The sequence below is a fragment of the Engraulis encrasicolus genome, unplaced genomic scaffold (genome assembly GCF_034702125.1).
Source record: "Engraulis encrasicolus isolate BLACKSEA-1 unplaced genomic scaffold, IST_EnEncr_1.0 scaffold_29_np1212, whole genome shotgun sequence".
NCBI lineage: Eukaryota > Metazoa > Chordata > Actinopteri > Clupeiformes > Engraulidae > Engraulis > Engraulis encrasicolus.
In genome coordinates, this window is record NW_026945588.1 from 1,714,555 (window position 1) to 1,786,643 (window position 72,089).

Sequence of the window (72,089 nt, forward strand, 5' to 3'; positions counted from 1 at the left end):
TATGTTTTGAAAAAAATAACATGCCTCATACAAGACTGAAAATCACCCCCTAAACATGGGATAACATAGTGAAAGGATACATTTTCAGATTCCTGATACTCAAGACAATATTTTAGAGTTTAAAATAGGTCTTTCTGATGCTCCCTGATGCCACAGTATGAAAAGACAAGAGATGGTATCGGCGAAAATGGAAAAAAATGTGTCTGAGTAAATGTTTGAAGAGCTGCAGGGAGGGCTATACTTAACCAAAATGTTCTCAAGAGGTGTCGGATGAAAGCTCAGAGTCTCCCCTTCGCAACGATACCACACATAACAAAATTAACCATCCCTATATGTCTTAAACAAGGGCCAGTAGAAAGACAGGCACCCATCTTAAAAACCTTTATTTTTGATGGGGGGGGTGTTACTTTAACGGCTGATAACCCTAACTTGGCTGTACTTCCAGAAGGGTTATCATACAAAAATGTTAACTTCAGACATGTATCTTTTCAAAAAATATAAGCAACCTTTGCCCCTCTGAGTGGTACCGACATCTCACCTGGCCCGTGGACTAATTGTCAAAAAGGCAACGAAAGAGAGGAGCGGAGCGGAGAGGAGAGGAGGGACGAGGAGAGGAGAGGAGAGGAGAGGAGAGAGGAGAGGAGAGGAGAGGAGAGAGGAGAGGAGAGGTGAGGAGAAGAGAGGAGCAGAGAGGAGAGGGGAGGAGGGGGAGGAGAGAAGAGAAGAGGAGGAGAGGAGAGGAGAGGACAGGAGAGGAGTTGTAGAGGAGAGGAGAGGAGAGGAGAGGAGAGAGAAGAGATGAGAGGAGAGGTGAGGAGATAAGAGGAGGGGGAGGAGAGGAGAGGAGGAGAGTTGTAGAGGAGAGGAGAGGGGGGTGAGGAGAGTAGAGGAGGGGAGAGAAGAGGAGAGGAGATGAGAGGATAGGAGAGGAGTGAAGGAGAAGAGGACAGGAGAGGAGAGGCGAGGAGAGGAGAGGAGATGTGAGGAGAGGAGAGGAGAGGAGAGGAGAGGAGAGGAGAGAGGAGAGGAGAGAAGAGAGGAGAGGAGAGGTGAGGATAGGGAAGGAGGAGAGGAGAGGAGAGGAGAGGAGAGGAGAGGAGAGGAGAGGAGAGGAGAGGAGAGGAGAGGAGAGGAGAAGAGAGGAGAGGAGACTAGAGGTTGGCATACAATTCAGCAGAGTTCAGCTCTTGCATGAAAAATTGCTTTGCACAGCGAGTTATCAGAAACATTACTGCTGAAATACAAAGCTTTACGACAGTCAAACTGGAGGCGTACAAACCCATGACTATACAGTGATGGACAATGTACCGTATGTAGGGAGAATCCCCTGAAAGGTCTGTCGTGATGGACAATGTACTTTATGAATCCCCTGAAAGGTCTATCGCGCACATCAGCCTGGATGAAGGTGTTTAACAAGAAAATCAAACAAGCAAACATTTACACTCACAGGATAGAGGGGAGGAGAGGAGAGGTCGTGAGGATAGAGGAGAGATGGGGAAGTAGGAGAGGAGAGAGAGGAGAGGAAAGAAGAGGGGAGAGGAGAGGAGGGGAGGGGGATTTGGGGAGGGGAGGAGAGGAGACGAGAGGAATGAGGAGATGGAGAGGAGAGGAGAGAAGAGGGGAAGGGGGGTTGGAGAGGAGATGAGTTAGAGAGGAGAGGAGAGGAGAAAAGAGGAGAGGGGGTAGAGGAGAGGAGAGGAGAGGAGAGGAGAGAAGAGGAGAGGGAGCAAATGAGAGGAGGAGAGGATAGAAGAGAAGAGGAGAGGAGAGGAGAGGAGAGGGGGAGAGAGGAGAGAAGAGAAGAGAAGGAACGAGAAGAGGAGAGACGAGAAGAGGAGATGAGAGGAGAGGAGAGGACAGGATAGGACAGGAGGAGAGGAGAGAAGAGGAGAGATGAGAGAGGAGAGGAGAGAAGAGAAGGGACGAGAAGAGGAGAGAAGAGAAGGGAAGAGGAGAGGAGAGGATAGGATAGGAGTGAAGGGGTGGAGAGGAGAGAGGAGAGGAGGGAAGGGGAGAGGAGAGATGAGGAGAGGAGATGATGGGGTAGCTGGAGAGGAGAGGAGAGGAGAGGAGAGGAGAGGAGATGAGGGGGTAGCTGAAGAGGAGAGGAGAGGAGAGGTGGGGAAGCTGGAGAGGAAAGGAGTGAAGGGGTGGAGAGGAGAGAGGAGAGAAGATGAGAGGAGAGGAAGGGGAGGAGAAAAGGGGAGGAGAGGAGAGAAGAGGAGAGGAGAGAGGGATGAGAGGGGAGGAGAGGAGAGGAGAGGAAAGAAAAGTAAGAGGAGAGGATAGGAGAGGAGAGGGGAGGAGAGGATAGGAGAGGAGGATGAGAGGAGAGCAGAGGAGAGGAGAGGAGAGGAGAGGAGGGGAGAGGAGAGGAGAGAGGACAGGAAAGGAGAGGAGAGTAGAGGAGAGGAGAGGAGAGGAGAGCAGAGGAGAGAAGAGAAGAGGAGAGGAGAGGAGAGGAGAGGAGAGGAGAGAGGACAGGACAGGACAGGACAGGACAGGAGAGGAGAGGAAAGATGAGGAGAGGACAGGACAGGACAGGACAGGACAGGACAGGACAGGACAGGACAGGACAGGACAGGACAGGACAGGAGAGGAGAGGAGAGGAGGAAGAGGAGAGGTGAAGAAGAGAGGAGAGGAGGGGAGAGGAAAGGAAAGGAGAGGAGAGAGGAGAGGAGAGGAGAGGAGAGGAGAGGAGAGGAGAGGAGAGGAGAGGAGAGGAGAGGAGAGGAGAGGAGAGGAGAGAGGGATGAGGAGAGGAGAGGAGAGGAGAGGAGAGGAGAGGAGAGGAGAGGAGGATGAGGAGAGGAGAGGAGAGGAGAGAGGAGAGGAGAGGAGAGGAGAGGAGAGAGGGATGAGGAGAGGAGAGGAGAGGAGAGGAGACATTAGTAACCCTCCCCATGGCAGAGGTGTCGTCCTGGACTGTGCTGTGTCTCCCAAGCACAACTGGAGCGTTGACTGGAAGGTCGTGGGTTCAAGACCCGAGTGGTGAACTATGCAGGACAGGGCTGAACTGGGCATGTGGCATAGCGGGCATGTCCCACTGGGCCCTGCACCCTCGTGGGTCCCTATTTTCAGATGATGATTTTCTGAAAATAGGGGCCCACAAGGGTGTGGTTCTTATGTTCTTATGTTGAACTTTTTTATTTATTTAGAAAATAGTGATTTATAAATTGATACAATTGCAGAGATGATGCTGTAATTATTTAGAAGCCAGTGTGTATGTATATGTACAGTACGTATGTACAGCTACCTTTTAAATGTTTATTTGAAGCGATGCATTTGTTACCTGGCTATCACTTGTGGTACTCCAGTCTGTGTGTTGGCATAACATTCAGCAGAGTTCAGCTCTTGCTTTGCACAATGAGGTATCAGAAATCAGAAATATTACTGCTGGATTACAAAGCTTTGCGACAGTCAAACTGGAGGCATACAAACCCATGGACATGACTATACAGTGATGGACAAAGCACTTGAGATACTCCACTCTGTGATAAAATTTAGCAGAGTTCAGCTCTTGCATGAAAAATTGCTTTGCACAGTGAGGTATCAGAAACATTACTGCTGAAATACAAAGCTTTGCGACAGTCAAACTGGAGGCATACAAACCCATGGACATGACTATACAGTGATGGACAATGTACAGTATGTTGGGAGAATCCCCTGAAAGGTCTGTCATGTTGATAGTATCTAGGTTTTACTACTAATTAATATTTAAGACCAGATCCAGTGCAATAGTTGGAATTCAGAAATGCAAGGTTTATTTGGCTTGAGAGAGGGAGAGGTGAGGCCAATAGGCCCCAAAGGCCTGTCCACAGGCCTCCCCACCCCCTCTCTCCAATGAGGTGTTAACGGTACAGGTACAGACAAAGAAAGCAAGAAGAAACAAGAAGGAGGGCAGAACAATGCCAGTGGCTGAACTTAAAAAGACCACCACAGGAAATGAGGTCACATGGAATGATGTCACATACAATGATAGTTTTAGCCAATAGCAATCAGCACCAGTGATTCATAACTATCCCCTAGAGGCTTATTGGGAAACGAACCTTTATTGCCTCTTACACACTAAGAGAGTTGCTCCTTCATGGATAAAACAATGTATGGAGATTCAAATGTAATGTATCAGATTGGGGGCAATATTCAGATTCCATCAGTGTACATCAGCCTGGATGAAGTTGTTTAACAAGAAAATCAAACAAGCAAACACTCCCATTCAAGTCTCACTATCTTCAGTTATTGTTTTCCAGTTGCTGATGCCTATTATTGTTTTTCAAACTGACTGATCCCTGATGCGGAATAAGGTCATTGATGTATCTCTCTCTCTCTCTCTCTCTCTCTCTCTCTATCTCTCTCTCTCCGTCTCTTCTTCTTCTTCCCGTAGAATCGCTTGGTGCGCCTGGTGTGTGTGTTCCTGCAGTCTCTGATCCGTAATAAGATCATTAATGTTCAGGATCTGTTCATCGAGGTCCAGGCCTTCTGCATCGAGTTCAGCCGCATACGCGAAGCCGCCGGACTCTTCCGCTTACTCAAGACCTTAGACAGCACAGACACACCTACAGAGGGAAAACCAGCCAAATAACACACACACACACACACACACACACACACACACACACACACACACACACACACACACACACACACACACACTCACACGTGCACACAGTGCGCTGGACTGTTCTGTTACCGAAGACTTTGGACAGCACCCTTCCACCACCCCCAACACACACAGAACCACCCAAATCTTTCCAGGGATCTGGATCAGTGCTGTAATCTAGTTCAGTGTACGTCAAAAATGTGTCATTAAAGAACTCCATCTACATACAGTAGTTCATGGTCGGGTGTCTTTGATTGGGTGTGAGTGTGTGCCTGTGGCTGGCTATTGATTTGATTGTGTTGATTGTGTTTCATAGAGCAGTGGTTCTCACTCTAAATGAAAAGCTGCCAATAACAAACAGGATCCACATTCTGTAATGCTGCTCTCTGTGGGGCTGTTACCAACACCCTGGCTGCATTTACTGGAAATCACTTTGGAGAGAAAAGTTCAAATGAAGTTTGAATGTTTATTTAACACATGGAATTTGGGAAGGCACATAATACTAGCATTTACAAATGCAAAATACAAAAGATTATGGCCATGAAGTTAACTTCCATCTTGAGTATTTCTAATTCAGTGCGATGGTCCTTAAAAATAATAAGTCATTCTAGACAGTAGACAGAAGTGTAGACTGTTAACAGCCAGTGAATTGTAAGAAAGATACAATTCAAATCCTCCAGATGATATGATATGATAAAAATTTATGATACACAAAGTACAACAAATAAACACTCCAGTATTATTGTTTTTGATTTCTTCATTAGATATGAATACAACTGGATTATTAAACACATGGCTCAGTGACACAAGGTTACAACTTACTCTGTCATGATATGTGAATGAGGAAGTGAGTTTGTGTGTATGAATTCATAGCAGAAAGTAATAGTAGTAGAACGATACTTGTTACAGACAGTTAATTACTTAAAAAAAAAAAAAAAAGGAATGTGCTTAACAAACAGGCTTGGAACAGATTAACTATATCTCTCCAGGATTTAATCGGACAATTGGACAAACGTGCAAAATAAAATGGCTAATATTTCAACACCTTTTGAACACAAGTTCTAGAATAATTTAGCACACAGGGGGACTATTGTACTATCATTCAATGAAAGCAGAAGAAAAAAATAGACAAACATTACACAACCACAAACATACGTACTTGTACATACAAGAGACAGGCGATCATCTTCAGTTTCATTGTCACCAAACTTGTAATCACAGCAGATCCTGCCCAGCCTCAGTATTTTCACTCACAAAACTTGTTTGCACTGAAAATAATCACAAACTATTTTTATTCCTATACTATGTCATGTTGAAGGCCTTCTTCAGGCTTGTTAGTGCATCCTGTTCTGTGAGCTTCCACCAAACTTGTAATCACAATAGAGCCTGTCTGGCCTCAACATGTTTTACTTCCAAAACTGCATTTATTTGTAATGGGAATTATCAGAAACTATGTTTTTATCCCTTCTCTACTGCATACAGCTACCAATATTCCATGTTAAATGATATCTTCAGACTTGTCAGAGCATCCTCTTGTGTGAGCGTCTTCCACTCATCTGGGATGTCTACAGGCTCTGCATTGTGAGCTTCAGCCAGTTCCTTGTTGAACTTCATCAGTACAAATTTCCAGTAGTCTGAGGCCTCAACACTGGGATCTCCTGCTATGTTCCAGTCTGGGTAGATCTCTCTGTATTGCTTATAGGGGTGCGATTTTCCTTTTGTTTTTGAACTTCTAAATCTAAGATCACCTATGACTAAAGTTGTGCATACGTTTGTATCCAGTTGGTTAGAATCATGCCATAGGCCGATGTAGCGCCCAAAAGCTTGGGGCCTGTGCATGCTAGAGAAGTGTTTGGTGTGACCCTTGCCTCCTGCTTCACAGGGTGTCCCACAGAAGGGACACTGGTGTCCACATCCACACACACTGGAGAAGAGCAGATCATGGGGTTTAGAGGGCAGCTGCTCAATTCTCTTAGTGATGTGGGAACTGCCTGTTCTCCTGTCATACTCCTGAGCTAAAGACTCCTCCATGTCCTTGATGAAGTCTTTGAGGTAGGAGGTAAACTGGTCTGAGTCAACACCGATAAGAATCATAAAGTTGTCTAAGGCGTCTCTTGGGATGACCAGTCGATCCTGAAGGGCAGAGCAGAACTGCTGGATGAACTCCTTGATGTCCTTTCCCCCTGCATACCTGTTGTTCTCCTCAGAGCTGGTTATTACCTGGTTTATTTTCTTCACAATATTAGACAGGAGCTGTTTCTCCAGTCGAGGCAGCTGGTCACTTGTACACATTCTCTTGATGATCTGTTGCTTTATCCAGTCCTTCAGAAATGGCTCATACGATGTTGTGTAGCTTTTATACTTCTCAAATGAATGTTCCTCAAGCAGTTGTTTTAAAATGGCAAACTGGAAATTGCTCCTTGTGTTGTAAATCGCCCCCTCATCTCCTGTCTTCATTTCATCTGTTATCATGAGGACGAGGTATCTAGACACGTAGTCCTGAACTGCTGGCTTCACACATGTTTCAATAAATTGCAGAGATTTCTTCAAACATTGGTCTTTTTCATTAAACAATACTAAAAAAATTTCCCAGAATGTGCTTTTAGAACTTTCTAGATGTTCCTGCGGATCATTGTGGGACCTAAACTCATTGTGTGCTTTCTGGAAGTCATGTGCTGCAAAACCAATAACATAAAACTTAAGACTAGCTTCACACTCATTCGAAAGAAGTTTCTGGTCATCGATTGTCCTGAGAAGCTCTATGAGGTAAATGTCATTGTAATCTGTGTTGTTGCTCTTCATAACATCTATGTGATGTCCAACAAGATTGCGGCATTCTGTAATGATGTGATCACAGACCGCTTGTCTTTTTATAACATGCTGTGTTGTTTCTGCATTTACATCTGTCCAGATCGACAACCAGTCTGCTTTAACAGTGAATTCCCCCTGTCCACAAGTCCTCAAATTGACATTGCTCAGCATCTCAGATATATGTCCACCCTTTTCAAGTAAATTTCCCTTCAATATATAATAAGCATTTTGATAAACATCTGTCTCTTGTAGTCGGAAATGGGACAGCTCAGACATGATTTCTCTCCACATGTTGTCAAATTCTATGCTGAGGTCTTTAGATAGCACAGCAGCATTTTCCCTACAGTGTTTTATCAGATCCATAACCTTGGTCTCAATTGTATCTGTTTGCTTGTTCTTGATTGAAGCCACCTTTTCCATCTCACTCCTGATTACAATGGCCTGCTCCAAACGCTTTCTTACAGAATGTGCTATATATTGCGTAAGGGCATTCACACTGTTTTTGAAATCTTGTCTGTATTTCTCAACTAAACCAACTTTACTGTCCTTGTTCATGAAGTATTGTTCAAGGTTGTTCAGGATTTTCTGCTCTTCCTCATGCAGTTTCTTTGAAACTTCGTCCAACACATCTTTCAGTATAGTCTGTAATTGACTAATTTCAACATTCTTTCTTGTCATTCCAAAATTGGATATCATTATTTCTTTACTAACAAGCCATTTGTTCATCTCTGATTGGAATGTCCACTCCCAACTGTTGTACTGAGCACATAAATCCAAATAGGCATCAGCCACCAAACTGTTCTTGAAATTGAAGATAAAGTTCTCAAATTTCACTGCATTCCACAAACTGTTGGCCAAGTTCAGGAACTCTGTTACATAATTACATTGTGTATTGCCATATTTTAAGAGACCGATCAAATTCCTCTTAAGTTCATACACAGCTTCACTGTAGCCAGTATTCACTGGGGCCATTGGTGGAATTCCATGCCAAAGACCAGGGATGTAGTAGCTGTCTTTGTCAGGATCATATGTCATCACATCAGTGAACTTTGTGTTGGCTTTTTTCCTCTCCATCTTAGCTGCTGCCTGAGTCATCTCATTGAGCTGCTCCACCAGTTTATTGCGATCTCTCATGTTTTTGTAATGAGCAGACATGTCTGACACATTCTGATGTACAAACAGACATTTGGGCTTCTTCCCAACCTCTGCCATCCTCAGAAAAGCATGGACTGCAATCTGGAGAACATCTTTCATCTCTTGGCTGTTCTCCATTGCAACATTGATCATTGTGATGTCACTGAGTCCTATCACCAGGGTGGCTAGTTCATTGTCATGTTCATAGCTTGTGTCTAGTGCTGCCAGCTCAGGTGATTTTAGGCCCTCTGTGTCGATGACCATGATGAAGTCACAATTGAGCTCAGATTTGAGTTCCTCAGAGACCTTCATCAGCAGCATGAAGGCTCCTCTGGTGCATCGTCCACTGCTGACCGCAAACTGCACCCCAAACATGGTGTTGAGAAGGGTGGACTTCCCAGTGCTCTGTGCCCCCAGCACAGTCAACACCAGGATCCTGCTCTTGTTATTCACCAGTCGATGCAACTGAGTTAGGACTGCTGATATCCACTTCATTGGGATGTTTGAAGCATCTCCATCCACCAACTCCACTGGAAACCCATCCAGCAGCATCTGGGCACACAGACCAGGCAGATGCTGGACTTGTGTTCTTGCTGGGTCATCTTGTGGAAGGGAACATGCACACTCATACATCTGCCCTAGCTCTCGGAAGAAGTGCTCAGGTCCCAAAGAGCTGTTGGAAATCTGCTCATCAAACTTTCTAATCTGCTCCTTTTTCTGGTACTGCTGTCTCAGTCTGTCATGTTTGGTGAGGGTGTCTAGACCCATCTTCAGCCACTTCAGGAAGTAGAGGCGTTCTGTTTTTGGTTTTGAGATTGCAGCAATAAATTTGTCCATAGCATGTGATAGATCATACCGCTGCTGTTTTTGTCTCAGTTTCTGTTCTTGAATTGTCAGTGTAGCCTTGTAATGTTCTTTGTCTTGCTCTCTGTTTGCTTTCCTCAATCTGCATTTCTCTTTCTCCAACTTGCTGATTTCCTTCCAGATGGTTCCATGCAAAGGCAGCTGCTCCTCCTTAAACCCTACAACGTTCTTCACCATTGCACTAATTTCTTCTGCAAGTTTTTTGCCATTTCTGCATCCACTGAAGTCATGATCTACAAATATGTCACAATCTCTAGCTACATCTTCCAAATTAAACATATTGGTTTTAACACATTTATTTTCAACAATGCCCTTTACATAGAAACGCAACATGTTGACAAATTCATGCTTACTTTGTTTTTTTCTGATTATTTCAGTTATTCTATTATTTTTCTGATTATTTCTGTTGTATTTTCGGCACTCCTCCTTGAGTTTCTCCACATTATAATTCTTATTCTGAGAGTTGCTGACCAGAAACAGCTCTGCCTGCAGGTTGGTGAAAGGACTGAGGTCACCCTCCAGGTCATCACTGAAGATGAAAACTGCTGCTGAGGTCTGACACAGGAAGGACATCTGAGCTTCAAATGACCTGCTGTCTCCTCTTAGGTTGGCCATGGCCACTGGCTGTGTGAATATGTCAATGTTTCTGTTTCCAAAGGGCAGATACCAGCTGACTTCAACAAGCCCATCAGATATTCTCCTGGGCACATCACCACACTGCATGTCACGGTGGATAAACGGTTTATTGGGCTGAGAAAGACTACTCATCAAGCTGTTCAGAGTTTGAGATTTAGACAAACTACTCTTGCTTACCCTAACAAAAGACACCATGGGAATATTCATTTCAATAATTCTGCCCTCTACAAATGTCCCTTCACCTGATGAAGAATGAGATTTGTAGATTTTAACTAGATCCCTCATGGCCCAAAGCATCAAAGTGCTCTGCTGTGTGTCACTGTTTGGCAGCAACAAAGGAACAGCAAACTGGCACAAAGACATTTTGCAAACCATTTCCTGCTGAAGGAAAGGATCTGCACAGTGGAAAAGCGCAGTGATCAAATCTAGAGGATTCACACCATCAGTATACTCAGTATCATGAGTAAAACTAGATCTATACATTAGTTGTTCACATTGTACATTTCTTGCATTTAGATTGGACATCATGAGTTTCCTTAAAAAACTCCATGGCAGTTCGAGTAGACCTTGTGCTGGTGTATCGGACAGTGTGTTGCTGTTGATCTCCAGGACTGAGCTGAGAGTGAGTTTCCCTCCCTGCAGATCCCTCAGACCCAACGAAGACAGCAGCTCAGAGAGGGGGAGTCCTTGGTGAGGAAGAGAGATTCTTAAATTATCTTTTTAATGTCCTCTTTAACTGCCAATGTCATTTCATGTGAAAAAAAAAACTGAAGACAGTAATATTAACTACAAGTTCAATTTCGTAACACAAATTGCGTCCTGTGGGGTGACATGTATGTCAATGTTTGTGAATGGGCAGCTGTAAGGCCAACAACAAGGGTCTTAAAGACGGGCTCCTAACCAGTCAGTACCTCAGTTATTGTGGAAGTTTGAGGTGACTATTAACCTCTTAATGGCCCTCATTTATCAAACTTGCGTAGAAACCATCGCAGAAATGAGTGCAAATCTCATCGTACGACGAGGCTCACGTGAGATTTACTAAACATGTGTACCTCTCCAATCCCATCGTAAGAGTGAGCGGCTGTTGATAAATCCAGAGTCTGAAAACCATTGTAATTTGAATAATAACACCCTCTCTAAAACGGCGGGAAGGAGACCGCACCCCTGAGTTTGCGACATGGAGAGACACGACCCGGCTAAAACATCCACGTTTCTGGTTGATTGACAGCTTGAAATTAGGCTTTAGGTAGACATCAAAATAACACGTGGAAATAATCAACAGCAGTAGTCAACAGTGTTTCGGTTCTTAATATGGAAGGGGTAGAGATTGATTTCCAAATAATGATGGTTACAATAAAATGTTTGATTAACTACAGTAGACATAGCCAATGAAGCTATTTTGTAATATCTATATTATTCCATCATATTCTTTTTAAAAATAAAAATATGATGATAAACCTTTTTGTAAACAAGGTCAAGAAAAGGGTCCTACGTGGCCAACAAACAGTGCCCAAACCATTTGTTGGAAGGAGAGTTTTACATGTCCAGTGCGCTGTCCTTCTCGCGCTCATATGCGCCCTGCTTCTCTCCTGCACTCCAGTCCTTCGAGGGGATAGCCTTTTGCCACCTAAATGGACGACTATAAAGTGTTATTGGACACACACGTGTCAGGTGTATATTAGGATAGTAGTTGTGAGCGAAACGGTGAAACTCAACCAGGAGATTATTACTGTAGGCTATGTAGGGGTTGATGTGCGCCTGAACTCCCAGCTGTTAAAAAGAAGGGACGTCAGTCCATTATCCCACGACTGAAGGCACATTCCAATACACAATTATTCACACATCACGTCAAATCACATGTGAGAAGTCTGCAGTTGAGAAGTCTGCAGTTGTTGACCTACAGATGGTGTAACTTCAATCTGCTCATTACCGTGCCGGGCCGCGGCAGCGTACCGTGATCATTACACCCTGTGGCCATTCGGAATGCGGGGGGCAGTATAGCACCGCTTTTGCAGAGCAGCGTCTGCCTGTGTCTGTGGTCTGTTTGTGCTTCCGTCCTTGCCCGTCCCCCAGTTTTAGTAGTAGTAGAAATACAGTCAGCAAATTGCATGTTTTATTTAGCATTGGGCATTTGATAGGGCATTTGATAATAACACAAGTGTGAGCCCTAAACAAGACCACAATGTGAATTTAAACTCGACTTTTTTTCTGTCTTGCATTCACCGTCTCCCAATCCGTCTCTAACTTATTTCAGTACTATTCAAGCCAGGAACGGGTATCCTCAGGATACAGAGTTTGCATACATACTACAATTTGAACCGGTAAAGACAATTAAAACCGACTCAATCAGACAGGAACACCATTGTAATTAAGTGTGTCCCGTAACGCCAGCATGAGAGAGATCGAATTTTAAATTTGGCGACGACATTGTGTTGCACGTAACATTGGGCATTTGATAATAACACACGCGCGAGCCCTAAACAAGACCGCCAGTCGACGGTGTTTTGTTTTTATTATTCTGCATTCATGCCAGGAACGGATTGTGAACACTTATGACTGCTTCTTTGGAGGCTGGATAACCTGTCACACCAGCGTTTCCCCCATATTTTTTGTTAGTCAAGGTGGTGGGGCGTTAAAAGTACATATTTTTGGATTAAGTAACTACAGAAATTACATTCACAACATGAAATCTTTATCTTTTCAGGGGACCTAGTCAAGGTGGTAGGTGGCTCTTTCAAGGTGGCCGCCTTCGCAATAAAGTGCTGGGGCAAACCCTGACTGTCACACCACGACGTGTCACAAAAGGCTGTGCACTGCCTTTTTTTTTTTTTTTTTAAAACACAGCAGTCGTATTGTCACGGGGGTGACAAACTTGGACTAACTGTTATTCTCACTGATTGCAAATGTTTGCAGGTGCCAATGGGAAGAGGGAGAAAGGTGATTGGGTGTACGGGGTGGGTATGGGCTTTTTGAATGCAGGTGGCAAGATGGCGAGGAGGATCCGGAGGAGGACGAGACGCACAGCTACCGTACGAGAGAAGGGTCGGAGAGACTACCGCGGCCGGGGGGCAGCCTTGGGAGGGGGTGAGCTGCACGCCGGTATCCGGATGGGGCCAGGAGAAGATGGGGCACGCGTTCGGTCCTTTGGACGACACAAGCAACAGACGACTACGAATGGCGCGGACGGCATATTGCCTGAACGAGGTTTGCGGCCAGAGTCACGAAGAGGTTGCGTTGGAAAGCTGGTGGTGGAGGACGCTCACCACCGAAGTTAAGTGCCACGCCTGGTCACCATAGCCTTCACCTTGAAGCCTCCTCCCCGCTGTGTGCGCTGCCCCTGGCCCGCTCTGTCTGTCACTCACTCACTCTCTCACTCCCGGACCCAGCGAATGCACGATCGGAAAAGACTTTTTGCGCAGCGAGGATGGCCACCCCTACACCATCGTTTTATGTGTGCTGTGTTGGTTGCTGTGCTGCTCACGTGTGCTCCTTTAAATAAGTAGCTTAGTTACTCGTGCTGTGTAGACCCATTTTATTCACAATTGGTGATGGGAGTTAGCATCCCCCTGTGCGTTATTCATACGAATTCAGAGACTGGAAGCCTGTTTACCCTTCTCCTATCTCCACCAGCTGATCCGCCTCCGCGTGCCCAGACGAGCCAGGTGGCCCTGCCCAACCTGTCGGAGGCTACGATGCGCACGGACCGAGTGAGAGGTTTGAGGTGCTGATCAGAGACATTGGACCATTAAGGACCCCGCGGACAGAGAACTGGTTACACATCCACACACGCGCGCACACACACACACACACATGCATACAGAACTATGTCTCCAAATAGAAAATAAATACTTGATTTAAATGACTTTGTTGTCTTGGTGTTTCCTGATGTGTACAATGCTCCTCGGGGTAGTTGGTATTAAGTGGGGGTGCCGCTGTCAAACGCGCACCCCCACCTGTGACAGTATGATAAGTGTTAAGATAAGTGTGAAATTCTTTTTTTTTTTTTTTGCTTAGGCCTATTTTTTTGGCAAACGAATTCATTAATAGGCCTAATTACTTCTATTGTTAAGGCGGCTACAGAGTATAATTTGTTTTCATTATTTCATAATTTTTGTTGGTGGTAAGCCTATATAGGCTACTATATAGGCTATTTTTAATTAGGCTATTTGAATGATTCAACCAACCGCCCGAATTTAATTAAAATATTTGGCTATAGGCTACTTTCGATTCGATTGTGTGTGCTCTTCTTAAAACCTGATTTTAATATGGCAACCAAGCATAGGCCCTACACATTGTGAGGGACTAAACAAGTGCGTCCAATGCGAATACTCCCTCTTGTGTTGTTGGAGAGAGAGAGAGCTCTTTTGTGTGCGTGTGGGGGTTTAATCACCCCCTCCCCCACAGACAAACATTCACTCCGTCACACAGTTGAAGACTGTAGTTAGTTGACATCTATGTAAGCGCCCCTCCAAGCGTCTGCCTGTGTTTGTGCTTCCGTGCTTGTCCATCCCCAAGTTTTAGTAGTAGTAGAAATACAGTCAGCAAATTGCATGTTTTATTTAGCATTGGGCATTTGATAGGGCATTTGATAATAACACAACAACATAACAAGTGTGAGCCCTAAACAAGACCACCATGTGAATTTAAACTCGACTTTTTTCTGTCTTTCATTCACCATCTCCCAATCCAGTTTGCATAGGCCTACCTACAATTAAATAAAATAAAAAAGACGGTTTTTTTTTAATTATTATTATTATTATTAGTGCTTGTGGACACTTGTGAACTATGACTCCTTCTTCGGAGGCTGGATAACCTGTCACACCACGAGCTCTTTTGTGTGCGTGTAGGGGTTTAATCACCCCCTCCCCCACAGACAAACATTCATAGCGTCACACAGTTGAAGACTGTAGTCAGTTGAAATTTATGTAAGCGCCCCTCCAAGCCGTGTGAGTTTAACAGTTTGCGGCCAAGAGTTTTTTTTTTCACGAGCGCGCGCACGCACGCGCACACACACACACACACACACACACACACACACACACACACACACACACACACACACACACACACACACACACACACACACACACATTGGTACATTGATCACCTGGATACAGTCATCGACCAAATCATCGATCTAGGTGGTGAGCCCACTGGTAGGTGAAGGGAAACAGCGCACTACTGCACAAACAACAGGCCGAGTCGCAGGAGACACAGCGAAAGGGACGGAACGCAATTCTGGTTAAGCCGGGCAGAAAGGATGTTTTCTGCTGTCTTTATCTGCAGTGTAGCCTACATTAGGCAACTTGTAAAGGCTGCTGTGTAGGCATTGTCTACTAAAACTCTGTAGGCCTACTTGTGAAATAAATGTACACTCTTGCTGAAATTTCAAGTTTAGCCTACGTTTATTTGTTTATACACAGAATTAAAAATCAATACAATAAAAACAATATGAGGTAATAAAAGAGTATGACGTGTGTGCATCCGTTTTTTTGTTCAACATTGTTCAACATTGTCATAAGATGGTGCGGAGAACCAGGTAAAGACCACAAATGCCCAGACGCTAACCAGACATGGATACCAAATTATTTCTATTTATTTATTATATTTTAGCCTACTAAATATTGAAAGAAGGAAAAGAAAAGACAGACACGTCGAGGCTACTGGTCGTAGCCTATTACAGCAAATCGAACATGCGCTTTATGCACACATAGCAATAAAGTAGTAAAAGGAATTCAACTTCGGAGCGCAGTGGGTTTCGTGGGTCCGGGGGGATGGTGATGGCACGTTTGGTGTCTTTCCACCACCCCTGCACGGAGAGTGCATGGATGGAAAGCATATCCATAAAGCATCTGCATTCCTTCTGGAAGAATTAGGCTACAAAGAGCTGGTTACAATTTCAGTAGGCTATTATTTCCATAAAGGAATCGAATAGCCTAATTGTCATAACAAAAGTTGCAGTTTCAGTCAAATAGCTCATATTAAGTGGAGGACGAGTAATATTTCATAAGCATATTTTAGTTCATATATTATGTAATTCATTCTGCAAAAATGAGTATATTTTTCTCTCAAAAAATGACATTGGTTTCAATGAGGGCACTCTTGTTCTGGCAGGGACTCGCTTTTCGGCACGACAGTGCCCGCGCGTTATCTTCTCTCCCAAGACCCGACAGTTGTTTACAAGTCAATTTGAGCACGAAAACAGCAAAGACAATGTGATATTTCATTCAAATAGGGCCTACACACTCCAAATAAAACATTGGTCGGAGGGATTTTCAACCGGACCGCAGCGCGAGCAGACAGTCAGTGTGAAAAGCCAACTCTACCGGGAAAATCGCCGCTCGCTTACCATCAGTGCGCGAGCCCTGAAAATCGCAGCTCGCTTACCATCAGTGCGCGAGCTCTCGAAACAGTGAAGTGGCATATCGCAACAGCACATGCGGATCAGCCAAATCATATGCAACAAAGTCGCCAACAAAGCGAGGATTTAACGTTTAATAGGCCTATGCCAACGTTGTGTGAATACGGGAATTGGACAGCCATGCACTGTCCTTTCAATAGGTATAGTAGAATAATAGGTATAAGACCGCTTCGGTTTCTTTTCACCTCATGGGGAAAGCATAATTTCCATGCACTGCACGAAACTACTAAGCATAAAGTTAGCGATCAAACAAAAAATATTGGTTGTTGTCATTACAGCATTTAATAGCCTATGCTATGGCTGTTGTTTAAAATAGCCATTGGATTGCCAACCGTCCCTTGTTATTAAGAAACAAACGTAGGCCTATGGATATGAGCTGACATGGGACTCAATGTCGTTCAAATGCAGGGAATTGCATCTGTTTTTTTCCCTTTTGTATTCGTTTGCGTAATTATAGTTTTTCTGTGCGTTCCGGGACCTCTGTCCAACTCACCGTCGCTGTGATGTCATATGCTTTTTGCGTTCCGGTACCTTGTGATTTACAAATTAAGCATTGATTACGGAAGTGTAGGTTAGGTTATCGCCCCAGCTGTTGGCGATGTAAGATAAATAGCCAACGCTTAAACACTCAAACGCGGCGCTGTAGGTTACTGCAGTGAGGTTTAGGCCCCCTATTGCACTCTCCATAATTTTTACCGAACGAAAAAAGTATCCACATCCAGATAACAAGTTTGAAGTTGCAATATTAGACGTTTCAAATCTTGCGATGCGAGAATCGGTATAGGGGCTTGTGGCTTCAATTTAGGTCTACACATAGCCTAGAGCTTGCACATTAATGGCAATTCATCCGATCATCATAAAAAAAAAGAAAAGAAAATTCATTAGGCTATTTATTCTTTTTATGACTCTTCTTACTTCCTGGAGGTGTTCTCACACAATTTAATTAGGCATGTCGTTATCCGCTGAATCGGTGCGTGCTGGTGAATATGAGCATATTAATATGCCGTCAACATCGTCTAAAATATTCCATATGGTAATAAATGTTGCCAACACATTTGCGCTTCTTCACCACTCTGTGCTATGGTTATCTGATATGAACAAGAGAGAGAGAGAGTGAGAGAGAGAAAGAGAGAGAGTGTGTGTGTGTATGTGTATGTGTATGTGTATGTGTATGTGTATGTGTATGTGTATGTGTGCGCGCCCGTGTGTGCGTGTGAGTGAATGGGTATTGAGCGAGCGCTCCCAAGTGCCACCCGGCGGTTGTTTGGGTACACTGCAGCTAGGCCCGGTACGTACCGAGGTGGATGACGTGGCATTACCTCGGTAAAGGGTGTGCATTGTAGGGGGACCGACTGTATGCCAAATTAACGCAGGGCTCCCAGGAAGGATGCACCAATTCAAACAGGTAGAAGTTGGCGTATAGCCAAAATATGTAAAAACATTTTGTAATTATGTAGGCCACATATTTTTGATAATGAGTTATTGCTCTACAACTGCTGCTCAAGTTGGTGATCATAGTCATCTCAAGTCCAACTTGAAAACGGCGTACACCGTCTGAGAGCAGTCATACGATTTCATCTTTCCTGCGCTTACAATGAGATTTGATGAATGCCGACTGGTCGTAGAAAAAGAACGTACGCGCGACGTACGTATGATTCTCTTCGTACGCTGCTTTGATAAATGAGGGCCAAGTTTCTGTCACACAATGCTTAGGTTCATTTTATGGTGTCCTGTGGAGTGACTGCTCTTATAGAAGGAAAAAAAAAGTTTTTTTAATAAATGAAAACACATATTAAGATTAAACACAATATCATTATCAAGTAAGCATGAGCTCAGATGTCAGTTATGTATACAAATGGATTAAAATGGCCATAATGCAGTGAATTTCCTGGGGTGTGACTTCATTTTCCTGCGGTGTGACATGCTTATGCAATGTGTTGATGCAGGACTCATTTTCCCAAAAATGGCAAAAATAAGGCGAAATTCCATGGACTACTAAGTGCTTTATTTCTTTTCTATTTTATTCCAATTTTTCCATCATTTTTTTCAGGATTTTTTTTTTTTTGCATTACGCCCCTTAAACGTCAACCACCCATTTGCATACCCTTCATTGATGATATAGTCAGGTTCATTGGATTTTTGTGGAGATTTGGAAAGCTATACATTTTTGAAAAGTACAAACCCCAACTCCATAGAAGTTGGGACGCAAGCTGGTAACACTTCCAAATAAGGGGCCATAATTAACAGTAAAGTAGCTACAACCTAATACTTAAGTAAGGGTTAATAATCATTACTTAATGGCACATTAGACACATATTAATTGTTATTAATGCATATGTTGAACATTAGTAAGCAGTTACTTAACTATTAGATAACTATTACCTTGTGTTACAAGTTAATAGCATATTATTATTTAACTAATAGATAAGTAAGGGCACAGTTAATAGTTAAGTAGCTAATAGTTAATTAATTAATCTACTGTGACATCTAGTTTTCAGTCGTTCAAATCACTGCAATAGTGGCAACAGGAGCCATTATATAGCAAGGGTTAGACGTACACTTCTCAATGATGGTGGGGTGATGAGATGTAATTTTTTCATGTACCACTTATTAGTTTTAATGGTAAAAACCCTGCAATAAATGCAGAACATTATGAAGAGTAATAGTTTTGAAGCGAGACTAAACCATTCCTCTGTGATAATTAGGTTAATGTTTGAGAATATTAGCTCCAAAAAGAGCAGTGCATGATGGGTACGCAATCTACAGACAACAATATTTCGGTATTATTTAATCATTAGATATGCCTTGCTTTTGTATTAAGTAAGTGTTAATTAAGGGCCTTAGTTAAATATGACCTAATAGCTACTTAACTATTAACTGTACCAAATCTAATGATTAAATAATACCGAAATATTGTTGTCTGTAGATTGCGTACCCATCATGCACTGCACTTCTTGGAGCTAATATTCTCAAACATTAACTTAATTATCACAAAGGAATGGTTTAGTTTTGCTTCAAAACTATTACTCTTCATAATGTTCTGCATTTATTGTAGGGTTTTTACCATTAAAATCAGTAAATGGTACATGAAAAAATTACATCTCATCACCCCACCATCATTGAGAAGTGTACGTCCAATCCTTGCTATATAATCGCTCCTGTTGCAACTATTACAGTGATTTGAACAAGTGAAAACTAGATGTCACAGTAGATTACTGTCCTCTACAAGTCTTCTGTTGTCCAGTCTTGCACTTTAAATGTCTGTATGAGCACTGTCTATGTCCATACTGTCTTAAGTCCATGTATAAGTACTGTCTATGTCTATACTGTCTATGTCCTTACCTAGATTAGTCTATGTCTGTATGGGAAAGCAAGAAATGTAATTTCAAATTCTTTGTATGACCAGTGCATGTAAAGAAATTGACAATAAAACCTACTTGACTTGACATTAATTAATTAACTATTAGGTATGCTCAGCCAACTCTATTATAAGGGTCCTAAACACCAATATCTATCTATTAATTAACCATTAGTTATCCTCAGCCAACTCTAATATAAGGGTCCCAAAACCCAATATTTAAGTATTAATTAACCATTAGTTATGCCTTACTTTTGTATTAAGTAAGTGTTAATTGTGGTCCTTAGTTAAGTATGACCTGATAGCTACTTAACTATTAACTGTGTCCTTACTTATCTATTAGTTAAATAATAATATGCTATTAACTTGTAACACAAGGTAATAGTTATCTAATAGTTAAGTAACTGCTTGCTAATGCATTAATAACAATTAATATGTGTCTAATGTGGCATTAAGTAATGATTATTAACCCTTACTTAAGTATTAGGTTGTAACTACTTTACTGTTAATTATGGCCCCTTATTTGGAAGTGTTACCCGCAAGCTTAATTGTGAATAATATCAAAATACTGCCATTTCCAAAAATTCTGGTTCTGACATTAGTTGGAGAACGGTACAAAGAAAACATATCAGCCATCAAAACTGACCAAAATTATTGTTTTGGGAGATATTCATGAATATGTAAATCCAACGCGTCTAAAAAGAGTTGGGACGGGGACAATAAAAGGCAGCAAATGTGGAGGAAGACTAAAAAAACGCATTAACCGGTGAGATGATTTTATATAAAAACAGTGTTGATTCCTATCTTGGACATGATTTCACCAGCTTAAATGGTAGGTGTTTTCCTTGTCATGTGTTTCAATGTTTTCCTTTCTGTAGTGCTTACAGTGTGACAGGTCTTGACCAAAAGCCAGCCATTTTATGTCCTGCTGGTCCTTATGTTGGAGTTAAACTGTTAAAACATAGTAGAAAATGCAATTTGTGACCGACCGTGGAAAAACCACTCTCAAGTAGGCCCTGGAGCATATTGAGTTAGTTATATATTCCAAAAGTAGAGATTCTAAGCTTTACCATGATGCCTCACACATGGGAATCTGGTAATATTTGAATATGTTGTGGACATTTTAATATGTTCACTTGTAAAAGTAAAAAACAGAGAACTCAGCCTTGAAAGTTTCTGTCCAACCCACACCTGCATATTATATAGCCCTCCCCCTGCTAAGTCCTCCCCCTACATGACCTAGCCCTCCCCCTGCTAAGTCCTCCCTCTACATGACATCATGCTAAACCCTCCCACCTACCATTCAAGCTGTCACAGGCTGTCAGACTGATAGCCACTGACAGGCCAGAATTGGGGGATAAGTGTCTTCTGTTTTTGTTTTAATCAAAAATGGCTTTTACAGAATGAGATGGCAATCAGAAACCATTGCAATACTGTATTGTTTTTGAAAATATACACCATTTTAATTGTTAAAGCATTATTAATGGAATGACAAACATGATTGAAATTTGCTGTGTTTATGAAAATATTCGGACACTATGGCACAGCAAAGAACGACAGTAAGGCTAGAGATCCATTATAGCGTTACGTTATCGCAGCTCGACGTACTGGATGTCCCAGTGTCGACGCACTGCTACTACAGCTCGAGTGGCCCGGGAGTTATATACAGGAAGTATATCAATCTACATTTCTAGCCGTTTTTATCCATATAGCAAACCAACTGTCCCTAAATTACAGTTCAAAATGCTCTTACCGAACTCGGCACATGTGTTTTTTTCACACACAGCTTGGCCTCGTGTTGTTATGCTTATGGTCGAAATCGAACATAATCATTTGAAGCCAGGCATCATAAGCACATGCAACATACATGCTTGTAGTCTATATTTTGTACATCCAAAAGTTTGATAGATGTCAAAAATCTACTTTTACCGAGGGAAATGCACCTTCGTGATGACCACAGGTATCATGGGACATCTTCATGTCTACGAGTGAAAATATCAAACCGTGTATGCCCGGCTTTAGGCATTGCTTCTAGGCAGGCCAAGACCAATGTGAATATTGTTTCTGATCTCTGGAAAAATCGGGAACATCCAAAACATCTCGTACAAGTCCACTGGACAAGAAACCATGCTTCTTCTGCCAAAAGGAAGATGGTGAACTGCTTTATCATGTCAAACTGCAAATGCCGGTAAAACTCTAAAGGCTGCTGTGGAAAAGTTCCAGAATCCGACACTGAAAACAAGACTGACCACCAGCATCTCAGCAGATGATGCACATTCAATTGCTGTCCAATATCACAAATATTGCATTAAGTTGAAAGTGGCGAAAGAGAGGATCCTCACAGTCTTGCCATAACTGAAGTCTGTTGTTCAAAAGGACCGAAGGAAGTCAGCAGTCCCTACTACCCAGAAGCATGTGAAGACATGGTTCATGCTGCAATGACAACTGATGAATATAATAACATGAAGGCAATTTACAAAGCAGCACAGGTGATAAGGAAGAACATTGTAACCTTCACCAAGACAGGCCAGGGAACAGATGCTATCACTGATTCTTGAAAGTTTGGCAAAAACATGTCCCAGCAGTAAAATGCTAATTCTGTTGAAAATCAACTAAATTTTCACGAACAAAATTAATCCAGGTAATGGCCAAGGGGTCTGTTACACAAATACACAGTTGTTTGAAATATGTAAGTATCATTTTATTACTTTTCATGGCTATAAACCTGTCCACACCCTGAAAAAACGCCTGTCCCAAGGACTGGCATCATCATTTCAATTGACTTAAAATACAAAAATCACTAACAGAATTGAACAATATCACCATGATGTGGAGGACCATATTAAAGTGGTTCTACAGATCTGCACATAGTGCATGTAAAACAATATTTACTATTATTTTCTGATTGCTCAAAATGTGTCCAGCATATTGGTCACCACTGTCAGATTTTTTCTGAAAGACAATAAAATCAGGTATGCACAAGGTAATTTTCATTACTGAGGACCCCTTTTCAAACCTTTAGGTCTACTGCATACTTCACCATCACTGAAGCTCCATCACTGTAAGTTTACTATTTTGTCCTCAATTTGTTAATTTGTTTGGACACTGGTACTGTCCCAACCATAAACTGTCAACACCGTCGGATGTTTTAATAGTATTATATTACATTAATGTTAATTAATATATACTTTCTCAGAAAAGGTATGAAGCACCCAAGAAACAGAACGAAAATGAAATGGCTAATGTGAACAAACAATGCATAATATGTAAAAGAGTGTTTTTTTGTCTCACACCGTCAGATGTCACCACCGTCAGATTTTGTTCCGCTCATCATCTTGTTCCATATTTTACTAAATTGTGCTGGTTAATGAAACATTACTAGGCATGTTAGTAATCAATGTGATCCAAAATTATACTCTAGCCACCACTGAGGTGCATTTGGAGGTTTTTTTGTCAGAAAACCTGACGGTGGTGACATCTGATGGAGCTCACCAAAAAACACATGTTTTACATGTTTTTGACATGTTTTAGGAATATGCATACAATAAGTATCTACAGTTATGTTGAATTGTTAAAATAATTCACTTTAATACAGTAAACATATGTTTTTACTTCTAATTCTGTCTGACGCTGTTGACAAAACAAGAAAGAGCCCATTTTATGAAAAATGTTTAACATGGGGAGCTTGGGCAATGCATTCACTGCACAGCCAAGACCTACATCTATGATAATACACCTCTATATTTTGGATTTGAACAACTTAAAACCTGTTTTTGCCACATTTTCAAGAACCAGTGGCCTACTTCCTAGAGAATCTAATTAATGAAGAAAAACACATGTACAAACATACTGTGCACACACAAACATAAAGCGTTTATGCAAGATGCCATTGACTTGAGAGGCTATTTATTTTGCTAAATGCAGGTACAAATTAGGCCACTTTCACTACTCTCAGATTACTGTCACCACCGTCAGTTCTTAAGTCACCACTGTAAGAAGGAGTTTTGGACATTTTAAATGAATGTGCTTACAACATTTTCCTTAGGAGTCGTTGAATTATCAAAGTAATAGCCAATATAGGCCTACAGGAATATTTGTGAAATCATAAAAAATTGTTTGTTCTATTTAGGCGTTAAGTAAGCATCGTATGACGGTACATATTTTAAAATTAGAACACATGAAACAGTATTAAAATAGAACAAAAGTGAATTTTCAACATTTAAAGGCATATGTGTGAACCAAAAAATACACATAATCACTTAAAAACTCCAGATACATATGCAACCAAATCAATAAAATTTTAATTACTTTTAAGTGTGTCTGACGGTGTTGACAAAAAACAAGGTGTGATCAGAGAAAAGCCTGATTTCTGAAAAAAATACAAAATGGGGAGATTGGCCTTGTGCATTTCTGAAAAGCCAAGACCTTAGTCAACAAGGATATACCATATCATTTTGTAATTCACTTTGTTTTTTTCTGTCAACATTACAACCTGTTTTAGCCACTTTCACAAGAATCAGTGCTATACAAGTATTCAGCAACATCAATGATGTCCCAACTGAACTGTACAGGGTGTGTCTCTCTTTCTGCCACTTTCTACTGAATGCAAGTTCACGATTCTCCAAGGTTTCTGAATCAAGCGTGTTGACATAATTTTTTTTAAATGTTGTCCATGGGGGGGGGGTAGCTTTGTTTTGTGTTTCCACATCAATACAGTTGATCAGCTCAAGCAGACATGCCCTCTGGAACAAGGGTTCTTTGACAGTTGTATTTCTGTCAGGTCTGAGTCTCGCAGTACATGAAACATGTTTTGTCCCACAATCTTTGTGATATCAGACATCAATTGTCAATCATCATGTGTTTTGTCCCACAATCTTTGTGATATCAGACATCAATTGTTAATCATCATGTGCATCAAAATGTGCATCATCTGCTGAGATGCTGGTGTTTCTTGTTTTCAGTGTGCGACTCTGGGACTTTCCCACAGCAGCCTTTAGAGATTTACCTGCACTTGCAGTTCTGACCTGATGATTGTCCTTTTGGCAGATGTAGCATTGTTTCTTGAAGAGTGATGTGAATTATGTGCATGTTGGTTTCTTGCACACTGTATTTGAACCTTGTTGCTTGCAGCTGAGTGACAGGAGAGATGCTTTCTGTGTCCCTGGTGTCTCAGCAGTGCAGTTCTGCAGTCGACTTTGGATTTAACATGGTCCCCATCACTCAGACTGACCCTCTCTTGAACTACTTCCCGTACATGTCCATTAGTGTCTAATCTTGGATTCTGAACCAGAACCACCGTCTTGGCATCGTCAGACTGGCATAGAATACACAGCTTCCAGTTAATGAGCTCATGGGCTTGACATGTCTCGTGTTCACCTCAATGTTCTTCACCCATGATTAACCAGAACAAACAGCAAACAGAACCCTCACAGTTACACTCCACCACATTCACCAACATCAGTTAATGACATACTAGTATGTGCATTAACAAAATGAATAACACCTATTGACGCTCAAAACATTCACTATGCGGTGCTGCTCCTGTATACTGGATACAAAGTAGTGGGAGCTTTGCACAGGCAAGCCTGTAAATGTCCAGCAAAATAGTGTACATGTAAACTGTACCAGTTTTGCATATTTCTGCTGGGATGTTTTATATGGTGGGCCATCTACTTATAAATACTATAAATCAATAGTTCAAATAAATTGGTGTGGTAAGAAAATGTCTGAGAACAATAAAACTACCACCAATAGATTCAGTTACCCTGGATGTTGGTTAAGTAATTAAAATCAATGTTCTAACTTATTCAGAAGCTGAGAAATGACAAAATATAGGTTTTTCTGACGCCATTTTGAAAAATCCAAGATGGCCGCCACCTGTGCAAATGGAAACATTGTTTTTCTGATTGCTTATACTATCTACTTTTCAAAAATGTATAGTTTTCCAAATCTCCATAAAAATCCAGCAAACAAAACATAATGAACTTGACTACTACTACACTGGTCCACCTGCTAGCATTAGACAATTAGGCATTTATTTAAAGTATCTAATTAGGTTGATGTTTATTGGACTCCTGTGAGTATAATAAGTCCAACAACTTGTCTGATTGTAACTGGACTCACCTGAGTATCATCAGTCCAATCAGTTGTCTGATTGTAACTGATTGTAACTGGCAATAAAACACTATTTGGTGTTAATAACTAACTCTGATTGGAGTTATTGCAACTCTGAGTATTAATAACTAACTCTGCTTGGAGTTACTGCAACTGTCTGAGTATTCACACTTTTGGGAGTGTTCTACTTACACTCCACAGATTGGAACAATATAAACAATTGCATAGTGTTAAGAATACTGTAACACTCTCATAGTTGATTCTAACTCTCTGGAATTTGCTGTGCACCATTACAATATTACAGGTATTTCCCCCATACTACTTTTATAATATTACGTGGTGTATCAATAAACCACAAACAATGCCATATAGCCTCGGCTACTCGAATAAAACAAATGTTACAGACGCAGGGGTGATAGTGAAAAAAAATCCTGAGCCTGAACTTTTTCCCCTGCTCAAACGACGACGACAAGATACTGCATAGTGACGTAACATAGGCCTATTTTGACACATTATTCAAACATTCAATAGCCTGTGTATGACCATTATTCAAGCCTGATAGTAGAAGAAAACCCTGAACCTTCTGAACCCTGAACACTTTCTGAGATAAGAATAACCTAATGGCTAATTATTATCAATGTTTTTATTTTTGCAAACTCTGTCAAACCTGAAATGAGGCATGGAGCCTGAATACTATCAGCCCTGCAGACAGGCTTTTAGCGAAACAACGCGACAATGCGCCACGAATCGTGTTGTACATCCGTAGAGCAGGTCGTGCAGCCTTGCATGGTGCGCATATGCAGAAAAATAATCGTGTACTTACAGGTACAGCCATCTGTCTGAGATAGACTGTTTTCAATAGCACCCCGCGCCTATTCAAGTACATAAAACCCAATCTACTTCATAACATTTTCAATTTTCTATTCCCAAATCGGGGTCGGGGAGAGAAGAAATTAAATCTGAAATATGATTCACATTACTTGTGTGTACGAATCCCTCCGCAGGTGTGCTCTGGCAGCCATCTTGGCTGAGGGTGGCCACACTAAAGTGGTACTTCTGTCCTGGATGAAGATTAGTCACCTCCACTTGACAGTCTGACACGGCCTGACAGCTTGGTGACGTGAAGGTCCACTGTTCTGCACCTTGTCTCCAAGTAACAGCATACCTGTGTGGACCAGTAGCGCCCTCTGGTGGAGACCACCGTAACGCCACTGAGTCTGGAAAAACTTTGGTAAACTGGAGTTGGCCGGGGGGAAGAACATCTAGGCAACAAATAGAAGAATGGTATAGAATAGTATAGCATATGCTTTCAAAAGTAATTTACTTAGTTATAACAATAAAAATAATATACTCACCTCCTTTTGTGGAGATGCTACTCTTTGCTACCTGTGCAAGAAACAGATCAAAGATTGCATTAACATTCTGCTGACAAAATAATTGAACCACACTTCACACTTACACTTTCCTGGGTAACCAGCGATGTCAAGAAACTCTGCAATAGGAAAAAAAAGCTTTTTAAGGAAAGCAACTTGACAGAGCTGAGGAGTGTGTAAATTAGAGAGGTATGGCAGAAGGCGATCTCTCTATGTGCAATGATTTAAATCATTTTTACAAACGGTTTGGAAACTCTGACACAGAGGGCAGCATTTCCCTAGCTCACACTTGACAACCACTCTTCAGCAGGCTCCCATCTCCCCCACTCACAACCCCTCACTCCCGTTACTACTTCACCCTGCTTCACGAACAGGGACACTTCATCCCCACACCCTCCTACTCTGCCTTTGGTCACCACTCCCACCATCATCAACAATGCAGCAGTACCTCCACCAATGGACACAGCAGGCTCACAAATCCCCACTACCTCTATCCCCATTCCCTGCTCCTCACTTCTGTGACTTGGAACAACTTGCCCACCACCCACCCCTCCCTCATTCCACCCTAACCTCAACCAGGCACACCCACAGCTGCCAATCACCACTGATCAAGTTAGAGGGGCACTGAAAGGACTTAAGTCCAAGGCGGCCGGTCCTGATGGCATCTGTGCAAGACTGCTAAAGACTAATTAGCTGAGCCTCTTCATCACCTTTTTAATAGGAGTCTACAAGGAGGCAAGGTCCCTATCTTGTGGAAAAATTCATGCCTGGTACCTGTTCCAAAAAAAACCCACCCCAAAGAACTTAATGATTACAGACCGGTTGCCCTCACCTCACACCTAATGAAAACTTTTGAACGAGTGCTGCTGCGCCACTTTCTCAAACCCCAGGTACGCCACGCACTGGATCCTCTGCAGTTCACCTACCAAGAGAATGTGGGAGTGGAGGATGCTATCCTGTATCTTCTTCACAGGGTACACGCTCACTGTACTGGTAGCTGTGCTGTGAGAATCATGTTTTCCAAGCGCATTTAACACTGTGCTGTGAGAATCATGTTTTTTGACTTCTCCAGCGCATTCAACACCATACAACCACTGCTGCTGAGAGATAAATTGGTGCGGATTGGAGTGCAGTCTGGCCTGGTAACCTGGATCACTGATTACTTCACAGAGCGGCCCCAGTCTGTAAGGATGGGAGACATTATATCTGAGACAGTGATTAGCAGCACAGGAGCGCCACAAGGAACGGTGCTCTCTCCGGTCTTGTTCACCTGTATACAACTTACTTCAGCTACAATTCTGGGACATGCCACATGCAGAATTTCTCAGACGACACTGCAATTGTGTGATGTATAAGAGAAGGCCAGGAAGAGGAGTATAGGGGACTGGTGGATGACTTTGTAGGATGGTGCCAATCAGCTGCACCTGAACACCACCAAAACCAAGGAAATGGTGATTGATTTCAGGCCCTCCACCCCAGCCTTGGTGCCTGTTTCTATTGGGGAAGAGAATGTGGAGACTTTCTGTACTTACAAGTACTTAGGAGTGCACCTCGACAATAAACTGGACTGGTCCACAAATTCAGATGCACTTTACAGGAAAGGCCAAAGCAGGCTCTATTTCCTCAGAAGGCTGAGGTGCTTTAATGTCTCCAGCCAACTTCTGCTTATGTTCTACCAGTCTGTCATGGCCAGCGTGCTCTTCTATGCTGTGACTTGCTGGGGTGGAAGCATTAGGAAGAGAGATGCGGGACGCCTTGACAGACTGGTGAGGAAGGCAGGGTCAGTGGTGGGCATGGAGCTGGAGACTCTCACCTCAACAGCTGAGAGCAGAGTCCTGAACAGACTGGACTGTATTATGGATAATCAGCTACACCCCTTTCACACCACCTTCAGTAACCAGCTGAGTCTGTTCAGCCACAGACTCCGTGCTCTCACTTGCAGGACAGACAGGCTAAAGCTAGATTTATGCCTGTGTCTGTGTCTGTGTCTGTGTGTTTATTTATGTAGCTACTTGACACCTGATTTTTCCCCAATCAATAAAGTTTCTCTACTCTACTCTAGAACTACTTTACTTACCTGCTCAATGGCATCGTGTCCTTTATGTTGGTGAAGTAAACAGCGTGAGCAGATTGCTGTTTGGTCAGTCATACAGAAGAACTCCAGCTGCCTTTGATGCTCAGTACAGAGAAGTTGAACATCTTGATACTGTTGGTCCTGCAGCTGGTGTTTCTCCAACTGTGGATCAGTGTAGTGAGGAGCGATGCAGGTCCTGCAGTAGGAATCCCCACACGTCACACAGGACTTCACAGCGGGATAAGGGCACCCAGAGACATCACATAGGACTGGATTTGATATGAAACTACAAGGAAACATACATGAATATTTGGTTGGACCAGGAGAATATCTATGAGCAAAACAACAATATTATAGATAATTCATTATGCAGCAGGAGACAGGTGACAGGTGATCAGAAAAATAAAAGGAAATTAACAGCGTACAATTCCTGGTTCAAACCAGGTTCTTGCCACAAATGTAAGCCAGCTTGACTTTTCATATTTGCGCTACAGCAAGTGGCTGATGATCACAGTAAAGCGGATTTAGTTCGCCATCCACGCGAGGTGCGACCTTGGTCAACAAGTGATTGGATGGCACCAAGTAGAGTAGCTATGTTGTCTTTGTTATTGCAATAATTATGGATATACTGTAACTGTTTTCTAGGTGCGTGACCTGGTGAGTCGGCACCGCTGCATTAGAATGTGGGTGGATAGTAATAAAAATGTGCTTATAAAACTCAAGTCTGCGAACCTGAGAATACAACCATGTTTTCTTAGCATTTTTGAGATTTTAAAAGGTAATGAAAGGCATGCTGCAAATCATCAAAAATGTGTATAACAATGTGACCGTGAGCTTCAATAACTGCAAATCACAGTAGGCTACAGCATGACTAATCACTTTGCCAATAGGCCTACCACACTCACAGGTGAGCTATAGACCACAGCTAACCAGGACATGGTATAAAAAAGACATATAATTTGGTTGCAACCTGAGGGTTCAATTGTCTGAACACACCTATGGTATGTATAAACCTGCATGGATGACACCACATATCATGACACAAATATCTTGTGTCTAAAAACAAACTGAATTTACTTGGCGGAGGTTTGCACCAAAGAAACTCGACAGAAGAACAATCTCTCGGGTGGAAATGCATTGGCCACGGTGTAGTACGGGGGCGTTGCCTGAGGACACGAGTGGATGGAAAATGAACTCCCTTGCGCATGGTCATTGGTCAGTGGGTGCGATGGATACAATCTTCGTACTCCCTTGCGCATGGTCAGTGGGGCGACACCATGATGGATCATTTGTGGCCAAATTAACTGCAGCTGTTGGTAAGCAGTAATTGCTGGGAGTAATTAAGGACAGCTGACAAACATTCACGCTGTCCTATGACCTGTTCCACACTCCGACCCTCGCGGAAGTGGCATTGCATGCTTCCCTGATGCTTCCAATACTGACCGTAGAAGAAGAATACAATTTCCGTACTCCCCTTGCCATCATTTCGTACTACGCTGTTATGACGTCAGTAAGCTCTCCTGTCTCTACTCTCCTTGGTTTGCACTCTCTGGGTGCATTTCTAGTTAATATATGTGATGCGGTCTGAGAAATCCCTTCTGGTGGGATTTTACATTTTTGAGATATCGATGCTAGGGCTGGGTTCAAAAGATCGATCTGCTAACCCAAAGTCAACTAAAGCCGGCCATACAGTACACTGTGCGATACTTTCACTTGTAGGTATTAAGCTCCTGCTCACACTGCACGATGTAATTTCACTATTTAAAAGTTGACATCTCAAGACTCACGTCCTCACACTATAGAGCTTGACAGTGACGTCACTTCCCCCGATTTCATGGGACTTCAACAGCATTTTTAGCCGAAAATCATAGCATGTAATCCAATGGCGGTATAAAAATGATCATTTTAATGATCAAGCCTTCCTGCACGATGTTTATCAAAGTGATTTGTGTAATGTGACCGCTGTAGAAGAGGCTTGGGACTTTTTTAAATCAACTTTTCTTTTTTTAATTAATAAACATGCTCCATTGAGATCTTTTAGAATACGTGGTAAAAACAACCCTTGGTTTAAAGAAGATATTGCTCTGAGAACGGGATAGAGCTTGGGCAACTGCTAAGAAACATAATGACCCCAAGCTGTGGGTGAACTACAGGACTCTAAGAAATCGGTGCACAAGATTAGTGAAGAATGCAAAAAGTGGTTATTACCTTGGATTGTAAAAAATCAGCAGGGCCTGATCAAATCGAGCCTTTCTTTTATAAAACTGCTGCTTTTTTAATTTCAGACGCCATTGCTACTATTTTTAACCTTAGTTTAACAAGTGGATGTATCCCACAATCTTGGAAATCAGCTCAAGTACTGCCACTTTTAAAAGGGGGTGACCCGTCTATCTTAGATAACTACCGACCAATCTCTAGGTTGTCAACTCTAGCTAAAGTGTTTGAATCTCTTGTAAGTGACCAAATAAAACACTATCTAGCTGAAAACAATATTTTGAGTTCAACTCAGTCAGGTTTCAGACAAGGTCATAGCACTGTAACTGCTGTAACATCTGTTTTAAATGATTGTGCACTCTTTGTTGACCTTTCCAAGGCATTTGATTCTGTTGATTTCAAAATACTGTTGCATAGGTTTTAGTAGTCCAATGTTACAATGGTTTTCAAATGATCTAGTTGGCAGGACACAGTGGCCCTCATTTATCAAACTTGCGTAGAAACCATCGCAGAAATGAGCGCAGATCTTGTCGTACGACGAGGCTCACGTGAGATTTACTAAACATGTGTACCTCTCCAATCTCATCGTAAGAGCGAGCGGCTGTTGATAAATCCAGCGTCTGAAAACCATCGTAATTAGAATAATCACACCTTCTCTAAACTGGCGGGAAGGAGACCGCACCCCTGAGTTTGCGACATGGAGAGACGCAAACCGGCTAAAACATCCACCTTGAAATTAGGCTTACGCGAGGTAGACAGCAAAATAACATGTGGAAATAATCAACAGCAGTAGTCAACACTGTTTCGGTTCTCAATATGGAAGGGGTAGAGATTGATTTCCAAATAGGCCTAATGATAGTTAGCCCACAATGAAATGTTTGATTGACTACAGTAGACATCATGAAGATATAATGGTAACACTTTATAATAAGTACCCCCTTTTAGGCATTACTTAAGGGTTAGTTAAGCCTTATTTTACCATTAGTTAACCCTTAGTGAATCACGAGTTAATCATTATGTAAGTATTATTTCTCATTTCCTAACTATTATCTACTACCGTTAGTAAATGGTTAGTGTGTGCTGATGTAACGGTTCGCTAAGCAAAGTTAAGCATGGAAAGGTTTTCACTTTAAAAGTTCCCCAGATATGCGGAACTAGTGAGTTGTAACTTCTTGTTAATGCATAAGCAATGCCTAACAAATCATTTGTTAACGTTTTGTAAAGCATGGAAAGGTTTTCACTTTAGATCAGTTCCCCAGATATACTTAAGTAATGAGTTGTAACTCCTTGATAATGCATAAGCAATGCTTAACAAGTCATTTGTTAACGTTTTGGAAAGCATGGAAAGGTTTTCACTTCAAAAGTTCCCCAGATATGCGCAAGTAGTGAGTTGTAACTTCTTGTTAATGCATAAGCAATGCCTAACAAATCATTTGTTAACGTTTTGTAAAGCATGGAAAGGTTTTCACTTTAGAACAGTTCCCCAGATATAGCTAAGTGATGGGTTATAAATCTTTGATAATGCATAAGCAATGCTTACCAAGTCCTTTGTTAGTGTTTCGGAAAGCATGGAAATGTTTTCACTTAAAAGGTTCCCCAGATATGCGTTAGTAATGCGTTGAAACTTCTTGGTAATGCATAAGCAATGCTTATCAAGTCATTCGTTAATGTGTTGTAAAGCCATAACAGGTTTTCACTTTAGATCAGTTCCCCAGATATACTTAAGTAATGGTTCGTAATTCCTTGATAATGCATAAGCAACGCTTAACAAGTCATTTGTTAACGTCCAGAAACATCCATGAGGGGCAGTCACATGAGCCTCAACTTAGGCCTAGGCCTACTGTTTGCCATGCTACCAGTCATCACACACTAACCATTACAAAAGGGTTAAATAAGACTTCACTGATGCTAAAGCAAAAGTTTACAAACCGTTACCATACATGCCTAATAGTACTTGTTAATGGTTAGGTGGTAGGAGACAACAAAGAGATAATGTTTTTTTCATAAATAAAGGTGGGTTATCAGACATTTTAATGATGGTTTACTAATGCTTATCAGAAAGTTAAATCACCCTAGACGAATGATTGATTAACAGTACTTAATAATTTCACAGAAATACATAATGACTGACTCGTGATTCACTAAGGGTTAACTAATGCTTAATTTTGTTTAGCGAGTAGTTACATCAGCACACACTAACCATTTACTAACGGTATTAGTTAATGGTTAAGAAATGAGAAATAACACATACATAACGACTTACTCGTGATTCACTAAGGGTCAATTAATGTTAAAAATAAGGATTAACTAAGGTTTAACTTTGCTTAGCGAACCGTTACATCAGCACACACTAACCATTTACTAATGGTAGTAGATAATAGTTAGGAAATGAGAAATAATACTTACATAATGATTAACTCGTGATTCACTAAGGGTTAACTAATGGTAAAATAAGGCTTAACTAACCCTTAAGTAATGCCTAAAAAGGGGTACTTATTATAAAGTGTTACCGATATTTTTAATGAATATTATTTAAATATATGAAAATTAAATATGATTATCTTTTGTAAACGAGGTCAAGAAAAGGGTCCTACGTGAAACTGGCCAACAAACAGTGCCCAAACAATTGGTTGGGGAAGGAGAGTTGTACATGTCCAGTGCGACATCCTTCTCGCGCTCATATGCGCCCGCTTCTCTCCAGCGCCCCAGTCCTTCGACCGGATAGCCCTTTTTTACCACCTATGGAGTGGACGACTATAACATGTTATAGGACACACACGTGGTGTAGCCTATATTCGGATAGTAGTTGTGTGCGATCCAACGTTGAAACTCAACCGGGAGATTATTAGGCTATTGTCTGTAGGTTATTGATTGATGTGCGCATGAACTCCCAGCTGTTAAAAAGAACGGACGTCGGCCATTCATCCCAAGACTGAAGGCACATTCTGCGGCTGTAGGCCTACAGTATATTGCACAAATATTCACACATCACGTCAAATCACAAATTAGAAGTCTCTTGTTCTTGTCTCTTGTTGAAAACATGTTGTAATTATGTAGGGCACATATTTATGATAATGAGTTGTTGCGCTACAACTGCTGCTCAAGTTGGTGATCATAGTCATCTCAAGTCCAACTTGAAAACGGCTTACACCGCCTTAGAGCAGTCGTAGGATTTCATCTTTCCTGCGCTTACGATGAGATTTGATAAATACCAACTGGTCGTAGAAAAAGAACGTACGCACGACGTACGTATGATTCTCGTCGTACGCTGCTTTGATAAATGAGGGCCAGTGTGTTGCATTAGAGAACCTTCGATCAGCCCTACTTACCATAAAAGCAGGTGTCCCGCAAGGGTCAGTTCTTGGCCCAATCCTGTTTTCTCTGTATATTAATGATATAGATAAGGGAACCCAGCCAAAGTGCATCTGTATGCTGATGATACCATTTTATACACCGTTGGTACCTCAGTGCAAGATGCTTTGACCTCTTTACAAACATCCTTCATATCTATTCAAAATGCATTATTGCAATTGAAATTAGCACTAAATAAAAATAAAACGAAGTATATGATTTTCACATGTTCAAGATCTTGTCCTGATGGTAACTTAGCAACACTTGATGGTACCCTCCTGGAGTGGGTTAGTTCTTATGAATGTCCTGGTATTTGGGTAGACCAAAAGCTCACATTTGAGGTACACATAAATAATCTTTTAACAAAGCTAAGACCTAAGGTTGGTTTTTATTTTCGTTTGAAAAAATGTTTTTCATTTCTAGCAAGAAAAAGGCTGGTTCAAAGTACTTTTCTCTCAGTGTTGGATTATGGGCATACAATTTATATGCATGCACCCTTATGTCTCCTCAAGAAGCTGGATGCAGTTTATCATTCAGCATTGCGATTTGCAACAGGGGCTCCCTCAAGAACCCACCATAATCTAAAGTCCAATGGCCATCCTTGTATTTAAGGCGTGAATTGCATATGTTATTTTTTATTGCAAAGGCACTGTTGGGCAAACCTCCCTATTATATCTGTAATATATTGACTTTTTGTACTTTATCTTATGGCACACGTTCCTCAGACAAGTTACTACTACAGTCTGGTACTCCTCGCACTGAATTAGGGAAAACAGGCTTTTCTTTTTATGCCCCAAACCTATGGAATGAGTTGCAGAAGATATTATGTATGGACTCTCTGCCCTCATTAGATACTTTTAAGAGGGAAATTAATACAGTATACACAGAGGAGTGTCATTGTTTCTGACTATGCAGCACATAGGATACTTTTTACCTCAAAATACGTTTTATGTAAACTTATTCTTCTTATTGTGTTTTCTGTACATTTATTTTCTTTTTTGTCTGTGTGTTTGTCTGTGTCTGTAACTACGTATATGTATGCTGCCATTTTGAGCAGGACTCCCTGGCAGAAGAGACTCTAGTCTCAATGGGACAATCCTGGCTAAATAAAGGATAAATGAAAAATTACCTGAATTTAGCTAAAATGCTCTGGTATTTGGGTGGAAAGGAGGTTTCGTCTGTCTGTCTATACAGTCTGTTTATATGTTGCTGCCACTGATACACAGGTTAGTGGTCCCTGCAGATTGAATCAAATACACAGGCACAAATGCACGATAGTAACATCTTATGCGGCGGTCACACCGCCGGCGTTGAAAGAGCTAAAACGATGCTGACTCCTGCCTGGAAAGCACAGGTCAGGGGTGTTGAACGCGACAAAAGATTCAACCTGAAGCGTTCAACCGAGAATCTCGACCAACCGCAGCTCGTGTTTAGAAAATGGGAACATTCCATTCTTCTTATTGTGCTTTCTGTACATTTATTTTCCTTTTTGTCTATGTGTTTGTCTGTGTCTGTAACTATATGTATGCTGCCATGTTGACCAGGACTCCCTGGCAGAAGAGACTCTAGTCTCAATGGGACAATCCTGGCTAAAAGGATAAATTAAAAATGCTCTGGTATTTGGGTGGAAACAGGGGCGTAACAATAGCAGGTGCAGCAGGTGCCGTCGCACCGGGGCCCGCGACCACTCAGGGGCCTGCAAACGGGCCCTCCGAAGTGGTTCGCGGGCCTCCCCTATATACACGTTGATAGCGAGTTGAAGAATGGCTACGCAGTGTAACCAGTGCACTTTCACAAGATGTCAAGACACTATTTATAGACCGTGGCAGACTCCCACAAGACGGTGGGAATTTAGAGCATTAAATCAATTGCAAATTGGCACTTTTAGTTACTATATTGCTACAGGTCATTACATGGGCAGTACAATTATGCAGACAAATGTTTCAAATAGCAATAAAGGTAACACATGAACGCTATATTTGTGCATTTTATTTTTTACATTGCGGCCAGGAATTGTGGGATATATATTTTCATACACTATCATTGGCTGTATGTAAACAGGGAGCGCGAGTCGCCAGTGGTAACGTTCTGTTTGGAATTACCACATGATTGATTCCCTTACCAATTCAGAATAAATGCATGCTGGTCAGTCGAACGTGGCCTTTTGTTCTCATCTTATCTATGTTGTAGTAGTATGCGTTGTTGGCTTTCTTGAAGGCGGAATATAAAATGAGTTTAGTCACTTCATTCGCCAAGAATAGAGATGGCTACTGGCTAGCAAGAACATCCTATGGATATTAGACCTCCTTGGATATTATCTAAGAAGATTTCAAAGACGCTACGAAGAAGGTAAGGACAGGTTTCCCTATAATAATGTCCGCCGTGGCATTATATTGATTTCATATCACTCATCTCCTTCAGGTATTTTCCAATTGTTGTCACATTTCTAGTCCAGTTTCTAGTCTAGTTTCGTCTGGGTTCGGCAGGGTCTGGCTAAACGAAAGAGGCACATTTTTAACGGTGTCCATTCTAGTTTGTAATCTGTGACAGCGGTATTGCTGTAGTTATTCCCAGCGTTATAACTTAGTTGTGTGTTCTCCAATTGACAACTAGTTGTGCTGACTTGCACCTCCACTCCATGTTGATTTTATCATCTAGCGTTTCTCCTGTTAGCATAATATAAGTTAAGTTCTTCTGTTAGCTTGGCTATGTTACGAAGTGGACTCGAGTCGTCAGCTAGGGGAGGGGAGCATCTAAATAAGTGGGCTATTCTGTGTGCGTGTGTAGAACTCTATCTGTGTATGTTTTACTGATGGGCTGTCACCAATGTGTTGTCATGGTTGTCTTGGATGTTGTGTTTCCATTCATGCACCGTCTCCATCTTTTCCCATGTTTATGGTAGCCGGGACCGTGTTCCATAACCAGCATTGCATATTGCCGTTATTTGATGATGCCAAAGGACGCAAAACTACTTTGCAATGGCACCTTGTGTATGTGGGGTAGTGGAAGGTTGAAATCATTATGAAGGCATATCCTGTTGATTGTGCTATCTATCTTTTAAGTCCTTAGTGTTATTTTTTTATGAAGTTTAAAGTACAATGGGGTGCTTAAGATCAGCAGGGTTGTCTCCCTCGTCTGTGTAGCCTGCTGTCAGCAGGCACCATGCGCTCGCAAGCACACACGCACATACTACTGTCTCCAGTCCCCTATCCCTGTCTCAACCGGTCTGTAGACACATATTCCAAAGCCTTTCTTTACGTTTGTCCTGTTTTTTTGGGACAGATAACTGAAATACTCTATGATGTAAATGTGCACATTGTTGCAGCATTCACGATGCTATTGCAATTGCAAAGAATATAGCCCACCCTTTCACCGGCAATGGGTAGATAAAATATCCTAAATAAAATTAGCACAACCTCCGAGGGCCCGTGCTGGATACTCGCACCGGGGCCCGTGACTGAGTTGTTACGCCACTGGATGGGAAGGTTTCGTCGGTCTGTCTGTACAGTCTGTTTATCTGTTGCTGCCACTGATACACAGGTTAGTGGTCCCTGCAGATTGAATCAAAAGCTTAAAGGCAGCCTCAAATAGGCTACACAGGCACAAATGCACGACAGTAACATCTTATGCGGCGGTCACACCGCCGGCGTTGAAAGAGCTAAAACGATGCTGACTCCTGCCTGGAAAGCACAGGTCAGGGGTGTTGAACGCGACAAAAGATTCAACCTGAAGCGTTCAACCGAGAATCTCGACCAACCGCAGCTCGTGTTTAGAAAATGGGAACATTCCATTGGCTGCCGCCGAGCTCATTACATATTTTTAGATGAAGTTCAACGTTTGACGCCCTCGACTTTTGATGCTTTTGACTCTAGACACGCTTTGCGGCTTTTAACACTAGAACTACCAGGATTTTTCTGCCTACCTAGAAGTACCAGAGAGGGGTCATTTGACCCGGCGGCTTTTACCTAATACACTAATCACTCATTTTGTTATGGTAATGAGGCTGTTAGGGGCCGTGTGTGGGGTGAGGGGTGAGGGGGTCACACCTTACAGTGGTAACAGCCAAGACAAACAGGGACAGACAGCTTCTTCCCAAGGGCTGTCAGCCTCCAAAATCACCACAGGTAAATAGCAACTTGCATGAAGATATCAGCAGCAAAGACATATAGCACAGTTTGGCGGACAGTGTGTTACAGTTTTTCTCCATTGGTTTGGCTCATTTCTTGAAACTGAGATGTCATTCTCAAAACATGGACAAATCCCAAAATTAATTTGCAGTTCCTCACAACAGAATGGCATTTATCATTGCTTTCATCAAATTTCAAATGCTTTTGTACATGTCTCAATCATTTAGTACATCCTTGCAAATGGCTATGTGCAAGTATCCTACAGTTAACACAATCAGCTTACATTTAGTAGAATTTTCAAATGAATGTACCTTGCTGATCTATCCCATTGGTTGATTGGTTGATTCTTAGTGTAATGGTTGTCCTGAAAACATGTCAGCACATTTTCTTCATATAAGTCATCAATGAATGTGTGAATGTCCCATGTGATCATGACGAATCATATGACTGCAACCAGATAATGGTTGAATTACAGTTTTTCTCGATTGGTTTGGCTCATTTCTTGAAACTGAGATGACATTCCTATAACCATTGGGTCATTTGGCCAAACATTCTTACACTTCTGCACAACAGTTCAGATAACTAGAAAAATGTCATATACCTCCCAAAACACCTCATTCTTGCATCATCACTAAACCGTCTCACCTATAAATAGTCAGTACCATCAAAATGGCATAGATCCTTCTCAATTGCTTTGGCTCATTTGCATTCATTTAGTCCTCCTGTCAAAATAAACTTGGTGGTTCAGCATAGCTACATGGATCCTCATCACTCGCTCATATCACCCCAAAAACAGTTTACCCATATGTCAAAACTAAATTTCTTCCCCACATATAGCATCAGTACCCCCAAAATACATTGTTCCTTTGCCATTGTGTAAGCACTGCCTGTCAAAATGGTTAGGTGTTTTATCTACGTTCAGCTAACAGATTTCGACTATGTATAAAAATGAAAAAGTGAGTGAAACCATTGAAGTTTGACAACACAGATAATTTACCAAGGACATTTATCAGTAACTTTCTTTACTGTAAATTCATATACAGAAAGTAATGCCCATATATCACAGGTTTCTCATGGGTTTGGCTCATTTCTCAAAACAGAGATAACGTTCTCAAAATAACATGGATAAATGCCAAAGCAACTAGCAATTGTTCAAAACAGAATGTCGTTTGAAAAAATGTCATGAAATTAGCCAAATAACAGAGGAAACTGTAGTATACACGGTTGTAAAATTATTTTCTATTGACTAGTAAAGTTACAATACCATCTGACCTGTTGAACACTGTCATGAATTTACTATGTAATGAAATTCTTAAAATATGATGTCCTTGACTGTTTTGGGAATTGCGTAGACCACTTTGCATATGATGACTTACACAATGAAATAATGCTGACGTGTTTTGGAGAGGGCAACCATTAGACTGAGAATTGTCTAATTCGTTTAGATAAGCAAGGTCAATTTATTTGGAAAATGGGCTAAATGTATGCTGAATGTGTCAACTGAAGGGTATTTGTACATATCCAGAGATGTACTAAACATTTGAGACATGTACAAAGCATTTGATATCTGATGAAAGCAATGAAAAATCCCATTCTGTTTTGGGAAATTGCAAGTTGGTTTGGGGATTTGTCCGTGCTGTTTTGAGAATGTCATCTCAGTTTCGAGAAATTAGCCAAACCAATCGAGAAAAACTGTAACGTGTGAATCTCCCATGCCATGTGACCATAACGACTCATGTGAATGCAACCTGGCAATTGTTAGATGGATAAATACCAGTGCATGTGGACTACTGCTTCATTTCCCTCAAGAATTTTGTGGTGAAAGAATCTCCTCTCCAAGGAACAAAGATGCAGAGATACAGCACTCAACAGGCATTGGAAATGATCCACACACACAGACACACACACACACACACACACACACACACACACACACACACACACACACACACACACACACACACACACACACACACACACACACATACACACACACACACACTCTCTCTCTCTGTGTCTCAAGTGACAGCTGTGAGCTGCTAACAGCCACATTTCCACAACAAAAGGAGTGTCCGCAGGGGGTCCAAAGGGTCAAATGACCCTCTTGTGGGGCTTTTAGGTAAAAAGGTCAATTGACCCCTCCGTGGTAGTTCTAGTGTTAACGCCTGCTCTCCCATACAAAGTCAATTACTTCCGCATCTTTCCACGCTTTCAACGCTGGCGGTGTGATCGTGGCATTACTGCGCGCTGGAAAGAGAAAATACTGCTAAGCATGAATGTTAACTTCAAGCGCTTACAAAGTTGGCTATTTTCGCGAAAACTTAAAACATGGAAACAGTCTCGTAGTGTCACCACACCTCCAGGTTTCTACTGTAACCTATGTCCTGGTTTGTTATGGTCTGTCCGGGAAAATGAAATAACAGTCCCCGTTTTTTTTTTTTTTTTGATAATACACGTATTAATATTACCCCATTGACATAAGCACATATATCTCATGTATGGTTCACGTGTAACGGTGCAGAATGTAGTCACTAGTTAAATCCTGCTGAAATTGGTTGTGCTTTCTATTACTGTATTTGTTCGTTTGTTCAATGGTTAACCACGTCTATATCGGTATAGTCCTGATGTGTGGCTCAGGGTGGGTCCGCTTTGTAGCCTTGTGTCCCTCCTGGCGTTCCGTCTTGTCTGTCTTGTCTTCGCGTTTATTACGTCCCTGCGTCCCTCAACTCTTCCCTGTCCGGGAAGAGGTATGTTGCTTCCATATCATATTGAAATCCATCTATAATATATCTTCATCTTAGTAATCCATCAATGTTCTACACAGTCTTAATCTTCTATTTTAATAACTCCCCTAGTCATCCCTTGATGTATTGTTGTGTCCTTGTGTGTAAATATTGTTTTGTCACGTTGTCTTGTCACGTAGTTGATAGCCACGGGTATAGGATAAGCCCGTGGCTATGTTGCTGTTCGTTGGTCTGAGTTTTTAGTTTCTTGTTTCGTCCTTTTACTTTGCCAGGAGGGGACAGAGGCGCGTTACCTCCCGATGACCGATGTATCTGTATTTTGTTTGTACCAGGTGTGTAATCATTTGTATTGTGTTCTCTCATTCATTCCTTGAATTTTGATGCTAGTCAGCCCGCTAGCATGAATAGCTAATCGCTCCGCCTAGCTCGGAATGCTAGCGTGGCTATGCCTACTGTTATTATATACTGTTTTACCCTAAATATTGTGAATCACTTAATGTACCCTTGTCTATCTTATGTCCGGGAAGAGGAGCGGACAGAGGCGCGTTCTCCCCCCCGATGACTGATGTTTATGTGTATTTTGTTTGTACCAGGTGTGTAATCATTTGTATTGTGTTCTCTCATTCATTCCTCGTGTTACAATTTTGATGCTAGTCAGCCCGCTAGCATGAATAGCTAATCGCTCCACCTAGCTCGGAATGCTATCGTGGCTATGCCTACTGCTATTATATACTGTGTTACCCTAAATATTGTGAATCAGTTATGTACCCCCCTGTCTATCTTATGTCCGGGAAGAGGAGCGGACAGAGGCGCGTTACCTCCCGATGACCGATGTATCTGTATTTTGTTTGTACCAGACTTCAGTAAAGACAACGGTGATGCGCAGCTCCTGTGTGGACATCCATTCATTCTGTCAAACACAACGCAGACGAGACCCGTAACACACGCTCGCACGAAAATGTGTCCCTTTTTTTTTTTTTTTTTTTTTGAACGCGAAATGCAACCCTAGGTCTGCTGGTAAGCTGTGCAGACTGGGCATCATGTAGCAGGCCTACATTAATTATTCATGTCAAGTTTGTCATCGGATTGGTACCAGAAGTGAAGTTACACCCTTACGCAGAACAAATAAAATCAAACTTAAAGGGACAGTTCTGTCAATTTCAACATGCAGTTGTAATGCTCACACTACCCTGGACTTGTCAGTGCCTGAGATTTTTTTTTCTTCTTCTTTAGCCGTTTCCGAGATCCTGGTCATTGTAATGGGGTCAGCTCTTTGTTTACATTTCAAAAAAACATTTTTATTTATTCCCAAAAACATCCAAAAGATTATAAAACATCAGCAGGCAACTAGTAAACAGCAGTACCTTTTGGGAAAATATTTGGAGTTGGCCTATGTTTCATTTTTTAAAAATGTAAACAAACGCTGCCCCCATTAGAATTGCTCATATCTCGGAAAGGGCTGAGCCGAAAAATGTGGCATCACCGGGTGCTGACAAGTCAAGGGTAGCGTGAGCAATACAACAGCATGTTGAAATTGACTGAACTGGTCCTTTAAGTATTTTTTTTAACCTATATTAAAACCGTTTGTAATTATTAGAGATGCACCAAATCCTGATTTTTAGAATCCTTAAGGATACCGGATCCACTGCTTAAGATCCTGCCGGAACCGGAACCGGATACCGGATCCTACAAAAGGATTGAAACATATAGTCTACTCGCACACGTGGGCCCTTTTTATTGTGTTGGCTCAAACTATTTTTTAGACTCATTGCCTGCAACGGCTGCTTGCAAAGGGCTTTCACTCCATGCAGTGATTGGGGTTGTGAAAGACTGACTGAAAAGCCTTGGCTAGAGATGCACCAGATCCTGATTTTTAGGTAACATGCCGGATACCGGATCCACTGCTTAAGATCCTGCCGGATCCTGATCCTGTGAAAAACCCTATTATCCTGCCGGATCCGGAACCGGAACCGGATCTGGTGCATCTCTAGTAATAATACTGGTAGTGCCGACAGATTACAGCCTACCAAAACATTAGCAGACCAGAAATAGACTTCGAGCCAGATCATGTCACCAAGCAACAAGCAAACGTCTATTAAAAGTTTCTGAATTCCTCCCAATAAAAGGCCAACCATCTGCCCCCCCAAACAAAACATTTGTAAAAAATGATGAGGCCTTTGAAGCGCAAACACACACACACTCACCCACAGCAGATATTTAGTTTCCAGTGACAAGATGGGAGAATATTGCTCTCATACGGGGCCTGCATTTTCCTGGAGCACTGTGGGGCGAGGTGCCTGCCTTGCTCTCATTGCCACCTTTCAATATATTTTTTAAATGACATAAGATTATCTGTTAGCCTATTTGCAGACTGAATTCATAACGATGTATTTCTTGATGAGAAAACCAATAAGGCTGAAGATAACACCTTTCAAACATGACCTTGTTTATGCAGCTCTCGTGTGCATATGAGAATCAGATGCAATAATTTGGACCCAGCAAAGAAGTTGAAACCCCTTGATTTGTCAACAAGATAATGATGCAATAATACAGCCAATAATAAATTGTCAAGTTGCTCATAACTTTGTTTGTAGTCTTAAAGGGGCGTGCCACTATTTTGGGGCTTAATACATTTTAAATCGTTGGCCAGGGTTTATATAGGTGGTAAAGTGTCTTATTTTTCATGTAAGCTGTTGTCTTGCTTTAAGACAAGCTAAAAGAGGGACCATGTCGCTAAGCTAGTGAAAGTCAATGCATCCGTGTAGCATGCTACATGCTACTGTGATCCATTGACTTTCACTACCTTAACTACATACTCCCTCTTTTAACTTGTCTTAAGCAATCCAACGCTTAACATGAAATGTAAGACACTTTACCACCTTTATAAACCCCAGCCAATGATTTTAACTGTATTAAGCCCCCAAATAGTGGCATACTCCTGTAAGAGGGGCTTAGCATTTCAAACGAACTATTTGGGGACAGTTTATCAAGCAATTCATTTTTAACACTAGAACTACCACGGAGGGGTCAATTGACCTTTTTACCTAAAAGCCCCACAAGGGGGTCATTTGACCCTTTGGACCCCCTGCGGACACTCCTTTTGTTGTGGAAATGTGGCTGTTAGCAGCTCACAGCTGTCACTTGAGACACAGAGTTTGTGTGTGTGTGTGCTTGTGTGGATCATTTCCAATGCCTGTTGAGTGCTGTATCTCTGCATCTTCGTTCCTTGGAGAGGAGCTTCTTTTACCACAATAATTCTTGAGGGAAATGAAGCAGTAGTCCATATGCACTGGTATTTATCCATCTAACAATTGCCAGGTTGCATTCACATGAGTCGTTATGGTCACATGGCATGGGAGATTCACACGTTACAGTTTTTCTCGATTGGTTTGGCTGATTTCTCGAAACTGAGATGACATTCTCAAAACAACACTGACAAATCCCCAAACCAACTTGCAATTTCCCAAAACAGAATGGCATTTTCATTGCTTTCATCAGATATCAAATGCTTTGTACATGTCTCAAATGTTTAGTACATCTCTGCAGATGGATATGTACAAATACCCTTCAGTTGACACATTCAGCATACATTCAGCACATTTCCAAATAAATTGCAAATAAAACGAATTAGACAATTCTCAGTCTAATGGTTGCCCTCTCCAAAACACGTCAGCATTATTTCATTGTGTAAGTCATCATATGCAAAGTGGTCTACGCAATTCCCGAAACAGTCAAGGACATCATATTTTAAGAATTTCATTACATAGTAAATTCATGACAGTGTTCAACAGGTCAGATGGTATTGTAACTTTACTAGTTAGTAGAAAATAATTTTACAACCGTGTATACTACAGTTTCCTCTGTTATTTGGCTAATTTCATGACATTTTTTCAAACGACATTCTGTTTTGAACAATTGCTAGTTGCTTTGGCATTTGTCCATGTTATTTTGAGAATTGTATCTCTGTTTTGAGAAATGAGCCAAACCCATGAGAAACCTGTGATATATGGGCATTACTTTCTGTATATGAATTTACAGTAAAGAAAGTTACTGATAAATGTCCTTGGTAAATTATCTGTGTTGTCAAACTTCAATGGCTTCACTCACTTTTTCATTTTTATACATAGTCGAAATCTGTTAGCTGAACGTAGATAAAACACCTAACCATTTTGACTGGCAGTGCTTACACAATGGCAAAGGGACAATGTATTTTGGGGGTACTGATGATATATGTGGGGAAGAAATTTAGTTTTTACACATGGGTAAACTGTTTTTGGGGTGATATGAGCGAGTGATGAGGATCCATGTAGTTATGCTGAACCATCCAGTTTATTTTGACAGAAGGACTAAATGAATGCAAATGAGCCAAAGCAATTGAGAAGGATCTATGCCATTTTGATGGTACTGACTATTTATATGTGAGACGGTTTAGTGCTGATGCAAGAATGAGGTGTTTTGGGAGGTATATAACATTTTGCTAGTTATCTGAACTGTTGTGCAGAAGTGTAAGCATGTTTGGCCAAATGACCCAATGGTTATAGGAATGTCATCTCAGTTTCAAGAAATGAGCTAAACTAATCGAGAAAAACTGTAATTCAACCATTATCTGGTTGCAGTCATATGATTCGTCATGTTCACATGGGACATTCACACGTTCATTGATGACTTATATGAAGAAAATGTGCTGACATGTTTTCAGGACAACCATTACACTGAGAATCAACCAATTGGGATAGATCAGCAAGGTACATTCATTTGAAAATTCTACAATTTAAGCTGATTGTGTTAACTGTAGGATACTTGTACATAGCCATTTGCAAGGATGTACTAAATGATTGAGACATGTGCAAAAGCATTTGAAATTTGATGAAAGCAATGATAAATGCCATTCTGTTGTGAGGAACTGCAAATTAGTTTTGGGATTTGTCCATGTTTTGAGAAAGACATCTCAGTTTCAAGAAATGAGCCAAACCAATGGAGAAAAACTGTAACACACTGTCCGCCAAACTGTGCTATCTGTCTTTATTGCTGATATCTTCATGCAAGTTGCTATTTACCTGTGGTGATTTTTGAGGCTGACAGCCCTTGGGAAGAAGCTGTCTGTCCCTGTTCGTCTTGGCTGTTAGCACTGTAAGGTGTGACCCCCTCACCCCTCACCCCACACACGGCCCCTAACAGCCTCATTACCATAACAAAATGAGTGATTAGTGTATTAGGTAAAAGCCGCAGGGTCAAATGACCCCTCTCTGGTACTTCTAGGTAGGCAGAAAAATCCTGGTAGTTCTAGTGTTAAGTGCCACTTAGTAGCCAGCAGAGCTTTTAACACAATTTGCCTTCATTTGTGTTAGCAACTAGCTACAGCTACTGCTAAACCAATTCAAATTCCCAACACCCTGTTTGAAATCAAATATGGGACATTACTTTCAAAAACGAGGCATAGAGAACTTTGTAAATAATTAATTTACTGGCTGTGATACCGTCCTTCCCTTGTAGTCTACCTCACAACCTCTGATGCCACCCTCGTAGTGACTTCTGTCTGGAGCCTGCAGTGACTGGTAAAGAGGGAGGGAGAAAATGACAGAGGCGGCGGGGCACGTCACGCCTTCTCCCTAGCATCTGGGGCGCAATTTCAAAATAAGAGCCGACAGCGCGATCAGACCAAAAAAAATACTTTAAAAAAAGGCCACAAATAGATGCAGGCCGCTAATTGACTTGGGGTTTCTAGACCATGTTCACATGCTTTAATGCACAGAGTTGCCGCCATACGATTGGCTGAATAGAAATTTGAACAATGAACAATTGGACAGGGTTCCCTAATAAAAAAGTAGCTGGGGAGTGTATATGAGGAATTGGGAACAGTGAACACATGCTGCTAATGATGTCAAATGAACCAATAAACTAAAGTAAACTGAATGATTTTGCAGATTATATCTTACCTGGGGAGTTCCTGTTCCCTTGTGAAAGTCAGCGGCAGCTCCTTTGAAGCATCACTCCTCATGGACACCATACTGGACACGGGATTAGGGGGCTTCCTGTAGGAGGGGAGGACAACTGATTAGGACGTTTTATGTCATTGGGTACCCTTCATGGCCAAATATGTGATAACTATACAAACATTAATGCAAGTTTGAAATTCTTGTACTGCTGCTGAATCCTTACCCTGGACATTCTTGTTCCCTTCTGAAAGTCAGTGGCAGCTCCTTTGAAGCATCACTCTTCATGGACACCATACTGGACACTGAACTAGGGGGGCGTCTGTAAGTCAATGAGGAGAATCACTGTAGACATCAAATATTCATTCAGGATTGAAATGATTGTGCAGATGTAAAAAATGCACCCTCTATTGATAGCTTTAAATCTAGACTCAAGACAAAGCTGTTCTCAGATGCTTTCCCCTAGCTTAAATTACATATCTTTATTTTTTATTATTATTATTTTTATGTTTTTCAAGGTTTTATGTTTATTTAGGTTTTATTTTATTATTATTTTTACCTTATATTTTATCTTAATGTTTTAAATGTTTTTGACTCTAATTCATTTCCTTCTTTCTTCCCTGTTTCTTTTCCTTTACATTTGTTAACTTTGTGAAGCACATTGAGTTGCACCTGTGTATGAAATGCGCTATATAAATAAACTTGCCTTGCCTTGCCTTGCCTTGTTTACTGTTGCTGAATCCTTACCCTGGACTACATTCATAACTATGTATTTCTTAATGAGAAAACCAATAAGCCTGAAGATAACACCTTTCAAACAAATGCTGCTTATGACCTTGTTTATGCAGCTCTTGTGTGCATATGACAATCAGATGCAATAATATGGACCCAGCAAAGAGGAGGACACCCCTTGATTTGTCAACAAGAAAATTATGCAATAATACAGCCAATAATAAATTGTCACGTTGCTCATAACTTTGTTTGTAGTCTTAAGAGGGGCTTAGCATTCCAAAAAAACTATTTGGGGACAGTTTAAAAGTTTGAAAAGTTTATCAAGCAATTCATTTTTAAGTACCACGTAGCTGCCAGCAGAGCTTTTAACACAATTTGCCGTCATTTGTGTTAGCAACTAGCTACAGCTACAGCTACTGCTAAACCAATTTGAATTCCTAACACCCTGTTTGAAATCAAATGTGGGACATTACTTTCAAAAACGAGGCATAGAGAACTTTGTAAATAATTAATTTACTGGCTGTGATACCGTCCTTCCCTTGTAGTCTACCTCACAACCTCTGATGCCACCCTCGTAGTGACTTCTGTCTGGAGCCTGCAGTGACTGGTAAAGAGGGAGGGAGAAAATGACAGAGGCGGCGGGGCACGTCACGCCTTCTTCCTAGCGTCTGGGGCGCAATTTCAAAATTAGAGCCGACAGCGCGATCGGACCAAAAAAAATACTTTAAAAAAAGGCCACAAATAGATGCAGGCCGCTAATTGACTTGGGGTTTCTAGACCATGTTCACATGCTTTAATGCACAGAGTTGCCGCCATACGATTGGCTGAATAGAAATTTGAACAATGAACAGTTGGACAGGGTTGCCTAATAAAAAAGTAGCTGGTGAGTGTATATGAGGAATTGGGAACAGTGAACACATGCTGCTAATGATGTCAAATAAACCAATAAACTAAACTAAACTGAATGATTGTGCAGATTATATCTTACCTGGGGAGTTCCTGTTCCCTTGTGAAAGTCAGCGGCAGCTCCTTTGAAGCATCACTCCTCATGGATACCATACTGGACACGGGATTAGGGGGCTTCCTGTAGGAGGGGAGGACAACTGATTAGGACGTTTAATGTCACTGGGTACCCTTCATGGCCCAATATGTGACAACTATACAAACATTAATGCAAGTTTGAAATTCTTGTACTGCTGCTGAATCCTTACCCTGGACGTTCTTGTTCCCTTCTGAAAGTCAGTGGCAGCTCCTTTGAAGCATCACTCTTCATGGACACCATACTGGACACTGAACTAGGGGGCCGTCTGTAAGACAATGAGGAGAATCACTGTAGACATCAAATATTCATTCAGGGTGTATTCAGGCTTTTAGTGTATAACTACTTGTAAGGACATGCATTGTCCATGTTTTAATGTTTGTGTTTTGTTTGATAGCTTCCTGCCCAGGGACCACAGATAAAAATTAGCCTGTATCAAACAATTCCTGTACATGGCCCCTATCAGATAAACCAATAAACTAAACTAAACTAAACTAAATGATTGTGCAGATGATATCTTACCTGGGACGTTCCTGTTCTCTTGTGAAAGTCAGCGGCAGCTCCTTTGAAGCATCACTCCTCATGGACACCATACTTGACACAGGACTAGGGGGCCTCCTGTCAGACAATGCAAAAACAAGTAGCTTAATCATTCCTTTCTTATTCAACATTTTTCATAATGAAGAAAAGTCGATTCATCGATGGAGCTTCATTTATTGTATTTTATGCCCATATTTGTACATTAACCCTATTCAGACTGGGCTTTTTTGGCATTCCTGGGCCTGGGGGGGGGCTCTTTTGACCCCCCCCCCCCCCCCCTCCCCCCCCCCCCCCCCCCCCCTCATAACTCATGAACGGAATACAGTATGACTACGGAACTTGGGGGAGATGATCTACATATGGACATCTATGAATGACATAATTGTTGTGTAATTATCTATTATTATGACGTCATGACATCATTATGTTATTATGTCCAAAATCTCGCCATAATGGATTTTCCAACAAATTTAGGTAATGCACTTAAATTTTAATGATTTTATGCTTCAAACCACTTAAATGCTCACACAGTTGTCTGATGCTAATGGAAAAAAAAAAATGAAAATATATGCCGTCATAGATATGGTTAAGTGATTTTTGGTCAGACATACCTGTCAGAAAATCGTTGCCATGGCAACAGAAAAAATGATGAACCTAATTCTTCAGTACCTAACTGTAGCCAACTAAATGTTAGGAAAAGTCACAAAGTTCCGTAGTCATAGCTTAAGTCGTTAAGGAATTATATGACATCAAAGTTGGTGCGGGCACTTTTAGCCCCCCCACAGTCTGGATAGGGTTAAGTTGCAGTGACAGTGTCAGTGAACTAACTATGTAAAATAAACCAAACATAATCTAAACAATATTCCGATTAGTGAAAACTGCATTACAATTGCATTCCACTACATGTAACTGACGCTTTTACACAAAGCATCTTTCAGTTATTATGGCTAAGGGTACTGGTCACAGTCCCTGGAGCAATCTGAACATTATTGTTATTTTATATATCCCATTGGGGCAATGACTCACACACCTAGACTATGGTTAAAGGGAGTGAAAAGAAACAAATCGACCCATGTCAGGGGGTGCTTGGTTAGAATCTACGGATATATGGGGGCCCTTGTCATGGTAAAGTTTGGGACCCTTGGTATAGGTCAATGGTTCTCAATCTTTTTTTTAACAAAAACGACACCTGGACCTATTCCTAAGCCTGCCAATTGCCCCTTAGTTAAACACACACAAAAAAACATTTGAGAAACACTACTTAATCTAGGACAGGGATTCTTAACCTTTTTCACGAGGCCCAGTTTTGCCAGTGCACAGTGTCCCGGGGCCCATATTACCCATGTTTACATTATTATATAACATTATATTATATTATATTATATTATATTATATTATATTATATTATATTATATTATATTATATTATATTATATTATATTATATTATAATAATTTAATAAAGTCTAATACATGTCATGATATAAATTATAGATTTATAAATAGGCTATAGAAATATTTTTTTCCACAAGGGATTGCCCTGTATTAATTAATGTTAATGATAACCTCACTCAAATCCACTCAAAGTTTAGCAAGACATTCACACATTTAAATGCTTCTCTGACAGCTCAAAGTTTGCGTGACAGCTCTTGACTTGTGCTTTGTAATGAATCTGCTGTTCGTAAATTCAAAACGCTATTCTACACAAGTGTAAACACCACACAAGAAGAACAGAAATTCCACAGCCGCACGGAAAACTTTCCAGTATCAAGCAAAATTTGTGAAAGGACTGTCATGTTGGGGACACTTGGACAAGTATAAGGGATAAATATTCAGCAACTATTTTAGAACAGCAGAATAGCAGAAGAGAATAGCAACTATTTTGAGAAGCTACATGACAGAGTTGCGTTTGAGGGAAAAGACGCACACGGCCCTACCTTGGCCCTAACAGCTCACTGGTGCGAAACTGAAGGTTGTGAGTGCGGTCCAACTTTGGTCCGTGACCCTATGGTTAAGAATCCCTGGTCTACCCCCCGGCGCTGACAAGAGTAGCAGCATGTTTCAGTAGCTCCTGTGTTGTCTTGTCTGTGTTTGTCTTTTTCATCTCAGTTTTTTCTTTTTTTTTAACTTCTTGTTTCAAGAAGGGGTTTTTATTTCTATCCCATGTATATGGATAACTTTGTGCAACATTCTGGCAACAGTAAACTTGTTTACACAAGGAATCAGCTGGTTGCATTGCAAAAGTTTGCCAGCGGCGCAGTGAACAGCGATATCCCCCAGGAACTTTTCTGCTTTCGTGGATCCAGAGCTGGAGTCGCAGTCAAAACCAGGCGAAAGGAGAAGAAATGGAGATACAAGCCCTCTGTCCCTGCAATCGTGATGGGAAATGTGAACTCGCTGAACAACAAAACCGACGAACTGACTGCCCTGGTAAGAAATCAAAAGCTGTTCAGAGAATCGAGTCTGATCTGCCTCACTGAAACATGGCTAACTAGTCTCACTCCTACTGCTACTTTTGACTTACCGGGCTTCAGCATAGCCAGACTGGACAGAGACAATCTACTCCCAGGGAAAAAGAAAGGAGGTGGACTGATCATGTACATTAACAACAAGTGGTGCCATCCTGGACATTTTACTGTGAAGGAAACGGTTTGCAGTAAAGATGTGGAGCTACTGGCCGTCAGCCTACGTCCCTACTACACCCCAAGATCATTTTCTCATGCCATATTCATCTGTGTCTACATCCCGCCGCGAGCTGTACCAGACATTGCCTGTGACATCATTCACTCAACTGTTGCAAAGCTACAAACACAGCACACAGAGGCTTTTTTTTACCATAACTGGAGATTTTAACCATGTAACCCTCGATTCCACCCTCACTAACTTCCAGCAATTTGTTGACTGTGCAACAAGAAAGAACAGAACAATCGACCTCCTGTATGCAAACGTGAAGGATGCCTACAGCGCCACCCCCCTTCCCCCACTGGGCTCCTCTGACCACAACCTGATCGATCTCCAGCCTTTGTATGTCCCCAAAGTACAGAGACTTGCAACTGCCACACGCACTTTCAGAGAATGGACACCAGTAGCAGAGGAGACGCTGAGGGACTGCTTCGAGAGCACAGACTGGCACTTACTATAGGGCAGTGATGACCTGGAGGAGGCCACAGCATGTACAACAGATTACATTTACTTCTGCATGGACATTGTTGCACCAACCAAGACTGTCCGCTGTTACCCCAATAACAAACCCTGGGTAACCAGTGAGGTCAAACATCTCCTCAATAGGAAAAAGAAACTTTTCAAGGAGGGTAACTTGACAGAGCTGAGGAGCATACAGCGAGAGCTCAAAAGCACCCTCAAGGAGGCAAAGGTGGCATATGGGAGGAAAGTGGAAAAGAAAATGAGAGACAACTCCAGAAAGGCTTGGCATGGGCTTAGAAACATCACCGGTTGTGGGAAGAAGAGATGAATGGTTGATGGCGACCCATCAATGGCCAATGACCTAAACCAGTTTTACAACCGGTTTGGCAACTTTGGCACTGGGGGAGGCCACTCTCTTGTCACCTCTCAAGCTCCCTCACCCCCCCAGCCCGCACTTGACAGCGACTCTGGCAACGACCCTGAAGATCACTTTCCAGCTGGCTCCGATATCCCCCACTCGGAACCCCCAACTCTCAGCGACACTCCACCCTGTGTCAAATACATGGACACTACATCTACCCATCTCCCAGCTCGCGAGTTTGCGAAACACAGGACGATTTTGCGTCCGCCCGTGTTTCTCGCCTCCAATTGGCCACAGCGGCTCCCTTGTGCCTCCCCTCTGATGGCTTTCATTTGACAGCAAGAATGTCAACTCGCGCTCAAGGCAGGCTTGCAGAACACTCATGTACAAATAATTTGGCCCATATCTTGAAACAGATAGCTTATAGGCCTAGTCTTAAGGCAAAAGACAACCCCAAGTGTTTAAGGTAGCCTATAGGCTATGACACTAAAAATAGGTTGCAAACAAAAAAATATAGGCTACCCAAACCATTTACGATGCAGTAGGCTAGGCCTACGCTTATACAAATGCCGTGTCCCATTTCATTGTATTTCATTACCTGGTTTGGCATAGCTTATCTCTTGAAACAGATATTTAAGTAGGCCTAGCCTACACCTAACAAACAAAAGTAGGCATAACCAACGATGCAAGGATCCAGTATTTAGGGTAGCCTATAGCGCAAATGACGTTACAATTTCATTTTACATTAGGCTATACTAACTGCCATATCATCATGTCATTTTATTGATTTGGCTCATCTCTTGAAACAGATGACACTAAAAGCATAAACAAAAGCAGGCCTACCCAACGATGCAATGCAAATGACGTTACGTACCATTTCATTTTATTCACATTATCCAAACCTCAAGGTGAGGTAAGTTGTCCACCGAGTCCATGGCACAAATGTGGCACCACCAGTTATAGGCTACTTCACGACATCGCTGGCAAGCAACATACAGACGCGCGCACACGGAATAAATGGAATCGCTGATAGTCCATTTATTGAGCCTCTATGTCGTGATTATTTTTAATGCATTGTCATTGGAGCTGATGGCTACTGATGTGGGGGAAACGTGTCAGAGGCGATTTCCGAGCGTGCAACACAAGAAAATGCCATGATGAAGTGTCCATCTGCCTATTTAATAAAAGGCAACTTCTTTCGGGAAAAAACATCCAGATCACATTGCTAAGTAGCCTAATATCTCCACATAGCCTATGTTTCATAAGACAGCTTCACTATGATAACAACAGTGTTCGCTGGCTGTTGTTTAATGCAAAACTCTAACTGCGCCTACCTCTTTGAGAGCCTACACATGCCTATCTCAGCGAGCGCGCGGACAGGATTTAGTGACCGAGTGAAGGGTTTGCAAATAACTTTGCAAATAACGCTGCTGTTTACAATGTGTCATTCTCACACTGCACTAAGTTGCAAAACGTGATAAAAACCATCTTCAGGTACGGCATTTAAACATCTGTAAGTCGTGCGCGCTGTTAAATAAAAGCCAATCAGAAGGAGACATAGGGGAGCCGCTGTGGCCAATTGGAGACGAGGGACGCGGGCGGACGCAATATCGTCCTGTGTTTCGCAAACTCGCTCCCAGCTCTGCCTATGGCCTCCACCCCCACCATCTGCAACTCTGCCATAGCACTAGGGCTGTCCTAAGCGATTATTTTTCTCCCGATTAATCTATCAACTATTTTTTTCGAATAGTCGATTAGTCAAACGATTATTTTTTCAAGTACTCTAGCACTTTAATCTTCAAGGAAATTGGGAAAAAAGAAAGAAACCGTTAAAATTAGGTCCCTGAGCTCACAATGAGCTTTAAATCATGATAGTACTCCGCGATACAACGTCCAATTCATACGTGCTGGGCAATTTTAGGTGTCAATAAAGTTCTAAAGCATTAGTAAAGCAAGTAAAAAAAGCATTGAATTAAATTAAACAATTAGTCGACTATGAAAATTCTTTCCGACTAATTTATATAATCGATTAGTCACGATTAGTCGATTAATCGTCCCAGCCCTACATAGCACCCCCACTGATGGACACAGCAGGCCCACCAACCCCCACTGCCGCTACCCCCCGCTCCTGCCCCTCACCTCTGCCACTGGAAACAACATACCTACCACCACCCACCCCTGCCACCCGCCCAAACCTCATTCGACCACACCCATCACCGACTATCACATCTGAACAAGTCAGAGGGGTACTGAAAAAAACTCAAATCCAAGGCAGCTGGCCCTGATGGCGTTTGTGCAAGACTGCTCAAGACATGTGCTGAGGCATTAGCTGAGCCATTACATCACCTGTACAATAGGTGTCTGCAAGAAGGAAAGGTCCCCACCATGTGGAAAACATCATGCCTAATACCCGTCCCAAAGAAAGCACACCCCAAGGAACTCAATGATTGCAGACCAGTTGCCCTCACCTCACATCTAATGAAAAAATTCGTACGGGTGCTGCTGCGCTACCACCTCAAGGCCCAGGTACAACACGCACTGGATCTTCTGCAGTTTGCCTACCAAGAGAACGTGGGAGTGGAGGATGCTATCCTGTATCTCCTCCACAGGATACATTCTCACTTGGACAAGGGTGGCTGTGCTGTGAGAATCATGTTTTTTGATTTCTCCAGCGCTTTCAACACTATTCAACCACTGCTGCTGAGAGATAAACTGGTGCAGATGGGAGTGGTGCCTGGCCTGGTCACCTGGATCACTGACTACCTCACGGAGCGACCCCAGTTTGTAAGGATGGGTGACATCACATCTGAGACAGTGGTGAGCAGCACAGGAGCGCCACAAGGAACGGTGCTTTCCCCCATGCTGTTCACTCTGTATACAACAGATTTAAGCTACAACTCTGCGACATGCCACATGCAGAAGTTCTCAGACAACACTGCAACTGTGGGGTGTATCAGAGATGGTCAGGAGGAGGAGTACAGGGGACTGGTTGACAACTTTGTGGGATGGTGTCAAAACAATCAGCTGCACCTGAACACCACCAAAACCAATGAAATGGTGGTTGATTTCAGGCGCTCCATCCCGCCCTTGGTGCCTGTCTCTATTGGGGGAGAGAAGGTGGAGACTGTCAGTACAAGTACCTAGTGCACCTCGACAATAAACTGGACTGGTCCACAAACTCAGATGCACTCTACAGGAAAGGCCAAAGCAGGCTCTATTTCCTCAGAAGGCTGAGGTCCTTCAATGTCTGCAGCCGATTTCTGCTTATGTTCTACCAGTCTGTCATGGCCAGCGTGCTATTCTTTGCTGCGACGTGCTGGGGTGGAAGCATCAGGAAGAGAGATGCTGGACGCATTGACAGACTGGTGAGGAAGGCGGGGTCAGGGGTGGGCACGGAGCTGGAGTCACTCACCGCAATAACTGGGAGCAGAACCAGAGAGAGTTTATGGGTAATACGAGAGAGGAATCTCGCTACTTTTTCCGGGTGTTACTGTCCACTAAGTGGCGCCATCCAGACAGCGCAGAGGAGCGCCAAGGAGCGCAGAGGCTGTTGAAATGAATGGGGTCGCATGGAGCTCAACCACGATGCTGCCATTGCTTTGGGAGAGAATTGGTATCATCGTTTCATTTTATTTTTCCAAAAGGCAGGATTGATTATCCTTTCAAACAGCAGTTAGTTTGAATGTTTAAACTTGCTGGATCTTTGTAAAATACGTCTTTATTGTCAATATGACGTCACGAGTGGCTTCACACACTGCGTTTAGATTGGTCGGCCGGCTGCATTGCTGTGATCACGACGACCGTAAAGCAATTTTGTTAGCAAGATGCTAGCGGAGCCTGACTCATAAATGCCAACGCTGTAGGAAATCAGAAGGACATAATTCCCAGGTTATTGTACATTTCATTGAAATCCACATTGGTTTCTCAGAACTTACAGTAATATTGTCAAGTTTCAGCAGACAGCGAGCACAATTGTCAGTTATTAGCGCCAGCCTTATGAGCTCTGCTGTCTCGACAGCGCTCCCTAGGTGAACTGCAGGCACGGGTTTGAGGGCGAGATTCAACACTGTATGTAAACCCACTGTGGCAGAACACTGAGCAGACTAGACTCTATTATGGACAATCAGCATCACCCCCTTAACACCACCTTCACTAGCCAACTGAGTCTGTTCAGCCACAGACTCCGTGCTTTCACCTGCAGGACTGACAGACTAATCATTGTGTGTGTGTGTGTGTGTGTGTGTGTGTGTGTGTGTGTGTGTGTGTGTGTGTGTGTGTGTGTGTGTGTGTGTGTGTGTGTGTGTGTGTGTGTGTGTGTGTGTGTGCTGTCCAATCACTGCACTAAGGAACTTTTGACTCTTGACCACTGGACAAAGTTGTTTTTCCTGCTTACCACAAGCAAAGACTGTGATCTGTCGGCACTGGCCCAGTTACTGGGGAACCTCTTTGTGTGTGTGTGTGTGTGTGTGTGTGTGTGTGTGTGTGTGTGTGTGTGTGTGTGTGTGTGTGTGTGTGTGTGTGTGTGTGTGTGTGTGTGTGTGTGTGTGTGCGCGCGCGCGTTTGTGTGTGATGTCTAATACACTTACCTGTACTTAACTGTGACATTGTGAGAAATTTCCACCCCTATCATACTCTGTACACTGCCTACTTCTACATACTATACTATACTATATCATAGATGTATCCATCAACACTTGTTCCAGGTCATGTTAAGATTGTCTACCTTAACTGACAGAGTATGCTTTTATTTCTGCATTGGTCTATCCCAACTCACAGAATGTATTTTTGCACACAATTACCTTTTTTACATTTATTATCTTTACTATTTTATTTTATTTTCCCCTCAGTGACTATTCATGTGTTATTTAGTGTCTTGAAACGTCCATGTGGGCATTTGTGTATTTATGTAAGCTACTGGATACCTGAATTTCCTCCTGCGGATCAATAAAGTTACTCTACTCTAGTCTACTCTACTCTAGGACATGTACACACACACACACTGTAGCTAAATATAATGCAGTTAACTTTACCTGAAGAAGGTTGGGTGACCGAAACGTTGTATTAAAGTTTGTTACTGGAATGGACAGCCCTACTAACAGGCTTTTAGGCAGGATTTTTTTTTAGGGTGTCTAACTTTTTTTAACCTGCAATTTGAGGAGCAACTTTTAACCAATACAACCAAGTGTTTTTGCCTTTGTTAAAACATTTTTGTACCAATAGTAAGGCTCGACCCGCAGGCACAAGTGTTTTAGGGTGATCTTGGGGTATTCTCCCCCGCAAAATTTTTACACTTCTAATGCTCTCAAACGCAATTCCTGCAATTTGAGGAGCAACTTTTAACCAATACAACCAAGTGTTTTTGCCTTTGTTAAAACGTTTTTGTACCAATAGTAAGGCTGGACTGGGGGGAAGCATGTGTGCAACTAAATAACAAAAGCCCAAAATAACAAACCAAAGAAATGCAAACAAAACACATAGACAAGTAAAACCATTTTCTTATCTTCATATTATAAAATACATTACAAATAATCCCAAAACACATAGACAAGTAAAAGTAAGGCTGGACTGGGGGGAAGCATGAGTGCAACTAAATAACAGTTGTGTTAAGGCTAGTCTGTGCCTGAGTGTAAGGGCCTGTCGGTTGAGGTGTGATTGAGCTAATTAGCATGTGTAAAGCATCTGGCCTGGGTGGGCCAAGGCCTATAAAAGACCCAACGATGCCACAGGCTGTGCGTCCTACCTAGAGAGATCAGGGAGAATGGTGTCTCTCGCTAGGATGTTCCCTGTTCCAAATCTGGAGCAGCCTAATAAAATCTTCAGTAAACTCACCAGATCAAGAGTGCCTGTCTGACATTAATGGAGAAGAACTCGCATGTGCTCATGCATATAAGATTTCACGGCAAAGCCTGGCTACACACTTATTAATACATCCAGATTTTTTGTCCGTAAGCATCTTTCAAGATTTTCACGTCCGCACTTTTTTTTGTTGGAAATCTATGCATTTCTTACTACATGAGGCTCCTGGTCTCTGATTGTGAATTAGTGAAACATAGAGTGGTGTTCATGAGGGTGATGTGTGTTTTCTTACCTGGGACAACCCCCTTCCCACAGACTGACAAGGGACTTCACACTGGGCCTTGGAGGTCTGCAAAACACCACAAAGGGAAGAAGTGAGTAAAGCACACGCCTACTATTTATGAATGATCTGAGTAAAGCACAAGCCTGCTATTTATGAATGATCTGAGTAAAGCACAAACCTGCTATTTATGAATGATCTTGGAGGTCTGCAGACACACAAAGGGAAGAACAGAGTAAAGTAGACGCCTTCTGTGGACCAGCTATGTGGATTGACCACCCACTACTTATATTTAATGTGTAACTACTGTAAAAACTCTCTTCAATAGCGTTTAAAAATGTAATCAGAGGGCAAAGTAGGAACTGTGCTTGCAGCTCAACAGAACCAGTTGGTGGGTTGATGGATGTGGCAATCATTCATTCTGAAGAACTGTAAGCATCAAGTGTAAACCAGAGTGGGTTTACATACAGTGTTCAATCTCGCCCTCCAGCCCGTGCCTGCAGTTCATCTAGAGAGCGCTGTCGAGACAGCAGAGCCCATAAGGCTGGCGCTAATAACTGACAATTGTGCTCGCTGTCGTCTGAAACTTGACAATATTATTGTAAGTTCTGAGAAACCAATGTGGATGTAAATGAAAAGTACAATAACCTGAGAGTTATGTCCTTCTGATTTCTTACAGCATTGGCATTTATGAGTCAGGCTCCGCTAGCATCTTGCTAACAAAATTGCTTTACGGCCGTCGTGATCAGAGCAATGCAGCTGGCCGACCAATCCAAACGCAGTGTGTGAAGCCACTCGTGGCGTCATATTGACAATAAAGACGTATTTTACAGAGATCCACAGAGTTTAAACATTCAAACTAAGTGCTGTTTGAAAGGATAATTCATCCTGCCTTTGGGAAAAATAAAATGAAACGATGATACCAATACCAACTCTCTCCCAAAGCAATGGCAGCATCTGTGGATGAGCTCCATGGACCCCATTCATTCTAACAGCCTCTGCGCTCCTTGGCGCTCCTCTGCGCTGTCTGGATGGCGCCACTTAGTGGACAGTACCACCCGGAAAAAGTCGTGAGATTCCTCTCTCGTACTACCCATAAACACTCTCTGGTGTAAACCATCAACAAAAAAAACTTCTCTCCACTTACTCCTCTGATGCTCTTTCCCTCTTGTCTGGCTCCTCAGGGCCCCCTGGTGGCCCCCCAGGGTAGCTCATCTTCAGGACTCCTCACTGCAGTCTGAGGGCAGTCCAGACTCCAGGAAGATTCATAACCTGCAGTAATGGCAGTGGAAAAGTCATACTGATGTCATATAATTTTACCTGCAGTATGTACGCTACGATAAATAATAACTTTTCTATGAATGTTGCTCAAAATGTGTTGGGTATTATATTCCAGAGGATATATGTTATTGTAGTTTTCACAGATGATAGGGGTGTAAAGTGTTACAGTATGTCACGTAAGTGAGTACACCCCTCACATGTTTTGCAGATTCGTGAGTATATATTTTCATATGAGGGCTTTAAAGTTAAAGGAAATGAAATTTCTTGTTCACTCAGGAAAAAAAAACAAAAAAAACAGCCATTAATGTTTGAACATTGCCCACAAAAGTGAGTACACCCCAGATTAGATTCCGGTAGAGAATGGGGCGCGTTGGCTCGAATCACCCTTTTTGGGAAAAGGTGCCCTCAGCCCATAGAGGTAGAAAATAGCACTAGAGGTGACACGGCAGTTTGCGACAGCACTGGGAAATGGCACATGGAGCTTCCCAACTTCCGTGGGTAGTGTAGGCACCTTCAGGCAATGCAAGTCAATGGAGAACACGCCCACCACCTGTCAAAAAAAGTGACTAAAACTGTGTAAATATGAAGTAACACATTTATCAAAGACCAGATTTGAAATGTCAGGCTAAATATCTACTTAAATCATATGAGTCGATAACATGCATAAAAAAAATCAAATGATATATTTTATGAACATAGTTAGCAACACACTTCAACTATTGTCCTTGTATAGAGTGTTGATGGACACTTTCACATGATTAAGCCATTTTTGACAGAGGTGAGCCACGTTCTCCATTAATTTCCATTTCTCTGATCTACCTACAGATAATGGCCGCTACAGATTGCCGTAAAAAGGGGGGCGGGGTTACCTCTAGTGTTATTTTCTACCTCTATGCCTCAGCCTCTTACAACTAAATATTAGGCCAGTAAATCTAGCTCTAAAAAGGGCAAAACCCGGGAGAAATTGCAATAGTAATGGTTCTTACTTTTAAGTGATCCTTAAACCATACCTGTCAACTTTGAGCTCCCAAAATTCGGGAAAATTCCCATATTTTAGGCCGAGAAATATCCCCACCACCATATCTGCGACTGAACATTCCACCTGCACTACTACATCTGTGACTGAACTTTCAACCTGCACTAACTCAAAACATACACACGTACACACGCACACACTGCACTTTCTGCACTAAACCCAAACATACACACACTGACACACAACTCATACACACACACACACACACACAGACGCACACCGCACTTTCTACCTGCACTAAACACACACACAAAACACAAACACACAAAACACACACACACACACACACACACACACTCACACACACACTCACTCACTGCTGCTGGTGTATTTGATAGACCCTTTTTAATATTTATTTTTCTTCAAATGCTACTATTACTATGTCAGAACGCTACAAAGGACTTTTAGAAAAGCACAACAAAATACCTCCTCTTAATGTATGTTCTCTACAAGTCTTCTGTTGTCCAGTCTTGCACTTTAAATGTCTGTATGAGCAATGTCTACGTCCATACTGTCTATGTCCATGTATGAATACTGTCTATGTCTATACTGTCTATGTCCATACTGTCTTATGTCCATGTATGAGTACTGTCTATGTCTATACTGTCTATGTCCTTACCTAGATTAGTCTATGTCTGCATGGGAAAGCAAGAAACGTAATTTCAAATTCTTTGTATGACCAGTGCATGTAAAGAAATTGACAATAAACCAACTTGACTTGACTTGACTTGACTTGAAATCCGGGAAATTTTCTAAAGGCCAAATTCTGACAGTCAACGGGATGACAGAGACAGATCGGACGGTGCGTTCTAGGCCTACTCTGCTTTTCACAACAGCGCGTGTACAGACAGTTCTGTCTAAAATGCACACGTTTTACAGCGTGCAAACAATGCAATGAAAACAAAACAATGAAATGAGCGTAATGAGTTTCTTCTTGTTCTGTCGCAAGTTGTCTGTTCGTGCAAAACTTCGTGTTGGTACAGGTTAATTAGGTTAATCGCATGATTCGCTGTGCTGAGGCTGTTTTATGCATTGCGTGAACTGACGGTTTCTGAGGAAAAGATAGTGGGCGCACAAGCGCTACGGAGCTCGAGGGTGACAGCTCGTATTTTCAAGGAACTTGAATTCTTGGTGGCATCTGGCAATCTTCTGGCAGGTAGTTTGATAAGCAAGACCCTCTGTCTCTCTCTTCAAGAGGGGGTGTGGCTCGTCGAACGGCCGTGGGTATAATTACTGGACCAACAGTGTTTTTTGATAATCTGAAAAATCCGGGATATTTCCGGAAAAAATGTCCAATCGGGAAGAAATCGGGAAATGAGTCAAAATTACGGAGTTTCCCAGGAAATTAGGGATGGTTGACAGGTATGCCTTAAACCCCCTTGTATCACATATTAAACATCTACAGCTTTATATTTAGTGGAACATACTTTTTTTCAAGGTCATACTTGACAGATTTCCCATTCATTTCTCCATAGGGAGACATTATAGGAGATGCAAGGTGAATAGGGTACAATTTTAAACTATAACAAATTTATTTGAAACTTTCACAGTTGGTACCTCATATACAAGTTTTTTAAAATATGATGATGAAATGTGTAAATGAGGTCATATGTACTGAAATATGTGATAAAATCTGTGGCACCAGACCAAGCATAAAACAAATTGTAATAGTAATGGTTAATACATTATATTGATCAAACCCTCTGCATCACACATTAAAAATCTACTTTCATCAATTTAGTGGAACATACTTCTCCCAAGGTCAAAAGTATCCAGTTTTACTCACTTAATGGCAAAATGCATTGGAAATCTGCTACTTCTGACCTTCAAAAAAGTATGTTCCACTAAAGTGATGAAGGTAGATTTTTCATATGTGATGTAGGGTGGATAAAGTATCAATAAAAAGTGTGAATCATTACTTTTGCAATTTGTTTTATGTTTTGCCCGATTTTGCATAATTAATCACATATTTAATTAGAAGTGATCTCATTTGCACATTTAATCATCATATTTCAGACAACTTGCAATACAAACAATATTTGTCTTTGCTTGAGTAAATAACTGTGAAAGATTCAAATTGATATCTCATTGTTTAAACTTTAAGCCTATTACCCAAATATCTCCTTTATTGTCTCTCTATGGGAAGATGAATGGGAAATATCCAACTTTGACCTTGAAAAAAAGTATGTTCCACTAAATAAGAAGCTGTAGATTTTTAACATGTTATTTAGACATACCTAGGGATTACAAAAAACTTTAAATGATGACTATTGCAATTTGTCAAACACTAGATTGACTAGCCTATATACCAGCCTCCAAAGCACATAAAAACATTAAATAAGTTGCATTTAAAAGCAAGGACCCTCATACTGCATTGAATGTGTTAAGTCTGCTCTAACATACCTAATAAACTTGAATCTCAAGAGCCTGAATGCAGTGTCTATTTCGCTCCAGTGCCTAAGCCGAATGCAGTGTGTGTGCAGCATCAGGCTTAAATGGGCATGTGGCTCAGTCAAAGTCATTCAGTTTAAGTCCTTTCACTCGGCGGCCATCTTGGCTACGCTTCCGATCTTACTATTTAGTCTTATTATTTCAGATTAGTCATAAGCGGAATTTCACGACATACGTTCTGCTTCACGGCCTGTGAGATGAAGTGGCCACAGACTCTGGTGCAACCCAATGCGAGTAGCTACCTGATGTGAACCGCACATGTCACGAGCAACTGACTGGCTGAAGCAGATTCTCAGAGCATGCTGCTGACTACGAGCAAAAGTCATAAAAGGTTGCGTGAAGGCAGAGAGATGATTGGATAAGTGACAGCGCAGCTCAGCAAGCAATTCACCTTTCGCAAAAGCCACGCCCCCTAGTTATTGTTGCTACGTCCGTCAAAAACTAGGCCAGGCACACGTTTTGGCTGCGTTTCATAGGAAATGTGTGTAGCCTACACTTCTTGTATCCTACACACGCTGATTAGTAGAAGCCATATTCAGCTGTGAAATACAACAACTTGATGATGGCGATGTGATGTCTGTAACCAGGACATTTGATAGTGCTTGGTGTAAACTGGGACATTGCAGCCGTCCGCCAAGACCTTTGACGGGCTTTGGCCACTGACACTGCACAGCTCTTGGGCCGTCACACTGAGCGTTTCTCTTCTGTTCACTTTAATGGTTTTAGTTGACAGTTAATATCTTCATAACAAGGTTGGAACAAGCGCAGCCCCATTTCAGTGTTACCGTACTTTTTTGCTGTCACACTCGACGCATATACACAGACACAAACTGGGAAGGAGAGAGGGTGGGGGCTGCTCCGTGGGCTGTGCATTTGGCGCATATTAAACAACGCAACTAATGCCGTGGATCCAATACTATAATATCATATAATATTGTCCTGAAGTCTGAGCGATGCATTGATTATTTGTTTAGGGTACGTTTTCTGCCAGCTAAATGCAAGGGGGAAGGGGGCTATATTAGCAAACAAGACGATTGCACAGTTAGCCTGCTAATTTTAAATATGATCACCTGGAGCTAATAGCCTCCACATGGCTTAATCCATCCCTGTTATCAGTCCGCTTGAGGTTTTTGCTTCGGGAAAGTGAAAAAATGAGGTCCTAATTAATCTTCAGATGGTGTCGGACCCTGACGGTGCCATAGGCACACGTTGTATGTCTCCCTGAAATCGTAGGTTTGACGGACCTCGACAAGTTCTACACTCCTTAGTTACCGTTTCTGAGCTCGGATTGGTTGGCGGCCGTTTGTGGGAGGGGTTTTGCGAAAGGCCAATTGGCTCTTGTTACCGGAAAGGTGGGAGGGACGCCGCCAAACGCCATGTTCGCGTAGCCAAATGCTCTCGTTCATTCCTATGGAAGGTTTTTTAAGTGTTCTGTATCTTATACAGACTGTTTCTGGCTCAGTGGGCTAGTGTTAGATTTCGGCCCGATATCATTTCCTGATCCTTCACCATCTCTCTCCCCTCTCACTTCTTGTCTCTCACACTGTCTGGTTGACTGAAGGTGTAAAAGCCCAAAAATATATATTATATTTTAAGAGAGAATATTTTTTCAAATAGTCTTTAAAAATGTACTGATTGTACATGAAGCTGGGAAGGCCATATCAAGCTTTACAGCATCCCTAAAAGATCCCATTCCAAAGTTCACCCGGCACCCACTGTAATTAACAACCTACTGACCTGACTAAGATAAAATCAACTCCCAACCAAAAGATCAAATTTGTCTCAAAAAGAATTTATATGAAAGACAAATATATGGTCCCATAGTATAAAACAGCTGGCCAGCGATGGCTATACTGTTCAATTGTTTGGGCACACCATTACTTTATCACAGCTGGTTGTTTTTGTTGAGTCTGACTGTAAGGATTGTAAATTATGTTTTATGAGCTGGTCACGGTACACAGGGCTGAATCTAGGCTATAGGTGCAGTAGACTCAGCAGAATGTACATTTCACAACACAATTACATAGACGGTGTCATAATTCTGAGTTAAACATTGAGGATAACATGTCTGTCAACTGTGGAGAAGAGAGTAAGGCCTGCGGTATGCTTTCTGTAGGATACGCGGGCGTGGTCGTGGGCACGATTTGTGCATGAGCGCATTAACTTTCGCAGTTCATGTCAATTTTACTCATGTTAAATACTGCAACCAAACAAGTGCGTAAGGTGCGATATCTTCAAACTTGCTGGGGGCGATCGTAAGAAAGACTGCACAGTTCAATAAGAGTGCTTCTGGAGAAAACAACGATGGCGGCAACTTTTCAAGACCGTCTCGAGCTTGTCCAAAATGACAAACATTCGTTTTGTGATCATACTTCCCCGTTGAACTTTGACAACGGAGCGTGCAAATGTAGAAGTAGCAGTATCGTCTCCTTGCCCTGGGAGTCCTTATTTTGTTTTGTTTACAGTCTGTGTTCCCAATTGCTGGATCGCAATGCTGTTCTCTCTGCCCCTGGATGACACCGCCAGTATTTTGCGTGTTGGTCTACTGCTTTTAAAGCAAGCATGTGCAGTCGGTTGCTCACGGTGACACACTTCATTTGCGGCTCGCAGCAAGCGTACCGAGGGCTTAACAAGAAATTAACTTTTGAATTTGCGTCTCAAGTTCTGTAAAGTTGCATGTGCAACCCCAGGACCCTAGGGGACAGCCTGTGTGCCAACCTATGCTGTTAACCTCAGTTCCACTACCAAAACTCCATTTAGAATACACCAATTTCAACTGACCAACAAATTAACACAACCACAATGCAAAAGGAGGTCTGAGTTAGACAGTTGTACTTGTGTGGTCATTTGTAAATAAACGGTTAAAAAAAGAAATAACCGCATTCTGATGTGGACTTTGCCCAGCCTTGTTGAGTCACTCAGTAATTCTGTACAAAGCCCAAGAATGCAGAAAGCAACTTCAAATGAAAAGGACACTCTTCATTTCTGGTTAACAGATGGACTGTTTTCAGACAGTATACATACCTAATTTAACTACAGGACTACAGTGAAATGACACAGGACACAGGAAAATAGTAAATTAAAATAGCAAAACCTTAACTCACCGTTGAACACTTCCTCAATGTGATGGCGGATGTACGCTATGCGCATGTGCCTGTGACCGCCCTGACTAACTTTATTGCTGATAACACATCACCTGCATCACCTGCCAGCCCCATAAAGCCCCATGAAACATGAGACATAGGCTACTTGTTGCTTACTCTGACATTATGATTTTGCTGTAGTCATAACAGAGATTCTACTCGGTTGATCACATACCCAAACAGTCACAGACACACCCATAGAGGCCAAACCAGCCAAATAACACACACACACACACACACACACACACAGACACAGACACACACACACACACACACACACACACACACACACACACACACACACACACACACACACACACACACACACACACACACACACACACACACACACACACTACACTGGCCTGTTTCACCTGCTGAAGACTCTAGACAGCAGACATACAGCAAAAGAGGGAAACACCCCCCCCCCAAAAAAAAAACCCAAAAAAAACCACACACACACACTGGCCTGTTCTGTTCCTGAAGACTGGACAGCACAGGCACACACACGCAAGGAAAATGCCCCCAAAAGCACACCCACACATGCACACACGCACACACACATGCACGCACGCACGCACACACACAGGGTCAGGGCTGGACTGGCAATCTGGCAAACCGGCAAAATCCCGGTGGGCCGATGCCCCTAGAGGGCCGGTGATGTCGGTTTTTAAAAATAATTATTATTAACATTTTTTTAAAAAAATGTGACCGGCGGCCCACAATTTCGTGCTGACGGCCCTCGGACCTCCTCCAATGACATCAGCCCACACATAAAGGGGGTAGAGGGAGGGGGTGTCCCATTGGTGCATCTGAGTCGGACTTAACTATTAATTGCGGCCCCGCCCCTACCCTGCATTACGCGCACAAATTTGAGACAAGCGATGGAGAGACTAAATCCAAAAGGTGGTGTGAAAAAGTTTGAGGAAAAGGGATAAAAAAATCTTGCAGCAGAGGCAAGATAATGTGTTCACGCATGTAGTGTTGTAGCAGCAGGAGAGGGACAACAACATGTTGGAAGTGAAGGAGCACGCTAGGAGAGAGCAGGTGAAAGCGGCAGTAGTAGCCTCTACGAGCCCTGACAGATATGAGTCAAGTCAAGATCTGTTCTTTCAAACTTTAGGATACTCCATGCCTCTCCCCAACTCTCACTTCAGCATTAAACATTAATATTAAATAGGCCATTAATTTCCACCACTATAAGTGTGCTTGTGTGCTTTGAACCGTTCGCACGACTCGCGGACATAGGCTATTGAGAAGACAAACATTCCATACACCAAACCACTGATGTTAATAATATTAACAACATAGTAGCCACGGCAGTGTGCCAAATGTATAGCATTAAATGGAACACCAGTGGTAGCCTATTGTTCTAAAGCATTCCGTGTACCAAATGCGTTTCGAAGACTGTCAAACTCGTGCCTACTCTTGCTAAATATTCATCGATCGTTTGCGTAATCACATTTACCACGCAGTGAAAATGTCCATATGTCGTGTAACGGTTGTCGCGTCTCGCGTGTGGAAAAGGTTTGGCAAACAGATTTAAAAAAAAAAAAAAAATGTAACTCCTCTTGGAACACAATCAAACCATATTCTGTAGGTAAAGACCTATCATCTCTCTCATCTCTCTCAGCTGTTATTTTATCCAGGATAATTAGAAATGATAAATGAAGAATTTCTTTTGAATAAGCTTTTGATACAGTTTTATCTGTAGACTATTTTATATGTAGCCTACCACTTTCAGCACTGCTCATTTTGAAACTTCAGTATGTTAATGCTTTCTTAACATATTTGACACACTAAAACATTGTGGTGATAGGCTACAGTTCATGATTTTCTTTCATCATTCAAGCTATTAAAGTAGCTTCCTTATGCAATGAGAGATGCATTTCGATAACAGGAAACAAGAAACCCTCAATTTAACATTAATCTAGGTCAATTTATGAGTAGGCTATACACGGAATACTATATTAATTTGAATATTTTGCAAGTGCTGCATACATTGTGATAAATAATCTATCTCCATCTTCTCATCTAGTCAAACCAGGCCAGGATGAGGTTGAGTTAGAGAGCCTACTTTTGCTGTGAGTGTGGTCATCTATTGCATTTCTAAACCACTGCCCAAACTAAGATTCATTTTAAATAAATAGTTGAGTCAAGTCAAGTAGGTTTTATTGTCAATTTCTTTACATGCACTGGTCATACAAAGAATTTGAAATTACATTTCTTGCTTTCCCATGCAGACATAGACTTATCTAGGTAAGGACATAGACAGTATAGACATAGACAGTACTTATACATGGACTTAAGACAGTATGGACATAGACAGTGCTCATACAGACATTTAAAGTGCAAGACTGGACAACAGAAGACTTGTAGAGAACACACATTAAGAGGTAATTGTTGTGCTTTTGTGCTTTTCCTAGAAAGTCCTTTATAGCGTTCTGACATAGTAATAGTACCATTTTGAGGAAAAATAAATATTAAAAAGGTCTGTCAAGTACACCAGCAGCAGTGTGTGTGTGTGTGTGTGTGTGTATGTGTGTGTGTGTGTGTGTGTGTGTGTGTGTGTGTGTGTGTGTGTGTTTAGTGCAGGTAGAAGGTGCGGTGTGCGTCTCTGTGTGTGTTCGTGTGTGTGTGTCTGTGTGTACGTGTGTCTGTGTGAGTTGTGTGTCAGTGTGTGTATGTTTAGGTTTAGTGCAGAAAGTGCAGTGTGCTTCTGTGTGTGTGTGTGTGTGTGTGTGTGTGTGTGTGTGTGTGTGTGTGTGTGTGTGTGTGTGTGTGTGTGTGTGTGTGTGTGTGTGTGTGTGTGTGTGTGTGTGTGTGCGCGCATGTTTTGAGTCAGTGCAGGTTGAGAGTTCAGTCACAAATATAGTAGTGCAGCTGGAATGTTCAGTCGCAGATATGGTGGTGGGGGATGAGGGGGTCGGGGTTGTCAGTGGCCTTGCTGGCCAGAGGCTGACAGTGGAGGGAGAGTGGGTTGAGTGTTCAGTATCTTGATCGCTTGGTGCATTGTGCTGCTCGCCAGCCTGGTGGTACGGGAACGGAGGCGCCTGTACCTCTTTCCAGAGGGCAGGAGGCTGAACAGTTTGTGTGCAGGGTGGCTTGTGTCTGATGATCATCAGTGCTTTCCGGGTGAGGCGTGTGGTGTAAATGTCCTGCAGGGAGGGGAGTGGTACTCCAATGATCTTCTTCGCTGTGTTCACAACACGCTGGAGTGTCTTACTGTTTTTCTCCGTGCAGCTTCCTCCCCAGTCCCCACACTGTGATGCAGCTGGACACGACGCTCTCTATGGTTCCTCTGTCATGATGGAGGGTGTAGCACTTGCCTTCTTTAGTTTGCGCAAGAAGTAGAGACGCTGATGAGCCTACTTTGCCAGTGATGTAGTGTTGGTGGTCCAAGAGAGGTCGTCGCTGATGTGCACTCCAAGGAACTTGGTGCTGCTCACTCTCTCCACAGCGTCGCCGTCGATGGTCAGTGGTGGCAGTTGTTTTTGGACCCTCTGAAAGTTGACAACAATCTCCTTGGTCTTGTTGTCATTCAGCAAGAGGTTGTTGTCTTTTCACCATCTGGCCAGCAGGTCTACTTCTTCTCTGTAGTGAGTCTCATCGCCCTTGGTTAGTTGATATAGTCAGCGCACATTTCGAAGTTTGACAGGAAATCTAACCGTCATGCAGCATTTTGATCCAGGGCGCATTGCTGTCTTCATGCACATGTCTGCGTTGATGTCATGTCGAATGTTCTTAGTATTTGATTGGGTGTGGGTGTGAGTGTGTGTGTGTGTGTTTGATTGGGTGTGGGTTTGAGTGTGTGTCTTTGATTTGGGTGTGTGTGTGTGTGTCTTTGTGTGTGGGTGTGAGTGTTTGGGTGGGTGTGGGTGTGAGTGTCTTTGTGTGTGGCTGTGAGTTTGAGTGGGTGTGAGTGTGTGTTTGATTGGGTGTGGGTGTGGGTGTCATGTGAGTGTGTGCCTGTGACTGGCTATTGATTTGATTGTGTTGATTATAAATGTGTTTCATAGAGCAGTGTAGTCTAGAGGATATGTCAGGATTTTTGGCAAAGATGTTCACTTCCGGAAGAAAGCATGAAAATTTGTATACAAATGTTTTCAGGTATGCTGATTACGATAAGAAGCGGCTCCAAGCTCAAAAATCAAGGGATCACCCTCAAAATGGACAAATCCAAGATGGCCGCCAAATTAACAATTCTTCATTACTTAGGTTGCATACGTCATATAATCCAGACCTCTGTGACTAAATGTGGGTTCTTCGGATTGCTGAATTAATTTATGAGCCATTTAGCTTTGCAAAACCTAGGTACCACACTGAAAAACGAGAAATCCAAGATGGCCGACATCTCTGATGTACAAATTAATAGTTATCCACAACTTTGGATGAATATGCACTAGAATAGTGATCTTGACGACTAATTGTAGGTTTTGGTTATCGCTGAAGTCATGAGTAAGCCATTTGAGCTTCAAAATATTAAGGATTCACCTCAAAGTTGAGAAATTGAAGATGGCCGCAATTGCGATAG

The 72,089-nt window shown here is 42.1% G+C and overlaps 1 protein-coding gene across 1 annotated transcript; it reads right to left on the bottom strand.

The window, feature by feature from the left end:
- Positions 1-6,082: 6,082 nt before the first annotated feature.
- Positions 6,083-50,118, bottom strand: LOC134443250 (interferon-induced very large GTPase 1-like). The gene is made up of 9 exons (XM_063193128.1): positions 50,048-50,118; positions 49,698-49,793; positions 49,475-49,570; positions 47,981-48,076; positions 47,758-47,853; positions 29,389-29,581; positions 27,294-27,324; positions 26,919-27,200; positions 6,083-10,761 (listed from the first exon to the last, which is right to left on the bottom strand). Exons 1-9 carry the CDS (start codon positions 50,116-50,118, stop codon positions 6,083-6,085), a joined length of 5,640 nt encoding a protein of 1,879 aa, XP_063049198.1.
- Between the last annotated feature and the right edge of the window lie 21,971 nt (positions 50,119-72,089).

Coding starts and splice junctions, on each gene's coding strand:
- LOC134443250 (XM_063193128.1), bottom strand. CDS start 50,118: ATGGTGTCCATGAGGAGTGATGCTTCAAAGGAGCTGCCGCTGACTTTC. Junction 49,571..49,697: donor AGGGAACAAGAACGTCCAGG/GTAAGGATTCAG, acceptor CCCCTCCTACAG/GAAGCCCCCTAATCCCGTGT. Junction 29,582..47,757: donor AGGGAACAGGAACTCCCCAG/GTAAGATATAAT, acceptor TTCCTACTGCAG/GACCTGCATCGCTCCTCACT.